Source organism: Uloborus diversus, chromosome 4, assembly GCF_026930045.1.
Source record: "Uloborus diversus isolate 005 chromosome 4, Udiv.v.3.1, whole genome shotgun sequence".
Classification (NCBI taxonomy): Eukaryota; Metazoa; Arthropoda; class Arachnida; order Araneae; family Uloboridae; genus Uloborus; species Uloborus diversus.
In genome coordinates this window covers 67,783,592-67,840,425 of record NC_072734.1, presented here as the reverse complement: position 1 = coordinate 67,840,425, position 56,834 = coordinate 67,783,592, and the positions used below count along the sequence as shown (strand labels likewise).

Sequence of the window (56,834 nt, the reverse complement as noted above, 5' to 3'; positions counted from 1 at the left end):
CTTTTGCACATTCATTAGATAACATATTTCCATGGAAAAAATATAATTTTCAATTATGTTTTCCTACACTGTTCTAAAAAAGAAAGGCAAATTGGCTAAACTAGGAACATTGGTCTCCAACTCTGAAAAAAAAACCTCCGAAAAGAAACCATTCTCTGTTGCCAATAGGATAGCATATTAAAACACATTTGACACGTTCAATAAACTTGTAAAAAAAATCAAATTTCCTTCAGTGAAAGGTGAAAGTACAATTGTCACATTTAAGACACTGATAAATTGGCATTTTATGATTTTTGGTCACTCAGCACAGTTCGTAGACTTATGTTTAGCGTAGGCAAGACAGGATCATATCCTCCACCCCATCACCCGGTGTCCTAGTGAGGACACTGGGCTGATAAGGCTAACCATGACCTTAATGGGCAAAAATATGCTTTTCTAGGTTAAAAAATCAAAGGAAAAAGCAACGGTTCACAGCGGCATTTATGTTTTTTTAATTCTTCAACTACATAGATTGGGCTTCAAGAAAAATAAAGAACTATTTTTAAATACTTATAAATGACAGTTAACCATAACGAAACAAAATTTAAAATCACGCTGTCTTGACGTCATCTACATCAACTACATCACTTAGGGTATGATTACAACTGTTTCTCGAAGTTACTAACTCATCAGTCATAGAGTAATTGAAAAAAAAACTTGAAATTATAGATCAAATTTTCAACTTTGAGACCGTGTAACTAAAAAAGTTTATTAGTTGCCATGGGTTTCTAACCTGGACCTTAAAATAGACCACTTCGACTATAACTACAGCTGTGTCCCAAAGTTGTTGATGCGTCGCGATCAGAGTTATTGACGTCTAAACTTGGCTATTTTTAAAAAATCATCGACTTTGAGACCGTTTAACTGCTAAAGCAAAGAGTAACCCATGCTATTTCATGTTTTTCTTAGTACTATACTGTGGTGAGTAGTTAGGTATATACTTATTTTCGAGGGTTACTCACGGCTTTAGCAGATATCCGGGCCCAAACAGGGCAAAAAAAGTTTAAAAAATAGCATTTTCAATTGACCTTTGCCCTCAAAGCCATGAATGAGAGACCAAAATATTTCGGCTAGCATGTACCTAGTATCAAGTAGTATCCACATAAAAAAATTGGCTTGCTACACCCATTGGTTTTGAAGCAAAGCAATCATATATTAAGCTCTTTTTTCTCACGTTCTTAAACTTTGACCTCTACTCAAGGGCAAACAAATCAGTTTTTTAAAAAAATAAACTTCACTTTTTCTTATCATAGTACCACTAACACATCCTGAAATTTTTACGAAAATCGAAGACATCAACTATCAAAAGTGTCCAAGCTTAAAAAAAATGACTCTTAAGATCTCAAGGCAATGCTATCATTGAAGACCATTTTTATACTCCCTTATGATCTGAAACAACAGAATAAGTCCCAGGTAATGATGTTCCCACCGCTTCACCCAAACCTAGATGTTCTAAGAACTATACTACGGTCTTCCGGTTTCACAGCCTATTCCTCCGCCTGTTAAACCAATAACAACACGCAAACGAAAGCTACAGAGATCTACACACCTGACAAGTACTCCAGTAAAGGACAATCAAAAAAAAAAAAAAAAAAAAAAAAAAAAAAAAAAAAAAAAAAAAATATATATATATATATATATATATATATATATATATATATATATATATTGGAAAAAAAAAACTCATGAAGTAATTAGATGACGTTTCGACAAAGCTTCTCAAAAGACTTAAAAAGACCACTACCAAAAAGGCTAAATCAAAAATCTCTGCTACAAAACATAGGACTTACATTGAGAGAATGATAAGAAGAAGAAAGTAAAGAAATTTGATGATGTAAGGTGCATAATCTGTGATGAAATGTTCATTGAAGAAGATGATCAGCCAAAGGAAAACTAGATACAATGTCGTATTTGTACTTAATGATGTCATAAAGAGTTTTAAGCGTTCGAAAATGTTAATGATTTTGTTTGTGATAAATGCAATGATTAGTACTGTAGCAGAAAAATGTTTTTTTTTTTTTTTAAATATGCTCCTAAACTTTGGATGTTGACTTTTTTTAGTTTTATTTCTTTGTTTGTTATAATAAATACTGCAATAATTAGTACTGTAGAAAAATGTTTTTTAATATGAGCCTGTAATTTTCAATGTCTTTTTTATTTTTAAGTTCAATTTCTTTGTAATAATTACAATAATTAGCATTGTAGCAAAGGTTTTTTAATATGTTCCTCTAACTTTAGACGTTTATTTTATTTTAAAGTTCAATTTCTTTGTTTGTAATAAATATAATAATTAGTATTGTAACAATAAAATGTTTTCTGGATAGGTTCCTTTAATTTTCGATGGTTATTTTATTTTTAATGTTTAGTTTCATGACAAATAATGTTGTTGTTCGCTTTGCCCTAGTACCGAATCCGCTTTACCCGGGATATTGGGCAAAGTGGATAGTTATGCCATTGTTGAAAACTGGCCTGATATCTAATAGTGTAATTAATATTAAGGACAACTGTTATTGCATTACGTAAGTTCATTAAATGAAGACTGATTACAAACATTTGTTTCAATTTCCAAAGTTATAACTAAACGACAATAATAAAGGAAAGCTTAAGGTATTCACGTTGCCCGGGTTTCCCCTACTGAAGCTTAGAGTTAATCCACTGGAGTTAGGGTTTAAAATGTCAACTATCAAAATGTCACCAAACAGGCAATTGCTTCGTTCAAATGTGGAATTAATTTTCATCCCTCATATCTTGACGGGCGATTTTCTAGTTGTTATATAATTTCAAAATATCAATTTAAATCGTATCTAGATTTTTAATTTACAACTTTCCTTAGAGTTTTTACAAGAGATTTATCTTCTTTTAAACCTTTAGATTATAACATCTGATGACTTAGAGCAAAATGTTTGCTAATTGAGGCTTCAAACTGCCTATAAACCTCTTATATTTGTCACCAAAAGATGATTAGCTTTTTACAATAATGTCTAATTTTGGTGCTGCCGTATTATCACAGGGCAAAGATTACGTCCCTAGGATCCAAGTCGAATGACTACCGCCAAATGTAGAAATTTAAAATTTTTATATTTCTATATTGTTAGTAAAATAACTAGGTTTAGAGTGTCAAATTTTGTTCTGATGATTAATTACTGTTACTATCGGTCATTTCCCCTACAGTTGTTTAAATTGAAATTTTAAATTTAGAATGGAACATTTTGCACAGAAGTTGTTTTGAATCAGCATAATGAATAGAACTACGGATTTGATTTAGTTTATTTGTTTTCCTAAAGAGGGGTAAAGACTATACATAAAAAATACTATATATGTACAATGTGTTCGTAAGTGCATTCATTCATTTTCCGAAGTTCTAAAAGTAATACTTCCTCTTATCACCCTTAAATGACCTTGCCTGCGAAACTCCTTAAATAGAAAATGTCCAAGAAAAATGTTTAATATCTTTGATAGCCTAAAAAATAGTATTTATAAACAAATTATCATTCAAATTTTCTTCAAAGTTTTGACAAAAAAATTTTATTGTTTAACTTAATTCATCGTACATACCATAAATGATTCTTAAATATCTATTTTAGCAATACATCACAAGAAAATACTTATTAACGAGCAACGACACTTTTTATGTGTTTTAGTTATATGAACAGCTTTAATAATGTTTTCCTAAGCTTTTATATGAAAATACTATTAAAAAAGATGAAGATTAGAAGTATCGATCATTCCATTTCTTATCGTTGAATGAATTCTAAAAATTTAAATGAATTGAAGAAACATTTCGAGCTTCTCTTTAATGAGCCTCGGCGATATTTTCGTCCATAGAAGCATTAAATGCAGTCCAAAATCCAATTCGAAACAGTCAGGAGTGGGAAATTATGGAGCATTTATTGAGTTAGACAGTTGATAATGTTGGTAAAATAAATATGAGCGTTTTTTTTTTTTTGAAAGCAAATATATTCGCAAAGCTTTAATTATCATACTTACATTATATCATTACTTAATTAAGCTAATTATCATACTTATTAATTGTACTTTTGATTGGAAATAGTATTATTTTATACAATTAACAGTTAATGCTTCTGATTTAGCATGATGCTTCCATATTTTTAAAGTTCGTGCAACCTTGTACCCCCCTCCTTAACAAAATTCTAGCTACGTGCATGGTAGTACGATCCAAAAGTTCAAGGACAAGCTGTTTAAAACCTTACCCAGAATCGTTCACATTACCGAAGCACATCCTCCTTCAAAGGGTCCCCTTGAGCTACTATGTACTTCTGCCAATGTTCGTATAACTTTTGGAAATACTCCTGGAAGTCGGTATCCGCACGACGGTTGCCCGTGCTAAAAATAGAAGTCCGTTGAATGAAAAAAAAAAAAAATCCACGCGCCCCCCCCCCCCCCATAGTGAAATTATCATTCTTATTAAAGTTTCCTTTGAAATTTAAAACTATTCGCCAAAGCATTAATTACATTTACAGCTATACAACGCTTTAGCGAGTGAAGTGATTTTTTCTGCAATTTAAAATGTTTCGCCAAATAAACAAAAAGGACACCAAATAGTATCTTTTAAATGTGAAATAACTCCGCAACTCTATTTTTGTTTATCGCCAAACTCGCCCAGCAACCACGCCACCGTAACCTAGTTGTTAGCGTGCGAAGTTAACTCCGATTAATTAGCTGTCCCATTCGTCTAAACGAAAAAAAAAAAAAATTCGTGGGACGTTCGAAAAGCGTTGTCAGGAAAAATAGAAAATATATTTCATCCTGATAAAAACAAATTAAAAGCTTCATTGGAATTCAAAACAATTTGCCATAACATTGAATTACATTTACAGTTGTTTTAAAACAATAATTCTAGACTGAATTGCTCTGCGCCTATGCGCCAAGCGACCGCGCAACGTGACTCACCCGATTAGCGAGCGAAGCGAACTCCGAGTGCTTCGGTAATATGAACTATTCAGGCTAAGGGTTTTATACAGCTTGTCTTTGAACTTTTGGATCCATGTACGTATGAATGAGTTTCCAACTTACTATTTCATAAAGTTTTTGAGTGACCGTAAGTTTACGTGCATGAAGACATCACAGAACTTGCGATAATTAACTGAGGAGGTGTTCAAAATGGATATTTCAATCATCTATATGAGTAATTCTCCAAAACCCTGAAATTTTCCAATCACTTTTTTTTAAATAAAAATGCTGAAAAAAATTTGTTATACTTTAAAAAATCTATTATACGAAAAATTATACTTACCTCTTTGTTAGGAACTTATTCAGAGAAAAATACAGGGAACACATTTTAACTAGGTTGCAGCCGCAAAAGAGGGGGGGTCAAATTTTCATACAGCAAGAGACTGACAAGCAGCACCGGGAGAGTTACAAAATGAATTTTTTTATGGGTTATCTAAAATGTAACTATAGTAATAAAGAAATAACTGAAGCCTAAATAAAAAAGTAGTATGTGGTTATTAAATGACAAAACAAAATTTATGTAAAACCTCCCCAAACGGACCCCCCCCCTCCCCCCCCCCAATTTCTTCGAGTATAAGTCTCACATAGGTTTTTCCATACTACTTACTCTGAATAGCTTACACTTCGAATAACGGACATTCATTTGAACGAAAAAAATTGATTACTGCATTAAAACTTTCTTTAAGTTAGCCATACACAATATGACAAAACTAGTGGTACCCGCACGGCTTTGCCCGTAGTAGAAAATTAAAAGGTCATTTGGTTCGCTTGTATATTTACAAATAATGGATGGGGGAATTCTCGCCAATTGCTCGCCCATATTACGGTTCCACGTTATGATAATTCGGTAATTTACTCGTCCACTTTATGATAATCTGATTGGTAAAAGGTCCTTGAAAATTGGAATAGAAAAGAAACAAAATCGAATTTCCGAAAAATCGCTTCGATGTGCACACCAATATGCTACAAACTATTTTTGTGCCAAATTTCATGAAAATCGGCCGAACGGTCTAGGCGCTATGTGCGTCACAGAAATCCAGACAGACAGAGATCCGAACATGCAGACTGAGAGAGATCCAGATATCCAGACAGAGAGACTTTCAGCTTTATTATTAGTAAAGATTGACAAAAAGAAAAGTTTCTCATTACCTGCGAATTGTTTTATGGTTCGGGAAATACAAACATAAAACTAATAGGTAATTAGCAATATGAATAACGTATATTTTACCTTAAATGTAAAGCAATTACGAAATTTATAGCAATTTCACTAACCTATTCGAGCAACATTTAAATAAACAAATGTCTACCTGAGCAAAAAAAAAAAAATAATAATAATAATAATAATAATAAATAAATAAAATAAATAAATAAATAAATAAATAGAATTATTCCAATGATATATTTTTAATTTATTGTTTGCCAAATTTACTTTCTTTTTTTCAATCCATCTTATTTTCCAACTAATGTATTGGAAACCTCTAATTTTATCACACATTATGGAGTAGAGTTAAAATTTTTCGTTTATTTAAAACAGAAATATTGTCCAGGAGAATGACAGCGAAAGTGTTACATACTCTATTCTTGAACTTCAAAATGTTAATGAGAACAGCAGATAAATCATATTAACAAAATACTCAAGGAATCCAAAAAAAAAAAAAGAATAGTGATAATAAACAGTTATATAGAACAGCAAATTGAAAATTCATTTTTTTTTTAAATCTCTTCTCTATCTTCTCTATCTCTACTAATAATAAATCTGAAAGTCTGTCTGAATTTCTGTCTGGATCTCTGTGACGCGCATAGCGCCTAGACTGTTCGGCCGATTTTCATGAAATTTGGTACAAAGTTAGTTTGTAGCATGGGGGTGTGCACCTCGAAGAGATTTTTCGAAAATTCGATTTTGTTCTTTTTCAATTCCAGTTTTAAGAAAATTTTACTGAGCAAATCATCACAACGTGGTACAGTAAAACCTGTAAAGTTGACCACCTTTGTAAGTTGACCACCTGTCTAAGTTGACCGCTTTTGTCAGGAACGGAATTAGTTCTATCTTATATAATGAAGGAAAACCTCTGTAACTTGACCACCTCTCTATCTTGACCACCTGTCTATCTTGACCACTAATATACACCAGCTTTGGTTTGGAGTATTGCAAAAAACCCTTTGTAAGTTGACCCCTTGTCAAAAGCATTAGATTGTACTAAAAGTTTAATCAGTTATGCATCAAATAAGCAACCAGACATTAAAAAATAAATAAATAAATAGCCAAACTTCATCAAGGAGTTATTTCGTTGAAAAGTATATTACCATTGTTACAGATGTACAAGAAAAAATCAAATGAAGAATTTAATTCACTTTTGACTCGTTATGAATTTTTAGGAATTGTTAATGTCAATTAAGTAGTTTTTCATGAGCAATGAGACTTTTTTTTTTTCTTCGATCGATTTACAGAGATTTTAAATTTGTATGATAATTTACGCATTATATTTATTCATTTAATTTATTATTCTGGTAAATAATCTCTAAAAATATTTAAAAGCATTTTTACTTATTGTTTTAAAGTAATGTTAAACAATGAAAGTGAGTCTAAAGTATTCCAATTAGTTGGAAAAATGAATGCATGGGGCAAGAAATGACAAAAAAAAATTTTTTTTCGTTACTACCCTCTATAAGTTGACCACCTGTCTAAGTTGACCACCAAAGCACTGCTCCGCAAGTGGTCAACTTACACAGGTTTCACTGTATACGGTTCCACGTTATGACAAATTTTGAAATTATCATATAACATGGAACCGTAACATGGGCAAGCGAATGAATATAGCAAATTGGCGTGAGAATCATTATCTAATATTCGTAAAGATAGAGGCGGACCAAATGACCTTTTCATTTTCTACTACGGGCAAAGTCGTGCGGGTACCACTAGTCTATAATAGTTGAACTCATTCCTAGGACAAGAGAATGACATGAAAACCTGAGACAAAGTTTAAAACGATGTGCCTTCATGATTTAAATAATTTAATTTATTTAAGTAATGCTATTTAACACCTTTAAGTATGCTTAATTTTGTACTACAAATTAAATTTGTGGAATGTTAATATAAATTTTTTAAATAATTAGAGTCTATTTGAAAAACGGATGGGGACACGCCAAAAACTTTTCTGGTTATTTAAAAAGTTTTGTAGAAAAAACTAAATGTGTTATTGTTTTGATAAGAGTAGAATAACATCAGTTATTTCTATCTATTAAAAAAATTAAAACACTTTCTGAGTTAAACAGTTTTTGTGTTAGGCTACTGGGACATAATATTGTTAGGATTTTGGAGAATCACCCTTAGGTACATACTGTCCGATATTTTAACGCGAAACCTTACTGGAATCTGCGCATGCGTCAGAGGTCTCTTCTGATTTTATCAAAACAGGGGGGGGGGGGATAGCAAGAAGGAAGTAACGAGCAAGCAAAAAACTGAATGCATCGGGAAGTGCGCTTCCTTAAACCATCACCCCTTTTTTAATGGGATACTTTCACGCCGAGAAGAAGAACACCGCGGATACGGCTCCTTATGCAAAACAAACGCATATGGTAATGTTAAAGGTATTGGGAGCGTGGCGTTAGCTGTCGAAATTAGGTTTTTTCGTGAAGAAAAATGCTAACAAGCGGTTGTGCGTGTAGATGAACGAATAATGATGATAAAGAAGAATTCAAAGAGCAGGAAATATCCCTCAAAATCCTTCCACATTCAACTACAGAGCTAAAATAATAAATCGGTTGTCAATGTCAAATCACGATATTCAAGGTTATCACGACGGCCATGTATGACCACAAGGATTTTATCGGACTAAAAAAGAGTACTGAAAACTGATGCTGTGTCAACTTTTTCTTTCTTTTTGTGCAAGCCATCTTGTAAGAAGGAGGAATACAAATTTTATGCCTCGAGCTGCTGAAGCATAGTAAGTTATTTCGTCATTAATCTACACTTTATAGTCGTTATGTTTACATCAGTTTTGCCCATGTAAAGTTGAATGATATGTATAATACTTCTTGAATTTTCATTTATTCCCGTTAAAAAAAAAAATCAAATAATGGAATTTTTATAAACAAATCATTCATTTTTTTTTTCAGTTATTTTTTTTTTAGCTTTGAAAATGATGTTGTAAACTTGTCTCACTATTAGTACAAAAAAAAACTATACCACCAAGTGCAAAAAAACTATAAATTATTTTCTCTTGTTGAATACAAAGGTTTATTCTACTAGTCCTGCAATTACCTGAATTCATTCTTATTTCCTTCATCCCCGAACATTAGTTCTCAGCTTAAATAAATTTTCAACATTCATATACAGCTCATGCATTCCATTGATTCAGGTATATTAATTGTAAATTCATGTGATATTTGTCAAGTAATATAAATACTGTACAAAATTTTAATGATTAAAACTAGTCTTTGGAGCTGTGCCATATTTATATCTTTTAAATCTTAGTAATTTCCTGCTGAAGAGATGAAGAACACTTATCATTCTATATTTACCATTGGATGATTAAACATATTTTCTATACTGTATACATATTATGTGATTCGCCAAATCTCGTACCATAAATTGAATGCCAAGCAGTGCACCTTCAATGCAAAATTACTTTTCTGAGTACCTACAGGTCTGCTTTACTGTTATACTATGTTCGGTGTGAGGGCCCAACGAGAATACAAACATTTTTGACAAAGCTGTTGAAGTGAAATTAAGAAGTGCATTTCAAACCAATGTACAGTACAGTAGTCTCGTTAATCAAATTTAAAAATTTCTTTAAAAATCCTGTTTTTTCATAGATATAATTTTAAGTTATGAAAGTAAAAATATAACTCTGAGTGCAAGAAAGATTCCATTTATAATTTGATCTATTAATGAAGCATTTTCATGACCGTACTTCATTGAAATGTCACTTGTGTTTGAAACAGAAGATAAGTAGACTAATTCTTTGTTAGGAAATACAGTCAATTCTCGATAACTCGAAGTCCCATGGGCTAAAACGTTCGAGTTGTTGGTACTTCGAGTTATGGGGAATTTTCACAACAGTCTCAAAAGTTTGGCATCTGATGAAAACTTCGAGATAAAGGAATATTCGAGTTATTGAGATTTGACTGTAATGTGGAAAATTATTCATATGTTTTTAAATGTCTTGTAAACAATTCTAATTTTTGTAAGAAAACATAGTTTTTTTTCTTCATCCCGATACAAAATTGTTATGCCTCTTTAAGCTCTTTCGCTTTTTACACGTAGTATCCTGATTTTTGATTCTCCAGCGTTACGAACGGGACATTTTTTCCGAAAATCGCCCATTTGTTGTTCATTAATGTTCTTGCATTTTCAACAATTGCTTATTTGTGTTTATTCTTTTTGAGCAATAACGATTGCTAATTGTTTTCATTTGACCGTCCTTGGCGTTGTGGTTCCTTTTTCAGCTTGGATTGGGAGCCTCTGCAGGCGCGGCTCCTCTGGTCCTAACCACTGTCCTCTAAAATCAGCTCGGCGGTGGTGTTCATGTCCTACTTACACACACGCTCATACACTCACACACGCTTTTACACACATACATACGCGCCTTCGTGCATACACACAGATTTACGCACACACACAAGCCGACACATGCCCGAACGCGCGCCTACATACACAAAACTATAAACACGTAACCGCTCAGGCCCAGGAGAAGGGGCAGGCTTGGAGGGACAGGAGCCGTTTCCAGAAACAATAACTCCAATGAGTAGGGTCCTGTCGCAACTCATGATTGCGAAAAACATAATTTGGATTCAAAATTTCATAATTCAAATTAATTTTTCTTTTTTTTTTTTTTTTTTTTTTTTTTTTGTCAAATGTTGAATTTTGATAACTTTTCTACAATTTTATTCATTTCTTTTATTTAAAATATTAGGCAAAGGACAAAGTGTGCTAACTCAATGAAGGCTTGCATTCATGAATGTTTTTGAGAACCAGTCAATTCGAGTAAATGTTTTTCTTTTGGACATTAAAGTATCACACTAGAGGTATTACTTTTAATATCTTTTCTGCTTATAAATGATTTTTTATTTTTCAAAGTAAATAAAATATTTGTGTAATGTCCTTACATAAAATTATTGATTTTCCAAACACAATTTTGTATTTTTTAGTTTCCTGTTGCATTTTCAGATGGATGAACATTTATAAATGAAGAAATGTTCCAATTCTTACACCTTCATTGGATACATACCTGGTATAAAATTTTCCCATTAGTTAGAACTATCTAACAACTCTTGTAAATGATTATTACACCATCAATTCTTAATGACATTTTAAAAATAGTAGCAAATAGCTTTTCTTTTCTGTGATGGAAATATACCTCCTGGGGAACCCGCCTTGCTTCTGCAAAAAGGGGTAATGCGCTTATTGCATCATACCTCCAAAGTGGCATCCCCACTAGAGTGCTTTTGATCTTAGGTCATGTTCAGAAGCTGTTTTATGATGCTCCAGTCTGGATGCCACTTTAAGGTAGTGTGGAAATTGATGCAGAACTTTATCTTTCTTAAAAAACCTTTCATACTCAAACGAAAAGGGTTTTCATGCAACATATATTTCTAGGTTATCACAGTTGAAGTGGCTAACATCCCATCAGATTCATTGGCATAGCGAAAAATTTTGCACACAAGGCTGATTTTCATAAAAACAATGGATTTTTTTTTGAAAATAAAATTATTTTATTTGAATGTGTCATTGTTATTTTTATACAAACTGTTGAACATTCAAAATTGGTTTTAAGACTAATGAGTAATATGTATTTTAAGCATCAAAAAGTTTTCCTCCCAAACAATAGGCAGTCTGATTACTAGTAAGTAGTGAATAGTATGGATAAGAGGTTAATTTTTATCAATTTATTATTAAAGAAGCAAAGTTTACCAGGATAAAGTAAAATAAAAAATTACAACACACATACACAATAATCTATATATACTCAACAATGGCTTGATGTGTCCATATGGTAAAACTATACTTTGTATAATCTATGATTTGCTGCTAGTCGCGGAGTTCAAACAGACAGTATGCACGTACAGATGTACGAAAAAACTTGTGAATTTTAAATTGGGTGATCGTAAAATAGAAATTTAGGTCAAAATTTGTACGAAATTTCGTTGAAAGGAAGCAAAGTGAAATGAATAAATGATCCTTCAAATCCCTGAAAATCTTAGCAATTTTTTTTTTTTTTTTTTTTGGCCACCGGCATCGGCCATTTTGAGAAAAACAATCGGCCCGCTATCGGCATCGGCCAAAAAATGCCATCGGTCGGGCCCTAATCATGGCCATAAGCTGTTTTACTTCACATTAATGCAAATCAAGACTGTTTGTCTCTCACAGTCAATAATGTTTACTTTTGATGACTTTTTCGCAAGAAGGGGTGGGCTTTCTTACAGAAAATTATTTGTGGTTGATGAAAAGTCCTTCAGAATGTTTTATTTTTCATAAGAAACACTGGTATCGCTCTTTAAAAATTGTAAGAGTGAACTTATGTTTTTTGGTAATTAACTTGATTTAGCGTCATGGGCGCCCATATGCAAAATTTTAAGAGAGATCTCAGATATTTTCCCCATGGAAACCGATTTCAGTATAGATTAGAGTTATTGAAATTTGACATTTTAAATAACTTATTCATTAATAGCTGGAGAAGAAATGTTTTTGCAAAGAAAACAGTACTAAATGCAATTAAGTTTCAATCCGTAAGGGGGGGGGGGGGGGGCTTGAGCCCCGACTTGCCCTCCCATATGGGCGTTGTTTCTATTAAGAAAAAAATATATAAATAAAATAACTAAATACTTCAAAATACCTTGAGTATTAAGGTAAACTTCAAAGCATATCAAAAGATTTTATCGCATTGTGGGGGTAGGAAGGGAATGTTCGAAAATGAAATGCAGTTAATGTTTTTGAAAATGACCGAAACTGAACTACTTTCCTCCTAGTGCAGGAAAAGGTTTCGTTTCAGCGATCGCGATTTACAAAAAAGGTTAGTTTTCATGAAAACGATTTTTGGTGCTGCTCTAATGCTGAAATGATATTCAAATTGTTGCTTTTTAATTTTTTTGCAGCCTTATCACGTGTTTTTGTTACGTAATTAACTGCACCAAATATTCACGAACCCAGAATTTTGAATTTCCGCCCCTTTCATATCACATTATTTCCCACTCATATAGTAGTCGGGATTTTTGTGTAATAAATACCTTTAGTTTACTGCGAGACTATAAATTACTTTGTAGAGAGAAATTAGCAAGCAGCAAGTCACTTTATCCATTCTGAGACTTTATTTGATGCCTCTAGTATACTTAATTATTTCTATGAAAGTTCGAAACCGCACCTCAAAGAGATGAATTGGTACGTTTTCAAGTTCGCCATGCTGAAATTTTCGGTAGCGATTCAAAAATCGGCCGATTCTGATATCCGGAATCCATGAATGCTCAATCAAGGGTCCTTATATTCAGGGGCGTGCACGGGGAGGGGGGGGGGGGCAATATTTTTAAAACTAGGGGTGAAATAGGTAAACAATATGGAGAGGGACCCAGGCAAAGCCATTTGTGACAGGTCCCAAAATTTCTGTGCACGCCCCTGCCTATACTAAACTAATAATAATTGTAGAAAGCAAATGTACTGGAAATGCAGCAAAAGAATGATTCATTTTTGCAATGGATATTGCTAGATTCCATTTCTGAAATTAATTAAAACAAACTCGACTTTTAAATGAAGGGCAGAAATACGCCAGCTAATTTTTTGAAAAACGGACTTTTGCCCTTAGGACCACGATGGAAATTTTGTCTAAATTTATTTCCCAGTATGAATTAAAAGCAACTAAAGAATTTCATACTACATTTGAAAAACTAAGTGTGGTTACTGTGAACTCTCACCTCCGTGAACTTGAATTTCAGGGATGCAAATTAATCTTTACTAATAAAATAATAAAGCTGAAAGTCTCTCTGTGACGCATATAGCGCCTAGACCGTTTGGCCGATTTTCATGAAATTTGGCAAGAAAGTTAGTTTGTAGCATGGGGGTGCGCACGTCGAAACGATTTTTCAAAAATTCGATATGGCTCTTTTTCTATTCCAATTTTAAGAACATTTTCCCGAGCAAAATTATCACAATATGCCAGTATATTCTCAAATTGGCTAAATACTATTTTTTAACACACATTTATAGAAAGAAAACTAAAAGTTAAGCCGTACTTTAAGAGAGAGTAATATTAAATTCCTGCTACTAATTAAAATAGCTCATTGTTTGTACCCCACGGTCTAGGAAGATTGCGCGCCGAGCATTTTAGGCGCCGGGAACTTTGGGCGCCGAGCATTTTGGGCGCCGGGAACTTTGGGCGCCAAGCATTTTGGGCGCCGGGAACTTTGGGCGCCGAGCACTATTTGGGCGCCGAGCATATTGTGCCCAGTATTTCCGAGGAATAAAATGCTCGGCGCCCAATGTTTCCGGCGTCCAAAATGCTCGGCGCCCAATGTTCCCGGCGGCGAATTTTGAAACGCTCTCATTGCTTACGTTACGGTAGCTACCGGTTAGTTAACCACGTGACAGCTAATGATCACTTGCTCCAATCAACTGCTTAGAATGGTAACCGGTTGATCATAGAACGCTGGGGTTAGTAACCGGTCGACCGGTGAGGTTCGTCGAACGCAAGGAATGCTTGTTATAAAAAAATTCTCTCATTATAAGCAAGTTCAACTGTATTTAAAAAGAATGTAAAGCAAATATTATGTGAGAAAATAATGTAGAAAGAGAAATTGGTGGCAAATCTATATATATATAAATGGATGTATGTTATTTGTGGGTATGTTCCTTATACAAATCCAGTTTTTGTCGGATTTCTTCCAAATTTGGCACAAAGGTAAATTGTTGCTCAGGAATTCATATAGGCGGGTTTTTGGAATTTTAAAAACACCCAAAGAGGTCTAATTTCAAATTTTGAGTCATAAAATTGCTCTTTTCAGCACGAACTAATTTTTGTATAGTTATAAATTTAGTCTAAATGAAAAGCCCGTAAAAAAACTGCCCTAAATGAAGTTTCTTCAAAGATTGACTTTAATCGTTAAATTTGTGAGCCTTGGTTCAAAGCAAATGAAAACAGTTATCAACATATAACCACCGGTATATGTTGGTTATATATATAAGGAGCTATTTTAAATGCAACCAACACAAAACGTATCCTAAACGATGGTTGTCAATGCCGTTTAGCGATGAGCGTTGAAGCATGTTTGGCGAGAAAGCCGTAGATATAATAAATGATGCTGTACATCGTTTCTTAAACTGCGCCCAACGAGGCCCCAGGGGTCCATTGATGCTACTCATGGTGCTACTTAATTTGAATGCTACCGTTTAATTATAAGTTTTAAGTATTGTTTAATTGTAAAATCCGCAACAGTAAGGCTTCGTGTAATTTTTGATCAGTGTTTATCCCGTTAATAGAAGGAAAATACAATCATAAGTAAGTAATAGTATTGCATTCAATATTGACGTACAATCTTCGACTGTTTCAACATTAGACTACTTTTATTAAAATCACATCTATTTCATCCTTGCAACAGAAATTTTATTTAATGTTCTATGATCCTTATCAAATTAATTTGCAATTTGTAAACTTTCTTTATACTATTGCTTTATTTACGTCAAATCTTTAAGTAATTCGATTCAACTATATCGGTATTTGTGAACCTTGATTCAAAACAAATGAAAATGGCTAACGACATATAACCACCAGGAGATATTTTAAATGCAATCAACACAAAAAGTATCCTCAACAATGGCTGTTAATGTCGATTAGCGACAAACGTATAGCATGTTTGGCAAGAAACCGAACAAAAAAGAAATGCTGTCTTTCAGTAGTTCTTAAAATGCACCCTGCTAAAACACAGGGATGCATTGAAATCACCATCGGTGTTTCTTCTTCAATCTGCTTGCGCATTTCGCTAATAAGTTTTCAAGTAATAATACCGTAAGAGTAAACGAAATTTTGATCTGAACAGCACAGAAAACAACAAAATGAGATAGCTATTATCGAAGTACAATCTTCAACAGTTTACAATTAGAATACTAAATTTATATTGAAACGACATCACTGTATCGGAAATATAATTTAGGATGTATTATCCTTAAACAAATCAATATGTATATGTTATTTATACTATTCCATGATTTACCTAATTCAGTTGACCTAAGTTTCACAGAAATCGCTCCACGTTATCAGAGACCAGGGGTAAAAATACTAATATGGCTAATGAATTGCAAAATAATGATTTTTGTGCATAGTAGCGCAGATTTAATTTATCTTTCAAGGGCGAGGGGGATAGTCATGGGGTTCATTACATGTACATAAACTATCATACTAGGATTGCAAATGTGTGGTAGAGTAAAAGACTGTGCACCTTTAGACTCGAAACCACACGAACATTTAATGCGGCGGAATTCATAGTTTTAGAAGGGTAAAAGTTTAAAGTTTTAAAAATGTAAAGAAATATTAATTTACATTTAAACTTTTAAAATGCATAAAATGTCTCCATTTTTTGCGTAAACAAATTTCTTAATCATTTAAAATTTTATATTACTTTAACGCTCGAAGCAATAGTACACCTGAAGCATCTTCGCTGACTAGCAATAATTTTAAACCAGTTAGCGGATATGAGGAAACTTTTGACACGAAAAGATTGCTACTGAAATGGGCATGATGAAATATTACGCCACATTATAAAGTTTTTTCGTTTTAGTCTTCATCGTGAAATTAGTTGAGCAAAGCTCCATTTCCAGTTGCAAGACTCTCAGTTCGATAACTTTTATTGTAAACAATCGAAAAATATTACTGTTTGTAACTTTCACTAAGTAATTCAACCGTCACTGAAAAAATGCTGTAAGATAAAAATGGATACGTATCAGTGTTATAGAAGCAACTCTGTTCACAGTGGAGGAATAAGGTGAAACAATTTGTATCTCACGTATAACCACTAATCGCAATACATCATTCTTTAAACTTCAAGAAATTAAAATCTCTAGTAAGACTTAAGTTCTGTATAACGATCAATAAGTCAGAAGGGCAGGCGATCAAGTACTTTAAATGCATGTGAAAATTACCTTTTTCCCATATAGATAGCTTTATGTTGCATGCTTAAGGTTGGGTTCACTCAAAAATGTATTTCATTTTGCTGCTGGAACGGGGACTGAGAATTGTATTTAAGAGCAAGATTTGAGTTAAATTTACAAATTAAAATTTTTTGAATAATTTAACTTTTTAGTGTTTGGATTACGTTTCTAAACGTGGAAATACATTCCCTTCGTTTTGAAGCTGCGGATATGGGGAACAGAATGTGCAACAAGCTTTTGTAAAACATAAACAAAAAAATGTCTATAATACAGTTGTCAGTAGAAACAAGACAGTTTTTTTCTTTCTTTTAATTTCATGGCTTACAAATAAAAAAAAAAGAAAAGAAATGACGCAGATAGTGACCAAAATGTGTACGCCTATTTCTTTATAAGGCAGTTCAATTGAGGGGTTTTATATAGTTTGTTCCATAAGTTCGTGTTCACGTACTCCATTTTTAATGCTTAATGTAACTTAAAATAATAACTGTAACTATATCTATGGTAACTATTATTCAGTGGAACCATTCCTACCCCTCATTACGACTGTGCCTATGTAAATTAAAATTTCGATATTCTCAAAGGAATACTTTAGAGCAGCAAACTTAAATAAGTGCTCTTAATACCTGCATCAGTTTGAGTTATCATGTACAACATTTAAGGCAAAAATGTGAGGTTTTAAAAATTGGAAATAAAATTTTAATCAAGACAAATTTTGAATCGTTGCAAGACACCAATATTAATGTCTAACTCATTTTCGCCTACGAAAATAGAAATTTGACATAAATATAAGAAAATAAAATGTAGTTTACGTACGTCTTTTTATGCAACTTACACTTATCCAATTTTACTACATGGCATGCTACTAAATCTACACGGAAAGAGCAAACAGACACATTTTGTGAAATTATTTATACTAAGTGACAGTTTTCTACGGAATGTGCTTGCATACCTGAACACTTACAAAAACTTATAAAATGAGTCTACCTAACACGTGAAACCGTGAAAGTAAAAACACCGCCAGAAAATCCGTGAAACGGAACGTTAATGACTATTAATAACAATGACCGGATTCCTTATTTTCTGTACAGTGCACTATCTGTTTAGCTTTTGGGCAATTGAGGATGATTTTTATATCTGAAAATATTGTAACGGTGTCATATTTTGCATATATTTATAACTGATAAAAGCCATTGAATTTTACTCACGACTCTTTCTAGGAAGGCATTCCATTTTTTTTTCCAGAATAAAATGTATGTGAAGAGTACTACAACATGCTTGAAGTATACAAAACCTTCAAAAACAGCACAACGGGTTTTTGTATTCAAAGCACCACGTAAAAGGTTGTCCCACAAGATATGCAAAACAATCATTTGTCTCTGCATTAAGACAATGGATGTACCGTCCGTCTGTTTCAACTGCAGACAACGTGCCAGTGGACACGACAGAACCAAAGAACATTGTTGACATAACCTCAATAACATGCCTCATGCTTTTTCGTTTTTACTTGATGCTATTTTTTGTGCAAATGCTCAACTTTCTGTGCTATTTACAGTCTTGAAAATTTGAGCCTAGAGTGGTGTGAACGCAGGTTTTTACTGTCATTTAGATAGAATTCCTCCATTTAATTATCTAAAAGATATGTTGCATTGAGAAGCACCCGGGCAACGCCGGGTATTAAGCTAGTGTGGTTTATAAATACTGGTTATGTGTTATGAAGTTTTATTGCATTGTGAAAAAAAGGAACACGAATTCAACCGGAAAATAACGACTTTTATTAAAAAGCGATCTTTATTTCTGTTAACCTTGGCCATGCAACTTAACAAGTAAATTAATAAAGAAATAAGTATATCGTAACACAAATCATAACTTCTTATAACAATAGTACTGAACACATAACAAGTTCATCAGCCATTTCTGAGAAAACAACAGTACATGAGATTTAACAAACTCATTGTTATATGAACAAAATAAAGCATGGTATGCTTTTAATTCCACAAAACATAGTAAAAAAGGGGAAAAACATGTAACAAATATGGCAAATCACAAAATAACACTGTGATGCACAGAAGTTGACACTTCTTGAACCGGGCAGCTCTCAGTTTTAAATCATGACGTTACAATGGCACGGGATATCCAAGGTTTCAGCTGTTAAGTTTTGAAAATGTAGATGCTTCACACATCCATAGTGAACAAGACTTCTTCATGGTTTTCTGAAAGAATGGAAATATTCATTAAGGATGATAATGAATGTTAATACATAATGAAACACATAATATACATAATGAAACATACATGTGAAATGCTAAATACATAAAACATATTTTAAAACCATATAATTGATAAAATATATTATTTTATAACACAAAAGGGCAGAAATCCCCAACTGTTTTTACTTCCTTTTACAAAAAAGGAAGTATTGTATTCACGAAAAAAATTTCCCCCAAAAATCATTTCCATTTTGCTCACCCCTGAATGAATGTTGAGTTTTTTTTTTCAATCCGACCACACACGGATAAGTGCCTAAGAACGTATAGACCCTCGAATTTTCCATTTTGACAATTCCTGAGTTAATTACAATGAGTTTTCTTGTGACGTCCGTATGTATGTCGCATAACTCAAGAACGGTATGTCTTAGAAAGTTGAAATTTGGTACGTAGACTCCTAGTGGGGACTAGTTGTGCACCTCCCCTTTTGGTTGCATTTGGATGTTTCTAAAAGGGTTTTTTGCATCTTTATAGGGGGAATTTTTGTTAATTTCGATGCAAACTCAAGTGGTGTTATAATTTGGCGACATATCACCAGTCTTTTGGTCGGCAGGGTTTGTTGCCAACTTGATGACAAATTAGGTGATTTTTTAAAAAAATTTAAATCTGGTTTCAATTTGGCCACTGTTGGTGATATTTAGAGAGTTAACTATTGACTCACATTAAAATTGCCAATAATGGAGAAATAACATTAAATTGGTGTAAAAGGAAGTCATGTGATGCATACATCAGCTCGTTTACTCGAGGGCAACACCTCATACTAAAATTTTTAGCTGAAGCTTTTTTCTGAGGTACATTGCTTATAGCCAAGCGTGTTAAAGTGGCCTGCGTCAATGTTACCTTCATATAGTGACACAGAAATCAAACAGAAGATTTCAATCAAATATTCCTAAGCAACATCTTTCAATGATCCGACAGATGTTGCTTAGGAATATTTGAGCTAACACTTTCATGTAAGAATTAAAATAAAAAAAAGTTTCAAAATTGAAAAATATTTCATATATATATATATATATAGCAAAGCTTTAGTCCTCTAAATTTACCAAATAAATGTGACATAATTGCATTAATTGTTTTTTTTAAAAGTAATTTAAAATAATTAAATAAAAAAAAAAATTTAGAATCCAAAATATAACGGTTGAATAAATTTACATTAAGAGAGTTAAAAAATCCAAGTTATTTGAGAATATTTTAATTACAGGTCATTTGGAAAAAAGACCTATAAACAATACTTTAATGTATATTTAATTTTTTACTTCTTTAACTTTTGAAGACAGAATTATACATTTTAAACCAAGCACATATGATGTAAATTTGAAATAGCAAAGATTGCTTTGAACATTACGTTTAGTATTTGAAATTGCATCATAAATAGTACATTTGATTGGAATTTCATCAGAGATTAAAAACTTTTTAAATGATATAAAATTAAAAAATATGTGAAAAAACTTATGAACATTTGAAATGATAAATGGTTAGCACTTCACCTTAATATTAGGGGTGAAATGATTTAATGAAAGATTTAATTCCACATTTTTATTTTACTTTTTAGAATTTAAGATACATTTTATTCCTGAATTGTCTGACTATGTTTTGTCAATTTAAAAAAAGAGAATATTTTCTCCTATTATTTCTGCTCATTTGGAATGCATACATTATTATTATTTGACCATAATTCATAAATTATCAGATTTTTTGCGATGGCTGCATTTTCAACCATCTCAACTGCCAAAACAAAACAATGCTTTAATTTTTTTTTTTTTTTTGCTGAAGCATTTCACAAGATTTTAAAAAACTTCTATCAAAAATGGTGATGAGAGGTCCAATATCAAGTTGCTCTGTTGTGTCTCAAATGATATTTTCAGTGTAAATGCGTTACGGCTCTCCAATAAGCTTATTAGATTGGGTTCGCCTTCTACTGCCATACAGTAATTACTTTTATTCTTTCAATGTAGCGTATTTGCTACATTTAGTTTTCAAATCCATGGTTTTCCATGACTTCTGCTTACAACTTTTCATGAGTCATGGCACGTAACTTTTTCAGAAAACACAAACATTTTTCACAACATCGTCTAAGTGTATTATGAAAATAAAATTGAAACCACCCGAGCAAAGCTTTGCAAATCTTTCAAAAAAATGCAAATTAAAGCAAAATATAATGACTTGAGTTATTATTATAACTAGAAAATAATTAATGCAACAATGACTAGTGATACGCAGATGAAATATAAATAGTGAAATATTCAATTTAATATTTATTTCAAAGAAAATGCATCGATAAATCCAAAAAAATTGCCAGTTACAACAAATCATACAATTTTTTTCCATAGTTCTACAAGTATAAGCAATTTCTTTTTTTTTTCCAAAAAAAGGCCTAATATGATACACAATATTCTTTCATCACTAAGAATATTGAATGAGAGCTTAAAACTTAAAATAATTTAAAGTGAAATAGTTCATTTTGTTTACTTATTCAATCATTTATTAATTCACTTACGTATATTCATTTAATGCTTAATTTATTTATTCTTTCATTTAATAATTCACATATTAAACATGATTCATTCTTTCACTTATATTTTCTTATTCATTCACTACTTTATTAATGCATTTAATTTTCTCATACATTGATTTTATTCATTTATTGCTTCATTACCTATTATTTTCATTCTTTTATTTGCTCATAATATTTTCAATCACTAAATTACTCAAAAATATTTTTATTTTTTTCATAGATCTCACTAGAAAAATATTTTATTCTTCACTTTGTCTCAGTAAACAACAGAAAAAAGGTGAAAAATCTTCACTTTTTTTTTAAAGGTACAAATTTATTGGCAAAATATTCAAATGGTAGTTGAAGGCAAGTTTTATAACAAAATGCATTGTTCTTTGAGTGGCTCAATTTTCAAAACAAATTTCCAATTTGCTAATTTTGAAAAGTTATTCTTATCTTAGTTAACTTAGCATGATCTTTAGTAAATAGCAATAAAGGGACAGTACAGGGTAACACTTTATGAAGCTATGTCTAGTCTAGAGCAACAACATGAAAAAGTGGACAAAACCACTTTTTTTCCCCATTGCTACTCTTAAACGCATTGAAGTTATCTTTCTGTTGCAGATTGTAGTTTAAAATAAACTATTTTTTTTTTATCAAAAAGTAAAAACATTAGCAATAGCTATAAATATCTCTAGTTAACTAGGCATTAATTTACCTTGCTTTCCTTCACCTTCAACAATAGCACCATTTTCCTTTGGTTTGTTTTGATTAGGACTAGTGATTCCCGGAATATTCGGCAAATTCTTTGGTGGGGTTCGAGCAATTGGAGAATTCCGCATTTGCATTAAAAAGGATCTATCATATATGATACGAGTGCCTATTAAAGATAAATTGATCATAAATGTTACAGCAAAAGAACAAATAATTTTTAAGTAATGCAATAAATGAATGAATCATTAATATGACAAAAATCAGGTTTAAAAAAAAAAAAGCTTTTTTTATCAAGATAGGGAGGGAAGAGGATATTGATTATGAATAAGATGGAATAACAATTCTTCTCAGAATAAAAAAGATTGATTATCCATACTGAAAGAGCTAAAATGATCAAATGTAAAAGAAATATTTTAGAATGATCACGTAAGCAGTCTTGCATAACATAGACGAACGCGCGAACGAACGTTCACAGAAAATTTTTGGCTCTGTAGAATTTTTTTTTCAACTGCTAATGTCATTATTATTTTTTTTTTAAAGGGAATGTCAAAAATAATCCCAGTTTATTTCTATTAAATCATTTCTCCAAAAGCTTTTCGAAAAACATGTGTGAAAAAAAATGATGGTTTTGGCAAATTTCTTCAGTTGATGGAAAATAAGCACAAAATATATTGAAAAAAAAATGAAGTACTTTTTTTTGTCCCTTTCATATTTGAATATAAATTTAATTCTTTATTCAAGTGTGAGTTAGGCAAAAAAATTATTTGCAGAAAATTTTCCAGTTAGGATTTATGTTCGCAGAAAGCTTTTCATTTTATCTAAGTCTGCATGTAAAATGTAAGTAAAAGTTCTTTTTGAATAAAAGATTAATCTTTCAAAAAAGACAAGAATGTTTTCATAATGCCGGCAAAGGAAGGAGTTTTTATTCATTTCTTGCAGATTAAGAAAAGTAACTTTTTCTAGTAGTATTAATTATAAATTCCTAATCTCAAATTCAACATTTTGAAGCAGTCTAAGATTATATCATTTAATATCAGTCTTGACTAAAAGACTACTTTTGAAATAAAATTGAGGCAGTGAGAAGCAAAGGGATGTAAGTGAAAAAATTAAAATTTGGAGATAACTAGTACATGTAGTAGATGAACCACTCCACTGTCTTGGTGCAAGAGATAGTAGTACTCAGGGAAAATTTATAGCTGAAGTAAACAAAGAGGGTTGCTGTTTGGTGCCACTTTCATGAATTACTCATTGGATTGCCGATCCTTTGCAGGAACATTTCAATTATCTGATCGGAAATCAGACAATAGTATCGCCAAATCTCACATTGCTTTGTTTACTTCCACTAGCAGTTCTCGCTGAATTCACTTTAGTAGGGTAGCTCTGGTAGATGATGTTGAAGGTGGGAAAACTTCTGGTAGAGGATGTCCTCGATTTTCAAAAAAATTCAGGATGTAAGAGTAGTGCTTTGATAAGAAAAATATGTTTTAATGTTCTCAAATATGCCGGTCAATCAGGGTTGGCAAAAACCCGGGTTTTTTTTAAAAAAGCCTACGAACCCAGGGTTTTTTTTTAAATAAAACCCAATAAAACCCAACTAAAGTTGGGTTTTTTAAAAGAAATGTGGGTTTTTTAATCTTTTTTTAGGGAAAATGTGGGGAACTTGTATCATATTGCAGCATAAGTATGGACAAAGCTCAAAAATTGTCTTGAGGTAAAAAAAGCTGGAAAACTAGTTAAAATTCAGCGTTTTCTGAAGAAAAGTATAAAAGACAACGAAACCCAAGAATAGTGAAGTTTCAGATTTTTTAGTTTCCATGATTACCAACAGTTAAGGCAAAGTTACTTCTCAAGTCTATTGTTCGGTTTTAATTACTTTTTTTTTTTTGCATTTTACTTTATTGTATTTCATTTTGTTATGCAAAACTACTGTAGAACCTCAAGTAGTTTAAATCTATTTTTACTGAATTCCAGCTTAATCGAGACATTTCTTTGAATTTAATGTTGCCTGTTTTTCGATTTCTGTGTACACTGTACAGAGTAAGACAAATTAAACTTTTTTCGTTAGATAATGAAAATACTGTACATCCTATTCTGTTTTCTGTCCGACCGTTTGAAAAACCTGTTAATTTCTAAAAAATATACCTTATTTTTTCGAAATTTGTGACGTGTTGGTTTGCAGAAAATAATTCACATGAAAGCCTTTTAGCTAGAGTAGTTTCCTCTGTACAATCTACAAATATTGAGAAAATCAGACGTGACAGGACTTAGTCAAGATAATTTGAGTTATTTATTGAGACCAGTTAAAGAAAAAAGTTCAATATATTTATTAAAATCTTTGAAGTATTTTTTTAATGCCCTTAAGAGTTAAGAAATACTTTTAAAGTTCAAAATTCATTTTTTATGTCCATTGTTTCTGGTGAAGAACAAATAAAAAAGTTTAAATTATAAAAGTATTTAAATTAATTAATTTTTTTAAAATTTCTCAGAAAATTTAAAAAAACCCAAAAGTGGGCTAAATAATGGGTTTTTTTAAAAAAACCCATTGGGTCCAACCCAATTGGGTCCAATCCGACCAACCCTGCGGTCAATACAGTTGGTTAATAGCTCATTTTAAAGAGAATTGCATGAGCTTTAACTTGACATGCAACTTGCATATTTTTCTTGAATTTTTAAGTTTTTTTCAAATTTAAATTTTTTAAAAGTGAGTGCCTTTTAAAAATTTTGAAAAAAATATATGTTTTTTAATATGTTTTAGGTAATGCATACTAAAAATTTCAGAGTGGGGACATAATGAGATCAGCAGTTATAGCAAATAACGCTTAACTAAGCAATTTCCAATTTAGTAACATTTTACTTAAAAATTATGATTTAAATTAAAATGTAATTAAAAATTGAAAATGAAATGCATTAAGAACATCTAAGGACAGCAGATCATGCAGCAGGGCAATTCCATGATAAGGTCAACCAGATGATCAAATTTTCAAAATTAAAATTTGTAAACAAATGAGGCGTCATTTTAAAGGTAAAGAGTTGTATATTTTGAAATGCCTGTCTAAAATTTGATCACTTCAGTTATAAATAAGTTACAGCAGGTTAAACCAAGGTCAACATCTTGAGTATTTTCAAACCATATTTGAGGACTCTTGAAGAAATTCTGTTTTTTCCAAAAAATACATGCTAATATTATGAATTGAGATGAATAACCATTTAAAGATACAGAGTGTTGCTGGTGATGTTGCAAAAATGTGTCAAAATATAATTCATTTTGATTTGTAAAAGAATTCCTCTGGGGTACATTAAGTGTTTTACGTCCGACACCAAAATGGGCAGTTAATTATGCTGAGCCAATAAATTTAAAGCTACATACATGTATTTTTGGGTACAAAGTAAGAATTTCAATCTCTTTGATGTAACCTATTTTCATTTTGTAAAAGTTAAAGTGAAACATGCATAAAAAACAACTTAGTGAATTTATTGTATATATATACATTTAGGGTTGATAGGGGTAAGTAGGACCCTTTTGAGAAAAGGTGTGTTGAATGAATGTGATACAGTTGATTAAGATCAATTTTGGCAAATTTGCTAAAACTATAAGTGTAAAAAGAAATTAGAAACACTAAATGACTGCGTCTATGTAAAGTTGGCTAAGGAAGAACCATTATCAACATTCAACCCATATAAATCTTGATGGTTTTCTTTCATGTAAGTTTCACAAATAACTAATCACCAGCTTTTGTAGCTGAACTATCAATTCCTACTAAGTCATCATAGTTGTCTTGTATTTCACTAATACTTCATCAAAGTTGCTTTTGATTTTCAAATTCTCACTGTTGGGGGGGGGGGGAGACTACTTACCCCATAGTGTGGGGACGTCTTATAGCAAAATTTTACGTGGTAAGTGGGGGCCCCTCCTCTAAAACAGTTTTTAATAATATTTTACTTAAAAATTCTGACTGCAGTATGCACTTTAAGTTAAACTGCATATGAATGTTTAATGATCATAAAAAAATAAATGCTAACCGGGAAACACTTCTTTAAAAAATGCTGCTTAAACTCGCCAAAAAATATTGTTCAGATTTTTTTTTTTTTTGACTAAGTTCTCTGACCTAGAAAAAAATTCCACTTAACCCAAATATATGCAAAACTAATCACTATGATGAACCATGACATGATCAATGTAAAAAAGTATAAAAACCATATGGATATTTCAGTTTTTGGGGGGGTGATCCACTTACACCAGTGTCCCACTTCCCCCAATCAACCCTACTTTTGAATTTACTTGGTAAATTTTGTTTCAGTATATGTAACCTATAATTTACATATTTATAACTGTAATCATTGTTATGTATTTACACTTAAGAGCAATAGTTTACATCCAATATGAACAATTTACGTCCGACACCGAAAATTTACGTCCGACACCAAGCTAAAAATATTTTTTTAAATAATTTTATTCTTTATAATATCATTTGAAAACTGTGAAATATGCTTCAATCATAAGTGTACTTTAGAATTAAGCTGTTTTTAAAATTAAAATGTAAGCCAATTCACAGACTTTTAGTAATTTTTAAGTAAACCATCAATTTTACTATTTGTGTGTTTACCTCCGACACCAACTCTTTAAATTTTTTTAAATTATACTTTAGGGATCTATTTTGAAAAACTAACATTTTTTTAATTCAGTGGGATGTAGTAAGTATCTTGTAAATAAATTTGATCATTTTGGAACAGTTTATATTTGGTAAATGGAATTAAAACTGAGAAATTTTTCTTCATTTTTTTTACCATGGAATTGCCCAGCAGCTTGTTTAGACAAGTGTGAAAACAAACAAAAGCAGTTTTTGCTAAATATTATTCCTTTTCACAACACACAAAAGAGATAAGCAAACATGATGATGCTGATGATTTGGACTTGAATGATATAGTTGGTTTCGTACCATGTTGTATGAAATAATGAATGGTAGCTAGGTTGTGTTTTAGGCATTGAAAATGAGGAGATTTTATACAACCTCATGGACCTTCCCCCCCTACTTCCTCTCTCTCTCTTTTAAGTATCCGTATATTCCTGATGTATTGATAGTAAATAAAACTGAAGTACAAACCAAAGTTGACCCTAGAACATAAACTGGAAGGGTTTATAATCTCACAGAATCGGAAAGTACAAAGGCGAGTAAAAAGCTACTTTACAAATTGAGGAGATGAAAGAATTTTCTGCACAATGGTATTTTCAGGGTTGGCTTTCTGCCGGCAGAAACTAGTTTTTGCCGTGCCAGTGGCAGAAACTGGTTATAACCGGTAAAAAACCGGCAAAAACTTAAAAATGTCTTTTAATAACTCAAGCAATTAGTAAATGATATTTGTTTAAGTAAACTAAAAAATTAAACATCATTTCATCATTTAAAAAATAAAATCCCATGCTAGTGCCCTTGATTTAGTTCAGAAAGAGAACTTTCCAATTGCAGAGGCTCGTACTATTTGGATTAATTTAACAAAGGATAAAAAATCATACAGGGCTGCTTAGGAAAGAGGAGTGACATACAGAATTAAACAGGCATTACTGATTGTAATTTGCTCACTTATATGCTTCCTCTAAATTGTTTGTGATTGAAATTATCATGTCATGTCCTTCAAGAAGAAAGTGCCAGAATTTTACTTGCCTAAATTTTGTACCTAATGTCACAGCTTTGCAAAACAAATTGGCCCCATTTCTCAAAACTTATTTTTCCAGTCAAATTTTTACCACAACCCCAGTTACTACATGGTAGACCAGTTATACAATAGATGAAAGTTTCATGAACATTGCTTGCTCCTTGATGCATTGTCTGCTAGCTCTTCTGTTTTAAGAATATTCTAAAATTTCTTATTTGTGCGTAGTAAATTGAGAACCTGTTTAGATTTTTGAAACCACCTTTTTTAAGAGGCAATTGCAGGGTCCAAACAATGTAACATTTGATTTTGAATTGTGATAATTTTGTAATAAAATTACAGTACTTTGGTTAACAATTAATTATTTTTTCCATGCATTTTCTGTTGCATATCAAGAATTACTTTTTCATTTTGTGAGTTTTTGCCAGTTTCTCTCGCAAAGTGGTTTTTGCCATGCCGTTTTTAACTGGTTTCTACCAGTGGTTTTAACCACCTCGGCAGAAACTTGCCAACCCTATGTACTATCGAATTCTTTGCATTTATACTTTTCAAAATTAGTCCCTCTTGAAGTTTCTGTGCTAATCCTGTTTACTGAACTTCAAAAGAATCAAGACAACCAAAATGTAATATATTTTTGAAATTTAAAGGTTAACTAACTGAACTATTTATAGCTTTACTGCAAAATTTTTATAATACAGTGAAACCTGTGTAAGTTGACCACTTGCGGTGCAGTACTTTGGTGGTCAACTTAGACAGGTGGTCAACTTATAAAGGGGGTTAATGTTTTTTTCTTTTTTTGACATTTCTTGCACCATGTATTCAATTTTTGACAAATTGACACTTACTATCTCCGTTCAACTCACATTCATTGTTTAACATTACTTTGAAACAATAATTTAAAATGTTATTCAAATATTTTTAGAGGTTATTTTCTCAGAATGACGTATAATGTGTCATGTAAATTTAAAATTTCAGTAAATTGATCAAAAAAAATCATTGTTTATAAAAAGTTATTTGATATTAATAGTTCCAAAAAATTCATAGCTAATCAAAAATAACAATTTTTTTTTTTTTTTTTTTCTCATATACATTTAATACATTTATAACCATGATGATCTACTTTTCAAAAAAATAACTCCTCATTGAAGTTTGGCGCACTTATTAGACACTAGTTTTGGAAATTCCATATGTGTCAGCTAATTTTCTCTGGGTTTCTCCCTTTTCAATTAATTTTAATACTTCATACTTTTTATCAATCTCACGTTCAACTAACTTTCTTTTTGAAGCCATTTTATGTAAAACTATAACAGAAAGAGCAACAAGGTGATGAACTCTCCTAGTTCAATATGGCAGTTGAAAATGTACCATTTCTTTATCCCTTGCACTAGAAATACTGCAATGCAAGTAACTTTTACTCTGGCACAATTCCAGTGTTACCACAAAACATTGCAAGTGGAAATAAATACTTTGTACTTTTCTACTGACACATGTTTTCATTGAACAGAGAGTACAAAAGGTAATCTCAAATAGAACAACAAAAGAAAAACAAGTTTGGAGAATAAAAGGGTTCTTAGTAGTTTTCCAATGTGGTTAAACTTATAAGGAGGTTTAGTTATGTTGCTGTTTTATTTAGTTGGTAAAATGCTGGTCTGGCACCAAAAATATTCCTGGAAAGCTATAAAAAAATAATAAAATAATTTGCTAAATTAATTTTTAAAAAATAAACCAAGTGGTCAACTTACAAAGGGTTTTTTACAGTACTCCAAACCAAATTTGGGGTACATTAGTGGTCAAGTTAGACAGGTGGTCAAGATAGAAAGGTGGTCAAGTTACAGAGGTTCTCCTTCATTATACAAGATAGGACTAATTCCGTTCCTGACAAAAGCGGTCAACATAGACAGGTGGTCAACTTACAAAGGTGGTCAACTTTACAGGTTTTACTGTATTATTAAAATTAATTAAAACATGTATATCTTGAAAGAAATTTTAATTGTTAAAAATAGTTTTGTGCATGAAAAAAAGTATTATCTATTGTTTTTTTTTAATTTTAAAAGAAAATGCTAAATAGCACTCATTGCATTATTTGCTATATAATGGCTGATTCCATCATGTCCCTACTGTGAAATTTTTTGGATGTATTAACTAAAAAGCATATTAAAAAACATATATTTTTTCAAAATTAAAAAAAAAACATATTTTAAAAAATTTAAATTTTAAAATTAAAAAAAATTAAAAATTTAAGAACCATATGCAAGTTGCATGTCAAATTAAAGCTTATGCAATTCTCTTTACAATGAGCTATTAACCAACTGTACCGACTTTATACAACTAAAAGTGTAGCATTTTTAAGCACAACAGATGAGTAAAAAAACATTTTTACAGATTAGAAAAATTAATAACTTATTAACCAAAAGAGAGATTTTTTAAAAAAAGTAGATCTGAATTTAGAATGTCGCGCGAGCAGTATAATCCCTGAAAATTATAAAAATCTGAGATGGTCGATTTTAAAATTATTTTCTTTTGGTTGATTTGACATGAATATATTGATATATATATATATATATATAAATATATTGATATATTTATTTTAGGGCAGATATTTTTGTTTGAAATTTTAAAACTGATCATTCTGCAAAGTCCAAAGGACGCATTTTGAATTTCTGTTGGTTTAAAAAAAAGCATGAAAGCTGGAGTTGAAAAGGAAAGAAAATAAACATAAAGTAAATGAACAACTTTTCAGATCAAAAATTTATTAGGCCTCTTGCATGGGATTTTTCCATTTTTTCAATTGCGAGCTTGGTAAAACATCATTTTCTAGAGTGAGTTTATTGAAAATGGTTTGAAATAGCGATTAATATTTTTGCTTTTATTTAGGTACTAGGTCTCAACTAGTTTAATACAAAAAAAAAAACATATAATATTGTGTTACTACTTTAAAATTATTACTTAAAATTAGGCTTTTCACAAAATTTCATGGTAAAAAACAGAAGTTCTTTCCTTACTTTTATTTTAAGCATAGAAGTTGGTGCACCAAATAAGTGGGGGGGGGGGGGGGGCGCGTCAAAAGAAGTGTATGATGGGGTTAAAGGGCGTGGCTCATGATTTTTCTTTTTTTTTTTTTTTGTAAAACTGGGCTGTATTAAAGGCTTTTAACACTGCTGATGCTATGACCTCCAAAAAATGTTGAATATGACCTCAAAAACCGGGATAGATATCCATTATTGACTTTGCCCTTTTTAACTATTTGGCTGGAAAATTACTAAAAAGAAGCCTCAGCAACAGTTCGTAAAGCTGAGAGTCCTATGTATGAACAATCATCTTTCGTGAAACAGCTGATAACAAGTGATGTTTCAAGCCAAGTCTTATAAAGTTTTAAACAAAAATGTTTTGTGGAACAAAATTCTTAACTGATAGTATATACAGCAAGCTATGCTTCTAGAAAAATTATAATTTTATAATTAATTTAAGTACAGGGTTGGTACGTTTTTTACCGTCCTTTCCAAAATCATCAGAAAGTGTCCAAAACTACATTTCTAAAAAAACTATTTTGTGAGAAAGTATCAAAACAGAGTTTTGTTTTATATTTAATATTTATTGTATGTGAATATTCAAGAAAAAAATATATATATAACTTATTTGTACAGCTAAATCTCATCCTGTTATATAGAAGTTGAATTCTTCAATTAAAATTTCAATTTGTATGTATGAGTTTTTTTTTTTTTTTTTTTCTTCTTCATAATAACAACCAAATTTTTTGACATTTTTGCATGGGTGCAAATGAAAGTTTTCAAAATATAGTGCAACAGTTCACTTAAATGAAATAAATGACAATTTTTTTTATAATTACAAAATGTATTAGATTAAAAATATGAATTAAAAAAAGAAAGTGCACAAATTTTAAAATATAAGTGCATATATTTAACCACCAATTATTTACTCTTTAATCGAAATTTAAAAAAGATTTTTAGTTTTCATCATGTAAACTTATATGCAAAAACCATTAAAAAAATTAAGCTTTTTCTTTTTGCACTTTAATAGGTAACATTCCTTTGAGTTATAAATGGAACTGATAATAGTTGTCTTGATAGTGTTGTGAATTTCCTTTCATAATTCTACCAACTTACATAATGAAGTTTTTATGAAACTAGCAATTTTTTTAAGGAAAATATTTTTTAAATGAACTCGAACATTTCAGAGAAAAATATTATCAAATACTGATGAATTAATTACATTACAGCCCTTTAGCTTTAGCATAGTTTTGGACGATAAAAACCACTTGTCCTGTTCTAAACCAGTTTTGGACAGTCCTAAACCCATCCCTGATTGAAGAGTAATTCTGTTTGCTACTTTGTAAATTAAAAAAAAAAAAAAAAAACTCGTTAATTATGTTACAACAAATTTTTTACATGTTTTATTTTTTGTCACTAACTGAATAACTTTTTAAACAGCATATGGTTTGCAAAACACTGGTAGTTAAACTTGATTACAATTTCCATAAACCAAAAAAAATTCGTTTCTATTCCCTGTAGTTAAGTAGAATTTTAGCATTAAAATATCAAAAGAACACGAACAGCATTGCACATCTGCTGGGGAACACGATACTGGATTAAATAGACATCGACATGAAATGCAATTTTATTTTGCACACTTAACATTTTTATTGAGTAAATTTAAAACTGAAATGAAATCATTGTTGTAATTAATTTTACAACAATTGAAAATAAGCGAATCGTAATTTCTTGCCAGAAGGATTAATTTAGTGCAAGGGATTTAAATCCCCGCTAAATGGGCGTGTTTCACATTTAAATCGCACGATTTAACAATAATGCGAGAAAAATACAAAGGAAACAGCACAGAATAAATTTCAGTTTCGTAATTAGAGAATCCTTTCTGCAACTTTACAAATGCTTATCATTATGTTTGCGTATCAGCTCTGCATCCAGTTTCCGCAAACAACGAAGCGCACCAAAACAAAGTCACATGCTTGGATCAAAACAGAACATATGTTGTGCTACAATCAAGCATTACGGGTTAATACAACAGTATAAAAAGGGGGAAATTTCAATATGAAATATTACATTACGAAAAAAAAAAATTACGAACCGCCTGGTGTAGTTGCAAAAATGGTTCCACCAGGAGTAGAAGAGTAGTCTATAGGTAACTGAGACGCATCATTAATTACAACGCGACGAGATGGAATTTCTCGATTGTTACTGCTCTTCCTTGTAGGAGAGTTGTTATTCATTATTATAAAAATATTTACAAAAATATACAAGATATTTGAAATAATACTATCAATATCGATTCATCAACGTCGTTATGAGAGTACCGATGCTTTCACACTACTACCACGCAGACCATAAAAACAAGCAGTATGTATAATTACTGTTGCCACAAAATAATAGCAGCAGTAAAGTTCTTTTTCTTTTGTTTTATTTTAAATTTTGAGTAAGATAAAACTAATCACTAATTTGCTTTCGATTGAGAAGAATATGGGAAAAAAAGAATGGAAAAATAAATTTTTTTCACCAACCAATTTGATTCCTTGGACCAGTCAAGTAGGGATTCTACTTTGGACGTTCCATTAACAAATCAAATTAAAACAGTATTGCATAAAAAAACTAGTTTTAAAAAGGAAAGTAGAATGAATTAATCTTGAGTGTATCATTCAGAAGGTAGCTCACGTATTACGCTTTAATTATCAAATTCTTATTTGTTATGTAAAAGACCTTCGTTTTTGCATCCATCCATCAATCACCTCCATCAGGCCTAGCTTACGTTCGACGAGCTCAACCGGTAGCTACCGGTTGATTGTCACGTGACAGCTAGTGACGTCAGCTAATGCTAAAGCATTGGAGGTGACGTCATTATTTTAACCGATGCGTTCTGCCGGTCACTCATCGAACGCAATGAGTGAACGCAACCCTACATTATATTCTATCCCAGAAGGCCGTGTTACATTTTGCAGAATGTAAATATTTACACACCTTTCAAAAAGCATTGTGAGGGTGAATCTCCTATTTACTAGTGTTAGTTAATGTGTCTGTAATAATGAAGTTACACCATTTTATATCAGCATTTCTTTTATTTGTTCCATGTCTTTGTCACAAATATTCTAAAGAATCAAATGCTCTCGATTATCAAAAGTTAATAGGTTTGGATAAACCATTTAGAATGCAAAAACTGAATTTAGTTTGGGAAAAAGCCGTGAAAGTAAGATATATTATATTATATGAGTATTGTTAAATCTGGACTAAATAGTCAGTTCGGTATTAAAGAACAGAAGGCTCATTTTATTTAATAGATTTTTCAAAGTTAATTTTGATTTTACAATGTAGAAAGTAGCTTACTCTAATAAAACGAGTGAGAATTCTTTTAAGATATGCTCAGAGTTAATAGTAGAATTCATAATTTGCTACAAGTAAATTGTTTAGAAATATGGTTGAAAGGGAAATACAGAAAAAGATTTTTCTTTTAGGTTTTTAAAGCAAAGCTCCTGACGTTACCAATGCTGCGAGACGAGGCACAATAGTACTGTTGTCTTTGAGGTTGCATTTTCTGTAAATAGATGGCTGTACTACCTTCACAATTCAGGCATAGTTCTAAAGGGGAGGGAAAGTCCCCAGGTCAGAGTCAACTGTCATGGTAACTCAGCACTCATGGTTTCTGCTGATCCATCACAGGACTTTCAGAACCCCAGATTTAACAAGCATATACTTTGTATTTGATGGGTGTTTTGGCATCATGAGAACTGAACCAGAGACTTTCTCCAATCCCGAGTTTGATGTCCTAATTACAGCACTAAAGACTCATGGCTGAAATTTAAATGTAAAAACCTATGTAATTGATAGTAATTTGTGAAAAACACAGTAAAGGCTCAATTTAGTGGTCTCCAGTAACATTGTAAAGAGGTCATCAGTAAACCCCTTCTTTCTTCAAAAATCATGCAGGCATAGGCGGATTTACGGGGGTGCCAGGGGGTGCGCCGCACCCCCAAAATTTTTGGTTCGGTTTTGAAAAAAATTAGTTTAGTATATTTCCCTCAGAAACGCAGTTGAGGGAAAAAAATCATAGCTGCTATACTAGTATATTTACTTGAATCCAGTATATCACCACACGTCGCTAGTACAAGAAAAACATAACTGTACTCATATTAAGAATTAAAGTAATTTTATCCATTTGGAAAAAAAAAACTTAAATAATTTTATGCAAATAAAGACACTTCTCAAACAATTTATTGTTCAATGCTGTGTTATTGTATAGAATAATTGCATGTTCTGTAATTGGGTATTTATTCGTATATCAATACCAATTCTTCTATTTTGGAACAATAATGGCTAATGAAGTCCAAAAAAAAAAAAAAAAAAACCATGGATATTGCAAGAAACTTCAAAAATTTTTGAAGGAGGACTCCCGGACATTTTGCATCAGTGGTGCATCCAGGGGGGAGGAGGCACAAGACTGGTGATCCTCCCCACAAAATGCTGAGTGGATGTTTTTAAAAATATATTCTTTATTATTGAAGAGAAGAAAAGATCTCATTTTGAGAAAACGCAGTTATTTTACGAAAAAAAAGAATGTTGAGAACAAATCTTAATTTCTTTCAAAAAGAAATATTGACATTTAAATTTTTCAACTGCTTCAGATTATAGGCAGCGAATTGTGTGCTTCCTCCCCCCTCCTTGCACAAACCTCTTTCTTTCATATCTCCCCCTCCCATTTTTTTTTTTCATTTTTTCTATTTCGTTTTCATTTTTTCTATTAGTCCTCAAAATTTTTCTTCTCCAAAACCCTTTCTCCAGTCAAAGTTATTACAGAGTACCTCAAATTTCGTTTCTTGGGCTTCACTTTCGTAAAAATTCCAAGGAAGATCTTCTAATCACCTAAATACATAGAAAATTGTTTAAAAAAATTACGTTTTTGGAGCTTCAGTTTTGAAAAACTGCAGTGTCCCTAACGTTACCAAATATGGTCTTACACTCATGTGTTTAAGACTTTAATTTTGAAAAATATTCGAACAAGGGCCTCCGACCCCTTTACTCTAATATAATCAAAAAGTGTTAATATTTTGGTTTTGAAAACTATTTCGAAATATTTAAGTGGGAGAATCCTTTTTTTTAATACCATGGAGTATTGCAGAAGAACTTCATTTTTAGGACTTCAATTTCGAAAATTTTCCAGGGGAGAGCTCCAGAACACCCGGTCCAGCATCAAAAATTGTCTCCGTAACATTTTTGGAACTTCAATTATGAAAAGTAAAAGAGGTGGCGTGAGGGAGGGGAGGGGATATGTATTTCTATTTGCTTTTCAAAAAATCGATTGGAGACAGTCTATGAGTCTCATTCCTTTCCCAAACTATAAATATGGACTAAAATCACATTTATAAGACTAAAATTTCTAAAAATAGCCTTGGAGCCACACATACCTTTCTTGCCCCTAAAATATCATCAAGAACTGTAAAACTGTGTTTTCAAAACTACTATTTCAAATTTTTTCTGGGGCATAATCCCATTCCAAAACAGTAGCTGGATTCACCCATTGCTTCTAATATCGACTTTCGTTTAAGACTTTTTCTGCAGTTTGAAATGTTAAGAATTGCCCATCCCCTAATCTTACTAAATACCGTTTACATCGCGTTTTTTAGACTTAAAAGTGTGTCCCGCCCAAAAATTATTTTCTGATTTCGCTACTGCCGTGTTATTCCGGGAATACCCCCCCCCCCCCAGTTTCCTGTTATTCTTGCACCCCCAAATATTTTGGTCTAAATCCGCCTATGCATGCAGGAAATCATATTCAAAAACTTTTTTACATGCCACTGGTCCGTGTTGTACAATTTTGATTGGTCTTTGAAGATTTTCACCTGTCTGCATTCAAAAAATTTCCATGTTTAAAAAGTTGTAAAAGCGCCATACAATACAATATTATACCACAGAAGGTCAAAAGCTGGACCACCAAAAATGTTTTTAAAGTTGAAATTACACAAATAAATTTGCAAAAAATAATTTTATATAGGCAATAACATTTTTTAAAGAAACTTTTATTATTTTTTTTTAGTGTTTGAGATATAATTGCTAGACTGATTTTAGTTTTTAGTGATCAATATAAAACTATGATAAAAAATTTCAAAAGTGTCTGGACCGCAGCTAAAATTACTTGCCTACCCCTGGTCTTTAACACATAATTCTAGATTACTTACCTTAGATTTAGGTTATGCAATTAAAATTAAAAAGAAAAAAATATGTTTTAATTTTAAAATGTACATATCAAAACCTTTTTTTTTTCAATATTTTTTGTTCAGTTCAGCACCAAATGAGTGGCAAACTGCTAGATCCAATTTTAAACGAGCTAAATATCATCATTCAGAAACTTGTCTGTAAGAGCCATGAAATCATGTACTTTTTCTTGACATTTCACCATGCTAACATAATTGCTACTTTCATATTTTAGAAAATCAGCCCTGAGAAGTTGAAACTTCTTTATACAGACTTAAAATTTCAAGATAAAGAAGAATTGTCCTTTAAAATGGAAAAATCCAAAGGTCTTGATAAAAGTGGTTTAAAAGAGTCTCTCATACAAGCAAGTTTTAAAGGTTTGTATTAAATAACTTTGAGGATTATTATCTCAAAATTTATTTTAAGAGTTGAATTAAATGCAAATATGAAAGAGTGAAATGACTAGTAGTCTCCTAGGCTGAACTGGTCACTAATCTTAATCTAATAATCAGTGCCCATAAATAACAAATAAATAAATAAATATCTGTCTGCTGAAAAGCAAAAGAGGGAAGTAACCCTGAAACACACGTTTCACGGTTACAAGGAACCCCTTTTTCCAATGCAAAAGATGCAAGCTTATGCATGAAAAGACTTCTGACAAAAGAAAAACTTTTGTCAGATATCTTTTCATCTATATGTTCCCCATTTTGTGCTTGATAGAACTTCCAAATGTTTTTACATGATGTTCTTGTGACAAGAGCATCAGTCATGGAGTGCTGTAGTTGGAAGGGGGTTAGGCAGGGAGATGTCTCCCCCCAAATTATTTGGTTTTTGATTGTGAAAATAATGCAAATGTAATGTAAATTGGTTTTAAACCAACTTTTCCTTTGGTGAGCCCCCTCGCCCTCCAAATTGCAAAGTGAATCCCCCCCCCCCCCAATATTTTTTTCCTCATCTACAGAACTAGCATCGTGTGACTCTTTATAAAAAGTATTTTGAAAATAATATAGACAACATGTACATTTTTTTTTTTTTTTTTTGAGACCATTGTAACTTTATCATAGAAATGAAATGAATTAGTTACATGTAACCTATTTCAGCTGAAACAATCTGTGAAAACAGTCAACAGAACATTTGTTCTCCAAAAGACACATTGTACTATCTGTAACATTTTGGCAACCTTAACAATAGAAATGCTTCTAGCCGTTTTTTTTTTTTTGGAACTACTGTAATCATGAAAACAATTTGCAGATTTCAGTAGGAAACTATCATTTTAATGTGCTGGGAATATTTCTCTCTGCTGGACTCATTCATTTGGTTTTGTCTTTCCTGGCCATTTGCTTATTTTACACGCTAAAAATGGTTAGATCATATGTGATATTAGAGAGATCATATGTAGAGAGTATGATCACTGATCACTGTAAAGATCATATGTGATGTTATCATATGTGATATTAAATCATATTAAGAAAATAAGACTTTTCAACAAGGACGGATACAAGGGAGGGGCAATCGTCCCCTCCTTGAGCCAAGAGACAGGAAATTTCCTCATGTATATTTTCAATACTATAGTTTCAAAATCGAAATTTTACATAATATTTGATGGTGTTAGAAGAAAGGGAGCTCTTTCCCGGAATTCTTCCGGAATTGAAGTCTTTAAAATGCAATCGTACTACATCTCTTTTTGCTGTGGGGATAGAGACCAGTACTTTCTACAGGAAATTTTTCAAAATTGAAGTACCAAAATCTCAATTTTAGACAGTCTTAGATAATATTATAGATAGGTAAGCGAGGGGTTCAGTGCATTTCTTCGAAAATTTTTAGAAATAGAAGTTTCAAAGGGTAAAGTGTGAAAAGCTATCGCCCCCTCCTTGAATATTTTCTGGATCCGCCCTTGCTTTTCAAACTTCAAGATGTTCATGCAGCCATTTTCACTTGGTTCCTGTGTATTTATTTCTTCCTGTTATGTACCAATTTCCGGGTCAACCATTGGTGAAAAAGGTGTAATATGGGCTCAAGTTCTTTTTTTACTCGGGCAGTTCTCAAAAGGTGGGAACAAAAAAGTTAACTTTGAGCAATTTCAAAAATTTTCAAATTTGACATCAATTTTGCTTTTATTCTATAGTGTGCATACCTAGAACACAATATATGAACATGAAAAGACAGCAGGCATTTGTAAAAATTGTTAATTAGCAAATTAAATCAGCAGTCTGTAGGTAACAGATTTTGGACATTGTTGTCCTGTAGGTAACGGATTTTGGACATCATCTTAATGTAAGTTTCACCATTTTTGACAATTGTTAATCTGATTTTTAACTTTTCCAATAAAAATTTTATTTACTACTTTTTGAATTTTGCAATTTAATAATAAAGAGGATATTAATCAAGTACTTGAATGGCTATACATACTGCTCTTTACATATAATAAAGTTTTGGAATGATTTTGAAAAAGTTGATGAAAGGTAAAAAAAAGCTTCAAATTAAAAATAATACAAATGTAAAAAGTGACATCAGTTTTATAAATGAATATTTTTTTTAATGTCATAAAAATTAAAACGATGTTTAAAAATAATTATTGAAAAAAGAAATTTGTATTTCTATTTGGAGATCGTTGAATTATGTTTCGAAAAGAAAGAGAAGAAAAAATTCTAAAATAATAAAAGCGGGGGGGAAAAATTGCTAGCGCAGGTGATAAAGTCACCAAAACTGTTGCAGCTGACGAAAAACTACATGTCAAACTGGAATTCCCCTCTGGTAACCTTTAGCTTATCGTACACTGTGTTGTCGCCAACGGAGTTTACTTGGCGATTTTAGCGCAAAATGGCTTTCGTTCGATCATAACCAGCCATGTTTATACTGTAATTTATGTATTGTTCAATGTGTAACGTATTAATTATGCAAAATACCAATGGATTAAGGAAGATAACATTATAATAACCTTTTTTATTGAGGTTAGAAGACAGTGGATGATCAAAAAGTATGAATAAACGGACAGAATTATCGGCGTCAAGATCGTAACGCCATCTGGACATCTCACATGTATGTTTAAGAAAAATTATTTTTCTTCTAAGATACTGCATAAAAGCGTATGAAAACACTTTTAAACAATTAAAAATTGATTCTCATGATCGATAAATACCTTTAAAACGAAAACATCATATACTTAGTTCTCGAATAATAGCATTGTAAAGATCGTAACTTTTGGACATACATCTAATTTCAAACTTACTATTTTCTAAAATCGTTTACAAAGTAAATAATCTGTCTTTACTTTTATTATTTGTGTAAAATATTAACAAAAAATTATTCAGTGTAAGATTCATAACTTTAATTTTTTTTTGAAACGTATGGAAATAATTAAATTTTTTTTTTAATGGTACATTTGCTCAGTTAACGTTTTGGTATGTCCAAAATTGTGCCTTTTAGCAAAGAAAATATTTTTTTAAGGGCATTTGAAGAGCAATTTTTTCATAATTTATGTCAATTCTTGCCTCTGTACAGTATTATAATCTAACTCAAAAATTTTTGAGTTAATTAAAATGAAAGTTATTTGGTGTTGAAGCTTCAAAGTCAAGGTCTGTGTTTGCTCCCACCTTTTGAGAACTGCTCACTCATCTTCATACAAGTGTATTGTTGTTTTAAAAAAAATTCTACATATAGAAATAATTTTTCTGGTTCCACAAATTCAACTGTAATTTTTAAATATATTTTTAACGTTTTGCTTTGGAAATTTTTATTTAACTTTTATACTCTTACATTGTTACATACTCCTAAGTTGATAGTTTTACTCCTTGAAAAATTGAAGTATAATTTTGTGTGTATTATTGTAAATGCCTGAAATTAAATTTGATACAAGTATCTTTTTTTCTATTTTATAGCAATACTAGAAAAATACAACTTAATGTCCGATTTTGAAGCTTTACAAGGTGAAGCCACTGTTTTTAAACCAGATGAAAATGATGCAGAAATGAAAAGTATATTCAAAGACAAGAAATTGAATAAACTTTGGTTAAAGGCAGAAAAACAAGGATTCTCTGGTAAAAATAGAATTTCCATTTTTTGACTGTAAAAACAATTGAAATATCTGTCAACTTCAGTCTGTTCAGCTTAAATAAATATCAATGTATCCAATTGGAGAGACAGAAATCTTATTTGCGGTATTTTTGGGAGTATGCATCATCTTTCATTACTGATATTTTCAATTCATTATTTTCAGAGGAGGAATTGAGAACATTAAAAGAAGAATTTCAACATCATCAAAACAAAATAGATCAATATTATGGAATTATTAATCAACTTCATGATAAAAATACTGATGGTAACTGTTTTTCATATACATGTTTTACTTTTTTTTTTACTTTGTATGTGTGTGTGTGTTTTACAAAATGTCAAAAACTTGAATTTTGTAAATGTATAAAAAGAACAGCTCACATTTTTACTGTTCTATTCCTATTTTTATTGTGTACTTTTAAAATTTTCCTTTGAAATTGAGTATAAGTAATACACTGAGAAAGTGTAATGATCTTTTAAAGTCTATGTTAAAATTCTCATTTTGATTCCTTAAACTGCTTCTCAAATGCAATGATGTTCCCATCAATTTTTCTGAGGGTATATTCTCAGTAATCCATTATGCACAAGTTGTGTATGTGATCATATACATAATACGTCATAATATGAAAATTTATGAAGCTTGAGGGTATACGCTATGTGTCTAAAAAGTGTTTGAGAGTATACAGCGCATATGGAATATACCCTATGAGAACACCACTGCTCAAAAGAAGTCTGAAGAAAATTTTCATGAGGAATTTCTGGCATAAAATTATACAAATACAAATGTGACGACCAGCAACATGCTCTGGGCCCATTTAGGCTGCTCCTATTCAGTTCATTAGTCCTCAATGAAGATCAATGGTCCTCTTAAAGCTATCCAACTCTTTACTCATTACAGCCTCTGCTGGAAAGCTGTTCCAAGTGCCCACAACCCTTATTATAATTTTTCCTTATTTCCCGATTGGCCTGAGATTTGAATAGCTTGAAACAATTAATCCTCTTCCTGCTTTCCATGAAAAAATTTAACCCATTAACATCTTTTATACTGATAAATTTAAACAACTGAATCATGTCGCCTCTGTTTCTCCTTTTCTTGAGGCTATACATATTAAGCCTGATGAGTTTGGTATCATAATCTAAATCTCAAAGTCCCCTTACTAGCCTAGTAGCCCTTCTTTGAACCCTCTCCAATAAAGAAATATCTTTCTTCCGATAAGGAGACCAAAACTGAAATTAATTGAACTTAAATTAATTGAATTAACTGAACTTGGGATTACAAAGATTTATAAATAAAGCTTAATGATCCCAAATAACACCTGCCTCAGAATATAACCACGTCCTCAATTTAAAAATTGTCATTTTGAAACAAAAAAAAAGTCATTTTTAAAAAATGTTCTTTAATTTCAGTGTGATTAGTATGTGTAGTGTTAAATCACGATTGCACCAATTTAGAATTATTATTTTGGAAAAAAGTATAGGTAATATTTGATATTGATAATGTTTATTATTTATAATATAAGTCTTCATTTTGTGGGGAAAATTGTTGAGTCAGAAATTTGAATTTTTCACAATCTGGAGTTCAATGTTAAATTTTTCTCACATATATTCCTGAAGAAATAGAATTTTGTGACTGGCGTATAAATCCAAACTACAAATATTTTTGTACTATTTTTTATGTCATGCATCTTGAAGGAGTCGTTCTGTGATACAGTCCATCTCTCTATTCTGCAATTTAAAAAAAATCATGAAATAAATTTCACCAGCTACAGTAGATTTCTTTAAGCTAAAGTGAAATTGAATTATTTTGAAAATCTTCTCATACTTTTGATTTGTCAAAAAGTAGATTTCTGGTTTATTGTTTATACTGTATTTCTATTATTCCTCAGTTTGACACAACTAATCCCTCAGATTAAAATTTCTTTTCAAAACTGCGAATCTGTTCAGGAGAATGAAATATTATGGTTTATTTATTTTTAATCATTTTAAACATACACTCCCTGCTCCTCAAAAGTTACAATTAATAAAACTAAAACATGTTTATTTTAGTGTTGATAGTTTAGATTTTATTCTCATATTTTTTTTCTAATGTTTTTACATAACACAAGCAAATTATGTCAATACTGAACTTTATTTAATTTATTGTATTTATTTCCTCTTGTAGATAACACTGTAAATAAAGTAGAACATGTAATCTATGCAGAAGAAAAGGAGAAAATCTATAAAACTGATAATCCTCATCAGGTATTAAAAGAGAAGCATGCTGATTTGAAAGCAGGATATGATTATCTGAATAGCAAAATAATACAAAATTATAAGAACATGGAGTTTGAAGAACCTCAAGTAAATAGTTTATGGGAAATGGCCAAAAATGCAAGTTTTTCGCCTGAAGAGTTAGAAAGTTTGAGGGTAAATACTGATATTAAAATTATTTTATTTTAGCATTTATTGGTTGTGTGAAATATACAGGGTGAATATAAACTCTGAGCAAAAGTTTAGGGGGAGGGGGTCGTACACCTCAAAACAAACAATATTAAATTAAAAACTAAGGATCTCAGGCGTCTTCCAAAGGAGATAGGCGTCATTACAGTTCAGGATTCAAAATTTAAAATTATCATAAAAAAACAAAAACATTGTTGCTTCATTTGTGGTTTTGGCTAAAATTATTTTTTATGTCAGTATTTTCTCGAAAATAAATTTTGAAGGGTTAAGTTCAAAAAATGCCGATTAAAGGGGTTTTAGACTTTGGAGTAATGAACCACTATTTTTTAATACAATTTTTTACATCTCATTAAGATCTGATTTCAAAAGCAAAGACTTAAACTTAAATTTTGAGCTCAATATCTGAATCGTTGGGAGTAATTAAGTAGTCAGAAGTACACCCATGCATTTTTTGAACTTTTATCTTTAAAATTTATTTTAAAGAAAATACTCGCACAAATAATAATTTTCGTAAAAACCGCAAGCGAATCAACCCATTTTTTTTTATTATCATTTAAAATTTTTGACACAAGACTGTAATGTTGCCTATCTCTTACGAAAGATGTTTGGGACACTTAGTTTTTATTTAATATTGTTTGTCCCGATGTGTACTATCACCCCTTAAAATTTTGCTCAAGGGTTTGGATTCGCCCTGTGTAAGAATCCAAACAGTTCATTAGCAATTTCTTCAACAAAGTAACACTTTGAATCATTTTCGTCTTGATCTTTAGATACATTTTGATGTGGTATTATGTTCCTGGCAAAATAAATATGGCTTTAAACTTTATGACATTTCTTAAAATTTTTCTTGTAATAAATACAGTAAAACCCCTCTTAACAGACACCCCTCAAAGGCGGGCGCCTCTCTTATGCGGACAATTTTTAATTCCGAGGCAAATAACATTGTTAAACCCCTGTCCTGCGGACAAAAAAATTTGTCCCGTTTGTGTCCGCATTAGATGGATTTTACAGTAAATATATTGTAAAGAGAAACCTGAGCTATGCAAAAGTGTTTTGGCAAATCTCAACAAAGCAGAATAATTTAACAGAAAATAAGAAAACTTAATGCTTACTATGGTTAGAGAAACATTGATTTTGATTTAATTACAAATCTCCCTTGAATATTACAGTACAGTGGATGCCGGCTAATTGAATGAGTGGTTAGTTGAATAAACTGCTTTAATGAATCAAATTGTTAAAAACAGAATAATCCAGTTTTATTGAATTAGCCGTTTTATGGAATCAAAACTGTTTAGAACAAATGCGATTTATATAAGCAGCAATCACTGTGTTACAATACAGTACTTTTAAAATTTAAGTATGCAAAGCTTCATAGAGATGTTTAAGTTAAATGGGGGTTTTACAATTATCATTCAGTTTTCCATTTGGATTGGAGAAAAGCTTCCACAAACTTTACAAGGAAAAACATTAAAAAATATAATTGATGTATTGTTAACTGCCTTCAATATATTGTTTCAGTCCTCAAAAGATTTTTTTAATGTTATTTGTTATGTAAACAATACAGGCTAGGTGTGAATTTTCTGTAAAGTTATCAGAAAAATTATTATTTCACCATGTGTTTAACACATGAAAACCTTACTTTTTAGTACAATAGACCTTTGGTCGCAGTGCTTGGCTCTACTGAGCCCTCCTCTCCATCATTTCATTTCAAATACAAATAGACGACCAGCAACAGGCTCTGGACCCAGCTAGGCTGGTCCTAGTCAATTTACAATCCCCAGTGAAGATCAATGGCCCTCTTAAAACTATCTACTCCTTTGCTCATTACCACCTCTTCTGGTAAGCTGTTTCAGGGTTCCACTACCCTGCTAAAATAATAATTTTTCCTAATATCTATGTTAGCCACAGATTTAAATAGCTTAAAACAATGACCCCTTGTCCTGTTTTCAGTGCTTAACTTTAGCCCCGTAACATTTTTCATTTTAATAAATTTAAACAACTGAATCATGTCCTCTCGGTCTCTTCTTTGCTCAAGACTGTACATTTTTAGCATTCTAAGCCTGGAATCGTAGTCTAAATGAGAAAGTCTATTTATTAGCCTTGTAGCCCGCCTTTGAAACCTTTCCAATACATTAATATCTTTCTTAAGATAAGGAGACCAAAACTGAACAGCATACTCCAAATGAGGTCTTACTAAACTTCCATATAAGGGCAGAAAAACTTCTTTAGATTTCTTCAGTAGGTTACCACCCAATAGTCAGGGCTATGGCAGAAATACAAGTGCTAATTCTGTATTAGCTACCAGTCAGTTTGGCACTCTTGGCTTCTTTAAGTGATTTTCCACCTCCAGCTCAGTCACTCCTATGCCGGGCTGATGAGTGCTAATAAGCACGAAACTGCAGTCCTCGGCTGGAATTGACTGAGCTGGCGGTGTATTTCTTTAGATTTGTTTGAAGTAGATCTATTGATAAACCCAAGCATCTTATTGGCTTTGTTACTAGCTATGCTACACAGTTGACTCAACTTTAAATCCTGACTTATTAAGGCGCCTAGATCAGTGACTTTTTCTGCTTGACTAATGATTGAATCTTGCAAATAATAACTTGTACACTTATTTCCATGCCCTAAATATAGCACTTGACATTTCCAAACATTAACAGCCATACCCCATTTATCGTAATATGATCTAACCCATTCCATAATGATCTAGCTCATTCCGTATGCCCATGCCATAATATGATCTAGATCCTCTTGCATCTGATTTGCTTGTTCTTCATTTTCTACAATCCCCATAACTTTGACATCATCAGCAAAACAATTCATGTTCCCAGAAATATTTTTTATGAATATCGTTCATACTTAGTCTTATTCAAAAATAAGAGAAGTGAGTTTTACATTCTGCAAATGAAGGCATTTGCTTTTATACATACCCAACTTCCTAAAAATAATCTCCTTAATATTTAATGAGGTGGTGGATTTGTGCACAAATAGCTGAAAGCTCATTTTGTACATGATCTGTAGTGTGGATAAATAATTTTCATTCATGGGTACATTAAAGCTCAAAAGCTAAACGGAAAACACTGCAGCATGGTAACTAGCCACTATTGGCTGTATATTCTGGGCCTACCTGGCATTATCATCTCAGGTTGGCCCAAACCAATTTAGTAAACTGAGCAGGGTTTGCTCTAAGCATACGACAAATGCGATAAACTCGTGAATTGGGGGAAAGAAACTCTGATTTGTTAAAAGTATTGGTGCAGGTAAAATTTTCAAGAATTTCCACAAAAAAATTATAAAAGAGAAATCAGTGTCTTATGCATTATCATTAAGTGTTTTTTCAACTTAAGTGTATACTGCATATTTAAAATACAAGGATTTGCATTGTATATTTTAATATTTTGTTTCCTGATTAAAGTTTATTAAGACAAAGGAGAAATAATTTAAAAAGTCAATTAAAATTTTCAAAATAAAGTCTTTGGCAATGATTTTTAAAGTTTGGTGAACACTTTTAAAATTTGGCTAATTTGTTGGCTAGCAATTTGAAATAAGCAGTGCTGACCCTGGCTAAGCATACAGCACTTTTTTTTTATAACTAGCTGTGTCACCCGGCTGTGCACGGTCCACCTCAAAAATAAAAGCTATGTTAAGTGATGCGTGTTCAACAATTAGGGAAAGAAAAACGAAAATGTCAAATTTCCTGTCAAAATAATGATTTTTAAATTTTGTTAACAGCAAATCTGAAAGTCCCGAACAAATTAAACGCAACTCTCTGTTGATACAACTGAAATCCTTGATTATCTTCTGCTGGCTGTAGAAAAAAAATCAAAAGGGTCAAATTTTTCCTCAAAGGGGTAAAATCAATATTTTTATTTGTTCACAGTCAAGGGAGAAAAATGGCATGATATTTTTCTTCACGTTAATTTAAACTAAGCTTGTCGGCAAACCATAAATTTCCGATTTGATTTTGATGTTCCATTAGGTTTAAAAATGCAACTTTTTTCCTGGTGATTTTACTGCCTTGTTTTTTTTTTAATTTGAAGGAAGTAAATCAGTTTTAGGGGTTTTTCCGCGGGCTTTCAAATGGGGCTTGAATTAAGAAAATCGGATTATTAATTGCGTGTAGAAAGAGCCATTTAATGCCTTTTTCGGGTCCTAAATTTAAATTCAAATGGTTTGGTTCTTTTTAGGCGTTCAAAAACCCCCTACATTCCTACTCTGATGCGCAAGTATATCCGTGCCAAATTTGGTCCAGATCCAACAAAAACTGCATTTGTATAGGGAAACATATACACACATATCCTGTTTTATTTATATAAATAACTGTCAAAAAGTTACTAATCATGAAAATATTTGCAGGGTGAGCTCCATCATTTTGAACACAAAATAAAAAAGTTTAAGATGTTAAGTTCTCTGGAAACTGAGAAGGAGGACAGCAACTCTGTTGATGGGTCATTAAAAAAACGAGAAAAGAAGTTAAAAGAGTATGGTTACAAGGTAACTTGTTGTTTAGCATGTTTTTTTTTAATGCAATGCTGAGGCTACAGCATTCTTTCAAAAAGCAGCCTGTCTCAAAATTTCTTTTCTATGTATTGTAAATATTAGTCTTATTTTCCTTGAATCTCTTGAAATAACTTGAATAATTTGTATTGCTTGAATTAGATTTTAAAACTTCAATTTATGAAAAGAAATTAATATACAGTGTTGAACTCCAAATCCAAAACAATCTAGGACCATGATTTTTCCCTATTTCCAATCCTGACTCAAAGAATTAGCAAAAATCAACATATTGTCCATAACTTGGCTAGTTTTTTAAAATTTTGCTAATATTTGTGCCAAGTTTCTTCTCCAGTTTTATTAACTTAAAAAATTTCAATAATTGTACAAACATAATGAAATTATGCATTTTTACTAGTATTTTGATGTTTTTTTCCATTCCTTTGCATTTAAATAGGCATATAAGGAAGTCATGTAGTGAGTTTTTTTTTCCAAGAAATCAAATACCATTTTATACATGTGCCTATGTTAATCTTCTTAAGCACTCTCCCTCCTACTTCAAGTAATCTATTGTAACAAAAATCAATTAATTGTAGGAATGAAATTCAATTTGATGAATCATATAGATTTATTTCTCAAGAAATGTTTGGTAAAACCCTCCCCGAAACAAAAGTCTGGTTTAAACTCTGCTTCAAACTAATCACTCCCGGATTTGAAGTCAAGGCCATTGTTCCGCATGCATTAGCTTTACTATACAAACTTGCTTATTTGGTTCCTGCTGAAAATAGAGCAGGAAAAAAACATTGAATTCCAACATTTCCCTATTGTTAGTATGGAATCCAAAACCTGTTTTATCAAATATCTCAAAAACTCCTTTTCACAAATTCTGACCTTCTAATTTCTCACAGCAGTATATACCTAGTTATAAATTGTTTATCATAGACTAGTTTTTGACATAACTTACTTTTCGTAACCAGTGGCGGATCCAGCCGATTGTTTTGGGAGGGGCCATCCGAAATTTTTGAACAAACTCCTCATGGCCGAATTTAGCTCCATGCCACCTCTAGGCAAATTTGAAATCTGCCGCCCCCTCCCCCCTTAAAAGAAAAAAAATATCCTTGACTCAAAAAAAAAACGTAAAAAAGTGTTCCCCTGATTCAAACTGTCAAACTTATGAAGAATTGATGGCGTTTCACATTCTGAGGCGCCCCGATGAAATGATCACAGTGATCTCTCAAAAAATTTTTTATTCGGCAAATACCATGATTGAAAAACATTTGACTTTCATAAGATGTGTGAAAGTAATCATTATTTAATTACAAGAAAAAATTGTCTCTGTGGAAAATGAAAGAATGCTAATATTTTACTTTCGGGGCATTCCAAGGTATTTTGGACATTATGTAGAGTCCGTAACGTGACCTTTATTTGCCATAACTTTTTAATTTACCGTTTGATTTGCCAATTTTTTTTAATTTCAGCTGGTGTGTTGGTAGGAAAAGATCAAAATAAAATAATATGCTAATCAAACAGTAAGTTAAAAAGTTGTGGCAAAAAAGGTCACATTATGGACTCTACATATATGTCAAAAATACCTTGGAATGCCCCTTTCAAGAATAACAATTTAATTCAAAAAATGTGTTTAAAATAGCAAATTTGCCGCCCCTTAAATGCTTGACAGCCTAGGCAGCTGCCTACTCTGCCTATTGGGAAATTCGGCCCTGATAACTCCCCAGAAATTTTTTTAAAATGAAGTTTTAAAAACTCAATTTTCGAGGTATCGAGACATTAGGTGAGGGGGTAGATTTAGGAATCTCCCTCGAAAATGTTTCAAAATTTGAATTTCTGACCAATTTTTGAAAATTAGGAAACTAAAAACGCATTTTGTCTATTTTTGATGATGTACGGAGAAAGGTCAGGTTTCGGGCGATGGCCCCAAAATACTTTTTGAAAAAAAAAAGCTTAGAAAACAAAATATTCTGTCATTATACATTGAGAAATTAGAAGAGGAGGGGTGCTCTTCTAGCTCCTCAGTTTTCCAGCTTAAAAATGCACATTTAGGTAATGCTTGCTTACGTTAAAGGAAGTGTGAAGGTGCTTAGAATCCTTCCTTCCTGGAAATATTTTGCCTTTGAGGCTCCAAAAATTCCGATTTTTAACTATATTTATGCATATTTTAGAAAGGGATGTAAGATTCGTGAGCTCCTCCAAAAAACCTATCATCACGATATTTAAAACTATCATCACGATATAAACTAGGAAACGAGGGGGTCCTATCAAAACTCGTTTGTAATTGAAGTCCCAGAAAAAAATTATTTAAGTTGCTTTAAGCAAGTTAAGTGATAAGCTAGTTTCCGTTGACATTTTTTCCAAGACTTAAAATGCAATTTTTTGCTACATATCAAGGCATTTGTCAAAGGACATGGGAAAAGGGGTTCTCCTTCTAGTTTCGAAATTATATCCATAAAAACGAATATTTAGGCTCTCTTTCGTCTTGTGAACAATAGGTACGCTCTGATAACCGCAACATTTAGAGATCGTCCAAGTGTCTGTTGTTGGAATCAAGAAATGGTGTAAAAGATGGAGAAAAATTTTGGAAATAAAAGTTTTGTTTTGAGGATGGGAATATAATTTATCTCCCAATTAGGGGCTATACTTCTTTTTCAGTAAAATATATGTGTTAAATTTTGTTATCTTCTCATAATATTTTTTTCTTATTTTCCTTAAAAAAATTTCTACAAACACAAGGCTTTGGGAGGGGCCATGGCCCCCATGGCCCCCCTCTAGATCCGCCCCTGTTCGTAGAATCTCATTGAATTCTACTTGTTTATTTTTAAAGCATTATAATTTTAATTTTTGTAAAAAATACATTTTACAATAGTATTTAGGTAACTTTTTAATACATATTTTAAAGAATATTTTACCAAGACTATTTTATTTATTTTTAGGTAGAAAAATTTCATAAAGAATTGGCCAGTCGCATTCTACAAAGACACTCGGAATTATGAACTATTGAAAAATAATGAACATATAACAAAGAATTATATTTTGACTGAAACATTAGTTTTCTCCCTCCCCAGTCAACATTGAAATTGCTTTTTACAAATTCATTTTACTGATCTCAACTCTTAAGGTTTTCAGTAATTTCCTTCATTACAGTTGTAAATTTCAAATGTATCAAGAAACAAATTAACTAGTGTGTGTGTGTGTTTTTTTTTTTTTTTTTTGCGATTCAAAAATAGAAATCTATTCATTTTATGTTATGCATTTAAAATGTGATATTTATATAAAAAAGGTTTCAGCAATCTTTGTTTTATGGTTCAACAAATTAATTTCATGATTTTACTTGAGCTACAAAAATAATGTAAAAAATATAAAACAAACACTTGAAGAATAGGGTGGGCCGAAAAACAACTTTTTTTTTTATTTCGATGATGGGTAGTGCAGAGAAAGTGCCATTGGTGGAGCAAAGTGGGCATAAAAAATTTGAATTTTTTTTTTTGCAATTTCTTAATCTGCCTCAATTGGGTTGAAGTTTCGAAAAAATGTTTCATGTTTTTGCCAAAATATGTAAAAATAGTATGTTTCTATTTTTGTTGACGACTTCAGCGGAAAAGGTGCCATTGGTACTAAACTCCCATAAAAATTTTTGAGGTGTGTGGTATACTTCTTTCCTGTGCCACAATTGAGTAGAAGTTTTGTCAATTTTCAGTTTTTTTAACGTTTTCAATCAATTTTCTCAAATAGTAAACATTTTGCTTTCGCCATGTCGTCGCATCAGAGCAACACTAAGACATCTAATCCCAGGAATAACACTAAGATATCCTACTGTTGCTCTGAGGCGACAATATTTCTCTGCCATAATTATATAGCTTTATCACACGTGATGCATATTTAAATGAAAAGGGTGTCATTAATTAACTAATTTTTAAAATTTGAAATGTGCTATTTGAAAACTTGGTGCAGCTGCGCTAAAAATTAAGATTAAACAGCACAGAACTCAACAAAGGACAAAAGATGGTGTGGATGTACAGAAAATTTCTGCTTGTACTTTCAACAGAGTGTTTTTATCTTTTAACTTCTGTTATGAAACTTAACTTCTACAATGAAAGCATCTTTTAATTAGTGGCAGTCTGCAAATTCTATGCTATTTTAGTAATATTTCTATTCATTGCACACAGCTGGCGTAGGACTTCAAATTCTAAAATTGTTTCAGATGCTATGTTTATTCCAGTTTCTTGTGGCGAAAGACATCTCGTGATACGAGGTTGGCTGATATTGGTTGAGAACCAAACCGGGAGTTTATCGTCTTATTTAGTTAACCTGAATTTTAATTTTGAAACCTTAAACCTTTAACACTTGAATTTCTTGATCCTTGTTTCTTCTTTTAATTGCTATCTATTTATTCAATTAATATTCATCACACTGTTTTGATAAATTGGTTTTCATCAGTTTCCATTGCTGTGGTAGCATTGTTGTGAATTCTTAGGATGGTCATGTTATTTACATTTTTAAATCCCTTTTGCGTACCCTGGTCGTTTCTTTAGGTTAATCATATGGGCAAATCAATTCATATTACGAAGAGTGAGACATCGTAAGGTATCTTTGGGTTTCAAGGTACTTAAGTGCAAGCAAAGAGCTCTGTAGGCAGCTGTGAGCTACTTAGACAACGTAATAAACTCTGGTTGGCTGTCTTGAAACTCTGGAGAGCTCAGTCCAGTTGGAGCACGTGCACAACTATCAATTACGTGTTTTTAGTCTGTGCTCAAATTTTCAATATTTTTCTTTTTTTTTTTTTGCCAATGTAGAAATACATAACAGAGGTAACCTAGAATGTGATAGCATAAGTAGGTTTTTGCATGCCATTAGTTTGGGTTTGGGCTAGAAAGTTCTTAAATTTAGTACTTTTTCTATCTTATTTATCAGGTGTAAGACCGGGAGTTTGTTCGTATGTAAAAAACACTAAAAATGTACAGTTCTTTATTTCCTTTTTTTTTATAACTCCTGCAATGACACCATTGTTTTTTGTTTTTCTTTTTACGTTCTTACTAGAGTGCCCTTTCACGCGACTGTTTTTAGTTAAGAGATAATAACTTTGTTCTTATTTAAAAAGATTTACCAGTGATTAAGAACAAATTCTGTGTTACTCTCGTTGGTATCGAACGCAAATCAAACAGAGCAGCACTAATTTTTCTAATAGTATATTTTAAATTAAAAATTTATACGCAATAATTAGTTAATTTATAACACATCATGCATCTAAAAATGCATCACATCTGATACAACTATATAATTATGGCAGAGAAATATGGCGAAAGCAAAACATTTACTATTTGAAAAAATTTATTGAAAATGTTAAAAAAACTGAAAATTGCCAAAACTTCTACTCCTTTATGGCAAAAGAAAGAAGTATATACCACACACCTCAAAATTTTTATGGGAGTTCAGTGTCACCAATGGCACCTTTTCCGCGTAACTCATCATTGAAAATAGAAACTTACTATTTTTACTAGTTCTGGCTAAAAACATGAAAAAACAGCATTTTTTCAAAAATTCAGCCCAATTGCGGCAGATCAAGAAATTGCAAAAAAATTCAAATTTTTTATGTCCACTTTGCTCCACCAATGGCACTTTTTCCGCACAACCATCTTCAAAAATTGTTTTTCGGCCCACCCTATTGAAGAATGCATAAAAAATCAATTAAAAAAATATAACAACAATAAGAGTTTTATGTAACTGAAGTAGTAGACAATGTGCATTTTAATACTTGTAAAATTGATTTCTCTTTCAAATTTCATAAGTTTGGATAAAATCAAAAAATACCAATGATCAGATATAGGTTGCTAATGACTGTCTATGCATTACTTTTTCGTTTTAATTTTCATTAAAAAGGAAAAATTACAGAAAAGTCATGGGAAAATCGATATTTTTATTAAATTAAAAAATAATGTATATTACAGACCCCGAAGAGTTCCTATTTTTCCTACTTTTTAGAGCTCTCTCCTTATTTTCCTACTTTTTCCTTTTTTTCCTACTTTTTCTTTCTTTAGTATAGCACTTCTAATTGTGCATTTTTCTTATTTTTACAATGCCGCACCAATAATTTTCTGCATGTTTCAACTTTAAAAAGCAAAAGAAACAAGCGAATCCTAAATTTTTAATTCACTGACTACAGTAATTTCTGGAATAAATACTGCAGCGTCTGAGTGTTTAAAAGTTAAATATTCATGAGTGACTTTTATGCCGTTGCGGCGTTTATGAGCGACCTTTCTTTTTATCGCCCCGACTTCAGTTCTACTGTTTTTACAAAACAATAAAGAAACAGATACCGGCCCTTCTGATGCAATTATATATTATTTACTCCTCAATTAGAAGCTTTAATTAAAGTAAACAAACGGCCGACTGTCCAAAAAGTGCGGGAAAAGCTAAATTTCCTATTTGCCAATTTTTTATATAGTTGATTACCAGTGAAATGGAGCTCTATTTAAACAGAAAGGCAACGAAAAACCATAAAAGGAACGTAAGGAAGCAAAAAATGCAAAACCTGTACACTGTACATATTTTATTGATGTTAGTACAAAATAAAAGGCATAGATAACAGAAATTCGCAAAAACGGATCACTTCAAAAATAATAGTGGAAACTAACTTTTTTCATACATAAATATGATTATTGTTCATTCTAAATCGTAAACATGATATAAAATTTCATTTTCTTTCCTTGCAAAGAATGTATTTGGAAAAAAAAAACTAGATGGGCAAAACGTTCCCGATTTTTAGAGAAAAACCGGAAATCAATTTAAATGCGAGATCCCGTTTTTATTTCTTTACATTTTTTTTAAATTGGGGGATAGAGCCACAAGCAAATATGTACTGTATATATATATATTTTTTCTTTTTAATGGGTATTTTCTCCTCAGATACATCATCAATATCGAGGAGTTGCTCATAATTTTTATGTGCTGCATTTAAGGCAATGCAGCATTTCGGAACATATAAAATTTTTTTGACTGACTCTTACTCTTTTCGGGGTGCGGCAATTATATCGATGCTGCATATCTACTGTAAGTTATTGTGCTCAGGGTCGCTGATCAAAGGGGGGCATGTGGAAGAGATATATTTGATACCAGTTGCTCCCCCCTCACTCTCAATTTCGTGAACTATTTTCGAATGAATATTTTTGTCGTATATGAGGATTGAACGAAACTACATGTCTTCGCTTTTTATGCACAGAGAAAGAAGCATTAGTAACTGATCTTTGGCTTTGATAAACATGTTATGTTTACCATGCATGTATTTTTTCTTTTTCAGTGACAAGAAAGAGGTAAAAAAAACCATCAAACCAATAAAACAATATTTGTTTTTATTGCTTGATTCAACTTAAAACTGGCCTGTCATTCCGGTTTTCCCCTGGGGGTGACTAGCAAAGGATGTATACTGAATGCAAATAAACATAATTTGCCAAAGCCAGTGAGGGGAGATATTGACCCCACTAACCCCTCATAAATGACTCGCCTGAAACAAAAATTTAGGTTGAATGCTAAAAGTACACAACATAATACAAACCGTATAATTTACTTACTTCGCTATTTATTTAGTTTAATTATTTTATTATATATTTTATGTCGCATATATAAGAACAAATTTATTTTAGTTCTGCATTTTCAGTCTTTTTCCTTTTTCTTCAAATTCAAACATCTGTCCCTGTTTATGCAAGAATGCATGTCAGCTGCTGATTATTTCAACTAAAACTAATTTAATATTTGCTTTGCTTTTTGTATCATAGTTTATGACAACAGGAGCTGAAAGTGTTAGTATTTTGAAATGATAAATAGATGCTCTCGAAGGAATGCTTTCGTTTTTGACAAAAATGGTTTTATTGCGCAATTTTTTTTTATTTATTTATTTTTTTTTTTTTTTTTTGTGTTTGCTATATTGCATTTTATTTTTTCACACTTAACGATTTTATTACTGTATTGTTAAACAGTGTTTCTTTGTTTGGATTTTATTTTCATATATATCTTTGTTTCCACCAGTTTATTTTTCATACTGTAGATTGTCAGCTTGTTTCTTTCGTTTTGTTTTTGCGACTTAGCCTTTCATTAAATCCCTTAAACACTTCAAAAGCACTTTTAGTTTATTATTGGGACGGTTTTAAATCAAAAATACTGGTAGTTTTTACATTAGAAATAAAGTTTACTCTAAATTGTGTCCTCTTGACGTGTGTGTAGTCCCATCTCTTCCTATTTTTTCTTACTTTTTTAAGTAGTTTTTTTCCTACTTTTTCAATTTTTGATTCCTTATTTCCTACTTTTTCAATTTTTGATTCCTTATTTCCTACTCCCCCCCCCCCCAAACCACTTCGGGGTCTGATATTATAAATTTA

The 56,834-nt window shown here is 31.5% G+C and overlaps 2 protein-coding genes across 2 annotated transcripts; one reads left to right on the top strand and one right to left on the bottom strand.

The window, feature by feature from the left end:
• Positions 1–18,889: 18,889 nt before the first annotated feature.
• On the bottom strand, positions 18,890–33,622 carry LOC129220319 (eukaryotic translation initiation factor 4E-binding protein 1-like). Its single transcript, XM_054854719.1, has 3 exons — positions 33,362–33,622; positions 22,617–22,778; positions 18,890–19,350 (listed from the first exon to the last, which is right to left on the bottom strand). The coding sequence occupies exons 1-3, from the start codon at positions 33,501–33,503 to the stop codon at positions 19,313–19,315; spliced, it is 342 nt and encodes a 113-aa protein (XP_054710694.1). The 5' UTR covers positions 33,504–33,622; the 3' UTR covers positions 18,890–19,312.
• Positions 33,623–34,258: 636 nt separating this feature from the next.
• LOC129219764 (alpha-2-macroglobulin receptor-associated protein-like) lies at positions 34,259–51,654 on the top strand. Its single transcript, XM_054854063.1, has 7 exons — positions 34,259–34,471; positions 37,706–37,847; positions 41,349–41,507; positions 41,687–41,788; positions 43,682–43,926; positions 48,316–48,453; positions 51,399–51,654. Exons 1-7 carry the CDS (start codon positions 34,310–34,312, stop codon positions 51,456–51,458), a joined length of 1,008 nt encoding a protein of 335 aa, XP_054710038.1. The 5' UTR covers positions 34,259–34,309; the 3' UTR covers positions 51,459–51,654.
• The last annotated feature ends 5,180 nt before the right edge of the window (positions 51,655–56,834 follow it).

What these genes read in the sequence shown, in the direction of transcription:
- LOC129220319 (XM_054854719.1), bottom strand. Translation starts at nt 33,503, where the DNA reads ATGAATAACAACTCTCCTACAAGGAAGAGCAGTAACAATCGAGAAATT. An exon ending in TTTTGCAACTACACCAGGCG is followed by an intron (nt 22,779 to 33,361) that starts GTTCGTAATTTT and finishes TATCTTTAATAG; the next exon opens with GCACTCGTATCATATATGAT. An exon ending in TGAAGGTGAAGGAAAGCAAG is followed by an intron (nt 19,351 to 22,616) that starts GTAAATTAATGC and finishes CCATTCTTTCAG; the next exon opens with AAAACCATGAAGAAGTCTTG.
- LOC129219764 (XM_054854063.1), top strand. Translation starts at nt 34,310, where the DNA reads ATGAAGTTACACCATTTTATATCAGCATTTCTTTTATTTGTTCCATGT. An exon ending in CATACAAGCAAGTTTTAAAG is followed by an intron (nt 37,848 to 41,348) that starts GTTTGTATTAAA and finishes TCTATTTTATAG; the next exon opens with CAATACTAGAAAAATACAAC. An exon ending in AGAAAAACAAGGATTCTCTG is followed by an intron (nt 41,508 to 41,686) that starts GTAAAAATAGAA and finishes CATTATTTTCAG; the next exon opens with AGGAGGAATTGAGAACATTA.